This window comes from Aulonocara sp. 'chitande type north' Nkhata Bay, linkage group LG5 (genome assembly GCF_057382095.1).
Source record: "Aulonocara sp. 'chitande type north' Nkhata Bay isolate Kocher_YH1m ecotype deep benthic linkage group LG5, A_spYH_male_GT1.1, whole genome shotgun sequence".
NCBI lineage: Eukaryota > Metazoa > Chordata > Actinopteri > Cichliformes > Cichlidae > Aulonocara > Aulonocara sp. 'chitande type north' Nkhata Bay.
Genome location: NC_141348.1, coordinates 23,727,621 through 23,798,856, shown reverse-complemented (window position 1 = coordinate 23,798,856; position 71,236 = coordinate 23,727,621). Strand labels below are relative to the sequence as shown.

Below are 71,236 nucleotides of genomic sequence, written 5' to 3'. Positions count from 1 at the left end.
CCAGGCCAGAAGCACCTAAGTTTCATCATCCACACAACTCTTTTTTTGACTGACCTACTTTCTGATTCTTGAAAAAGCTTTCTTTTACTCAAGCACAAATCTGACAAAACAGTCACAGAAATTCAACACCTCATGTAGCAATGATATATATATATATATATATATATATATATATATATATATATATATATATATATATATATATATATACATACATACATACATACATACATACATACATACATACATACATACATACATATATATGTGTGTGTATGTATATGTGTATATGTGTGTGTATATGTGTATATGTGTGTGTGTGTGTGTGTGTGTGTATATATAGATAGATAGATATCTATTGTTATCTCTTGTTATCTCTAAATTGGCTCAATTCCTCGTATTTGTTATGTCTGTTGTGTAACTGCTTATCTATGGTGTGTGTGTGTGTGTGTGTGTGTGTGTGTGAGAGAGAGAGAGAGAATGGCACACACCCATGCGAATTTTTTCATGATTGGAGTGCTACAGATAGATTTCACATATCCTAAAAATAGCAGGCATCGCTGATTTCAGCAGCCGTAACAGCCAGCTTTACACAAGGCACCAAAGCCTTTAGAGCCGTCTCACAAGTCTTTGAAAGGACATGTGAAGAGAGTAGCGTGGGGGGTGGGGGGGTGAGCTTATGTGGAAGACTGACTGCTAAATTGTGGTTCTATGAAACAAGGGGACTTTTAATAAACATAGCTAATTTCATATTCACCCTCCTACCTCTGGGGGTCCTCAGGCTTCTCTCACCCTGAACGCAAACAGACGCTCCGATTTTCGGCATTCAAGGTTGTCCTTCACAGATTTGGGTTTGAAACTTGGCTGTAGGCAAATGATAATTTAATATGAACTAATATTGCACTTTATTTATGTGCTAAGCTGTATATATACTATAGTAATTCCCATCAGAGCAGTACTACTGGGACAATAGTCATGAAGGAATGTCATTGAGGCTGTGATGTAAAGCTGATGTAAAAATGTAAAGACGGGAGTTGCTGGTTTAGCGTTCACTCTGTAAAGCTTGGATTCTTTCAACAATGCCTTCTGTATGAAGACAGTAAGGATTTAATGGCTGTTTTGTTTATGCGTCTTTGATCGTGACCCTTCAAGGGTATTTTTGAAACAATATGATCCTCCTGCTCATGTGTAGCTGGATCTAGTAGGGCACGATTAGGCACATGTAGTGGCTCCCTCTGCCTGTGTGAGCTGGAACTGCCCTTTATTGCCTCTCTTGGATTAGAAGTACGCAGAAACACGTTCAGGAGTTGTTCATTTTTCCTCTTCAGTGACCTTGGCTGTCTAAAGCCCCAGGGTCTTGAGTTGGCATAGAGCTGGATTGGTAGAACCTCGCCAAGAGAGAGAAGCAAGCCAAAGTCTCTCTCTTTCTCTCTCTGTCACTCCTCTCACTCTCACTCTTGCTCTTTTTTCTGCCACCCACTTCCCTCCACAAGTACAAAGGCTGTTGCTATAGCAATGAAACATGCTAGAAATGTGCTCAATCTCACTTTTAGCCTCTCAGCCATATTAGCATATGATCCATATCAATTCTATCTTTACTTCTACCCTACGTGCGTGCACATATTGCTCATCAGGCAAAACATTTGTGTGTGGGTCCTCCTGCCGAGGTGCAGATACTCTTGTTCATCTATATGCACATGCTGAAGTGTCAGGAGAAAAATGAAAAGTACATGTGCCTTGGGATTACTGCAAAGCTTATGTGTGCTGCTCCTAGCAGGTTCTCTCAATGCTTTGACCCCTTATTTTATCTATTTTATCTCCTGGAGTTGAAGTGTGGACTTGGCATCAGACATTCTTTCTGTCCTGCAAGTCTTTCACTTGAGCTCTCACAGTTGTGCCAGTGTAAGCATTTATTATTTAGTCTATTGATCTGCGCATTTAGGTTAACTTCTCTGCCATCCTGGCTGTACTGAAAACATTCACGCAGAGCAGTTTCAATTAGAAACGGGTATTGCACACAATCCTATCTCTGTTCATCTACTTTATTGGCTTTCAGTCCAGAATTTTGTTCTCAATGTTGTTGTGTTGCAAAAAGTGAAACTGCAAAAATGAAGTTAGCTGCATCTAAATGGATAACTTTGGCCTCATTTTGAACGGGACAACTGTTAGTTTTCTGCAGAGTCGCTTCCCTCCAAACTGCCTCGCTACTTTCTCACTTTGTCATCTCGCTTGTCCATCGTCTCAATAAACAGAGGGCACCAAAGGTGTTGTTTGCTTTCCTTAATTTTTCCTCCAGCAGATGAGTCAGCTATTAGCATATTCTCTTCATTATGGAAAGGATGTGCTTGGGCCAGCCGAGTGTCACAATGCCTGAGCATTATTAAAAGCCTCTCAGGGGATACCTGAGGCATTTAAGCCTCATTTAGCATATGCCATTTCTCATCATTCCCTGCTGTCATTCAGAGGTCCATACTCTATTTCAGTTTATCTTCAAACTACCGATGGCCCGAGATGTTTTCAGTTTCTGAGCTCTCCCTATCCATGACTGTGTCTCTCCTATCCTTCACCTCCTTCCTTCAATCTTTCTCCCCTCCAGTGATCCACTTCCCTCTCTTCACTCTGAGCAAATCTGTAATCTATAATTTTGCAGCTGACTGGAAAGCAAAGTGGTGAAAATTGTTAGTTATTGGAACATTTGGGAGATGGCACTAAGATTGGACCCTGTAAGGCACTTCCTGCTCGCTGGCGCTGGTGTAACACCTAGACCTATTTCTGATAGTGTTAGTGTAGCAGTGTGGCAGCATGGACTCCTGTTTGGCCCCACAGTGTGAGCCATCAGATGATAACTTTTTTATATAGCTGTCATTTTTGTTGCAGATAAAATTGTAAGTAAGCATTTACCGTGCAGTAAATTACATGTAGGTTTTAGGAAAAAAATATATCCAGGACCTTGGTAATCTATGGTAGATTTAAAGAAATGCTCCCCAAGTTAAAGCTTAAAGCTGCAGTGTGAGACTTTAAGATACAAATGAAATCGAGCCAAACAAATGTGGACTGGATTAAGTGGAGGATTTTGATTTATACTGTAAATGTAAATTTGAGAAAACACAAACTATCAAAGCATCATGATCCAATAGATTTTTACATTTTTCACAATTTGTTACTGTTGTTGTTGACTATACAACAACTTGATTTTCTTGTTACCCCATATTATAATTAACTGAAAAAGAAGTCACCAGAACTTAATCTTAGTGAAGCCAACAATAACAAAGCTGATAAAACAGAATGCTATTGAATCGTGCCAACTTAGTAGTTAGAATTTTCTCTACTTTTACATTTTTACAGTGGGACACAAATCTTTTTGGAGTTGCATCACAAAAGGCATCTGGCATAAAAATCTGCCAAAGTAAACATTGTGGAGCTAACAGGTGCCCACTGAAGTGACCCCTTGTGAATAAGGGAGCAGCTGAAAGCAGCCAGGACCATGGGGTTTAAATCCCATGTGAAATCAACAGTTAGCATTCATTGCTTTTTTCTTTTCTTTTTTTTAGGTGGTGCAGACTTTGACAATAGACATACTCTCTTCCTTTTGTTTTCGTTGATTTTCTAGATTTCTACAGCTTACACTAAATTTGGTTTTAAAATGTCCTGCTTTGGAGTATGATTGGATCTATGGCATCATATTTCCCTCAGAAGGGACAAAGAAACACTTCAAAACAGAAAAGAGTCCACTTTAAACAAAAAAATAACAATCAATATTTTGAACAGTTTACTACTGGACCAATTTTCACCTGTCAACACATCAGTGCAGATTCTCACATTCTTCCTTTATGTACCAATACTAAACTTGATAAATCAAATACCCTAACCCTGACCCCCTACCTATACCTTTTTTAAAAGCTGTAGGTAGTGTAGAGATTATAGACATTTGTAGGTTTTGCAAATACCTATTTGAACACCGGTCTTTAAGCACACTCAGCTACTTGATCACTCTCGTGTCAAAATAAACCAGTCCTTTCAACATGACAGTTTTCAGACCTGAATCAAGCTTTTCAATTCAACGCCTCCCTGAATGTAAAATGTCCTCAGCAAATGTAGAAATCACAGCTTGAGGTTACAGAGTGAGCAACTTTTAAGTACACCTACACGTAGAGGTTCACGTGCATCCAGTATGACTGAGATGTCTTACTTAGGAACGTGGTGCATTAAAAAGAATAATAATTAAGCCACCCCCTTCTTCAGTTTGTGATACCAGCAATGTCACCCCCAGTTTCTCAGACACGAGTGTTGAATTTTGTTGACTTCGGACTCAATTTAACCTCAAGTCCGAACTGCAAAACTTCTTTGTCAGTGAGATCCTGCTGCAACCTTCAACTGCAGCTCACATTTCAGTTTTGATTTTGGATAGTTTGCAATGTTTTATAGGAAAATGGACACTAAGGCTTGACTCCAAAACAGGACTGAGTAACAGAAAACAAACTTCTAATTAGATGTATGATGAGTCTACAAAACAATGAGAGTAGAAAAAAAACCCAAACACTATCATGGAGCACAATGGGGAGACAACAGAGATGCCACAACAAGATGCCGCTTGTTAACGCCTGGTTAACAAGACACAGCTGACTGTAATCAGGATGATGAGACCAGGGTAAGGTAATCTAAAGACAAGGCACTCGGCCAACGCCAATAAGCAGGAACTGAAACAAAGAACTAAGGCTCAAAATACAAAAGAACTTGAAGTCAGAAGTAAGAGTCCATAAAAACTCAAACCCAGGACCATGACAAGTTTATACTCAGTTTGTTGTTCTGCCAATCCATTTTGGTTTCATACACAACAATCAGGTGAACTATGCACTCGCTCATACACCCAAACTGTGCTGAAGCTTTGGGCCCATTACTTCCCTTCTCTAACACTGCTGCATCCCTAAGTAATTGCCTATTGATTCAATTAAATTTGTTAAAAGTAAAGCTCCCATTGCCTGACCTTGGAACAACTCAACAATCAAACACAGAGAAAGTGATGACACTGATGCAGATACATTGTCATTTAATCAGGATAGAGACTGATGAGATGAGACAGAGGATTATTTCTCCCTTGTCTGTGTAGATGGATATATGTGAGTCGTCTGAGTGGATGTATCAGTTTGGATTACTGGGCTCCGGGGCGTCTTCTCTCTTATTCAACACATTATATGTGGCAGGCTTCAAGTAATATTTTCACGCTGAAGCAAGTAGCACCCTAAGGTGTAAAAACAAATTTTTTTTTTATATATATATATATATATGTGCATGTATAAAAACTGGTGTATATATACACCAGTTTGTAGTAGTGTAGACATTTTCATAATCAGGATTGGCATGCAGACGGGATAGAGAAAGGCCTGCTGTTGGTGCTTGGGAAGTTAGCTAAGTTAGGATTGGAGGGAAGTGACAGGCAATGTGTGTGGATGAGGAACAGGAGGCTGGAATGAAGACAGGACTGTGGATGTCAGATGCAGCACAGGGAGAACAGACTGCACAGGCAGGGGGTCAGGAAAGAAAGGGTCTAAGTGTAGAAGCGGGAGGGGATTGAAGTGACAGGTCAGTGCACGTCTCATCTTCCATCCATCACACAGTCCCTTTGTGGTTCAATCAAACCACAAATGTCTTGACTGAATTTGACTACAGGAGCACAGGTGAATGGGTATTCATGCAGACACCTGTGTCCACTTGTGTATGCCGGACAAAAATATCCTCCAATCAAATGAGAAGACAAGCTTCTGCTACTGAAGCCTACGCACGTTCTTCACTGTGCGTATGCAAGTTCTTAGGAGCTGGGTATTTTGTAATGGCTGCACTGTAATTTAGAGTGAAAATGCATTTTCCAAACCCGGCCTTTAGGGAGACTTGATAGTCCAGAATTGTTCTGTAGCCATATTGTGTGCAGAGATAAAAACTAATTTCACAGCCCATTAGACTTATTTGAAAAGAAGCAGCCAGTAGACTCACAGTGGGAATACAGCATCAAGAAAATTATAGTTTACAGTACTACCAAATACCAGCTCTGGCAGGTCACACAGTCATGGTGACACAGTCATTAGGCCCACAGTGCAGGTCCAAGGCTACTTCCTGGATACACTAATGAGAGGGTGAACCAACCTGTCAGTCTACCCCCTCCTTAGGCAATACTCCATGAGGTTATAAAAACACTCTTCTGAGGTGGCATTTTGTGAGACACCTCTCTGAGCCCTGCTTCCCCTTCTTTATGCTGGCAAAAGGTACATTTGTTTCTCCGCATTCATAATGCAGGACTGTAATTGGCTGGGCTTCTATCAAATAGCTACAACACTTTCTCTGGGGCTTTTCTTCTCTTCTCTTTCTCTCACTCACTTTTCTCTCTCTTCATTTCTCTTCATCTGCTCTCACTCTCACTCCACCTCACCCATAATCCTCTATGTCTTCCCCCACGCCCTGGCTTTAGCTTTTCTCAAACCTCAGCTCAAGGTCATTTTGTCAAGCCACAGTTGGCTTCAGTTTTTATTTTTTTTAACAATGCAACTGTCTTTCACGTGTCTCCTTTGCCTCTATATTCCATCTCATGCATGCAGTTACCAGGTTATGCATTCTGAAAGTTAATTTCACCTAGTCCTTATATATTTATGTGCTTGCCTGCATCAATTTAGTAGTATTGCTGTAATAAGAACAGCTATTAGGTTTCAGTGATTTTCAAAGGCACACCTAACTGAGTCTGAATGTAAGTCAGCATCTAAACATCTCTAAAATGTGTTCTTATTTTTTAACAGCTCTTCTGTGTGTTTAAAATTCAGTATTCACATACTGAAAAAAAATACTACTATCTTGATTTTACTTTCTTTTTACTTTCTGTGGTGGTAAATAGCACGTCAAGCTAAAACAACCACTTCCAGAGTTTTTAATAGTTATTAAACACTGTTCATCCCTTTACAACCACAGTGTAATCATCTTCTGATGTCACAAAGCTGCACTCAAATGAGTTCCACAGTCACAGATTGCAATCCAATAGAGTACCTCTGGGATGCAGCAGAATGGGAGATCAGCATCATGGAAGTGCAGCTGACACATCTGCAGCAACCGGGTGATGCTGTCATCTCAATATGGACCAGAATCTCTGAGAAATTATTCCAGTGCCTTATTGAATCTGTGTTGTTAAGAAATAAAGAAGTTCTGAAGGCCAAAGGGGTCCAACCCTTTACTAGCAATGTGTACCTAATGAAGTGGCTGGTGAGTCTATCTCAAATGGTAAATGGTAAATGGCCTGTATTTATATAGCACTTTACTAGTCCCTAAGGACCCCAAAGCGCTTTACATATCCAGTCATCCACCCATTCACACACACATTCACACACGAGTGTTGAATTTTGTTGACTTCGGACTCAAACTATGAACCTGACTATGTGAACTTTCCCCCCCCCAACCTTTATTTTCCCAGATAAATTATTCTAACTTTTGCAATCTCCACCATTTCCCTGGGAGCACCATAATGTTGACGTTTATGGTTAAAAATGAATTAGCTTAATACTCAAGAGAGTTCTACAAAGTTTTGTACACATAATCATACACTCCTTGAATGTTTATTAGTCCCAATGCAGTCCTCTATCCCTCAATGAATTAATAGCTATAGGCTGATAAATCTGAGTCCAGAAATGTTTTTTATAGTAATTATTATCCACTGAATCATCTGATTCCTTGACTTTTCCTCAAGCACCGTCATGAGACTAACCTTTTTTTTTTTTACTTCCTACCAAAATGTCTCATCAGCTATTGGATGGATTGTGGTAATATTTGGTACACTATTCTTATCTATGAACTATGAACATTTTATTCCTTTGATCTTTCACCTTTTGGTTACAAAACTTTGTTGATGTAAATCTAGTCTCACTAAAATAATTCCATAAAACAAGACTCACAGTATTATTATTTGTTACAGGAAAAAAGTTGTAATATAAAAGGCATCTCCTATTATAGTCTCTTCAGGATCTATCATGCATATGTGTTGTAGTCTGGCAGTTGTAATCCAGGCCCACCCACTTTCTCTGTTGACTAGTCATCAATGCTCAAGCTAGGCTAGACCCCAGGTCTTGACTTTTTTCCAGGTTTACCAGAATTCATGCCAGTGTCCTTGAAACTACACTGGACAGATGGGGTTGCAGACCACCTCGCTGCTCCGCCTGCTGTCGGACAGGACACACGGATGTACTCAAAAGTCCACAACATGAGAGTACTGTAAACACACCAACTAGTGCATATGTGCATTTAAAATGATTTTGTGTCTTATTATAACTACTCACAAAAATAGGCATTTTGTGTTTTGGGGGGCTTTTTTTTGTTCTTCTTATTCCAGGGGATAATTAGTCAAAGATAGACAACCTGAGATGTTTCCAGGTCTGCTACAGTAAAGGCCTGACAGGAAACTTTCTCTAACACATCAGAGAAAAATGTCATATTTGGATATCAACCCTTAAAATCAAAGAGAAAGGGTTTATTTTTAGTCTTATCGTCTTGAACCTGACATTTAAAAATGAATGGAAAGGACTCCTCCATAGAGGAAGGAGATGTGTGCAATTCTCTATAGGCTGGACCAGAGTTCATGTTTTGAGTTTCTCAACTGGAAACAAGGTGATGCTCTGCTTTTGTTTAAGCTTCTTAAGGCTCCGCTATATGCAGCAAGATCATAGCCCTTTCCTCAATGTTCTGAGAAGCTATGGTGGATGTATGGGAAATCATGGGGTACACACTGGATCAAAATAGTAATGACTCTTTAGTTGCCCTGGAAATGACAAGAATATAAGTTGATTGGTGCTTGAATGCAGGCAAATGCAGTTGTGCCATAGTATCATACAGCTGTATAGGCCCAAGTATGTCTGAGCCACACTGCATGTGAGTGTGAGCATGTGCCTGTACCCATCCCAGCTTGGAAACAGAAGCATGCAAATTATGGTTTGGTACTTATGGTTATATTTATTTTGCTTTCTAGAGTTGTGCGTGCATGTTTAGGTGTGGTGTCTGTTTTTCCTTGGCTAAGTGACACAGGCATATGGTATGTGGGTGTTTGGCAGATGCTTGTAATCACTGCCTAGCTTTGCATTCGCATGTGACTGTTTTCACAAGAGATTCAGATTGCTACCGAGGGCAATTTGCTGCTTTTTTGTTTGTTAAAAAAGAAGATGCAGCTGTGAGCTCACAGGGTGCCTTTGGTGTCCTGTAAAATGTTGGGTGCAGCGAAAAGGAAAAGGTGGGCTACTGAAAAAAATGAGGGGACTGAAGTTAAATGTGTTTGGTAGGGTTGGCGTGGTGGGTGGTACCAAATATGCAAATAAATAAATAAATAAATAAAACAAACAAACAAAGACACTGTCCCAACCCTTTTCTTTTGAGACCATGAGGTGTCTTTTGTAAAATCTGGAAATAGCCACACACAGTCAGCTGTCTAAAAGCTCAGTCACACTAGAGTAAAAATAAGACTGCATGCTCACTGCAACTAGAAACAATCTGTACTTGCCTGGTGATTGCACTGATTTTTTTCACACTCAGTGACATATTGCAAGTAGTTGCTGCAACCAAGTGAATACCCAGAGGTTGAGCTTGCAACACAGCAGCCTCTGTCTGAACCATCCCGGTCTGATTTGGACACACTGAAATCCCTCTCAGACAGTTTGCAAATAATTGCCATTTAATTTAAGGATAAATGCAATTTCCAACATGTTTCAATTAAACTAAGTCAGTCTGCACTGACTCTACATGATATCTATTTATCTGATAGACGTCACTTTGCAATAGGTGACTCAACTCAGCTGGTTGCCAGGTATTTGTATTGTGGTTATTGTGTTACCGAGCATTCGTGTCATTTTGCACTTGCTGTCCCGCAGCAACTGTGCCACTATTTGTTGAGGAATTCCTGAAATTCTGTTTCAGATCTACGAGGTTCTGCCTCGATATTGAATGTAAGACGTTTGTTTCTGTGTATGTAAATGACAATCAATTTGCGATTTTTGATGATTTCTAACAGTTACCAGTTGGTCCCAGACCAAAAGGAATGAGATCACTAGGTCATTGCACAAAGCTTCAACCATTTTGGTCAGTCAGGTCAGCCTTTGTCGTGAGCTAAGTGAACTGTTGCGGTTCGCTTGTGGGGTGGTTGTGGCTCAGGAAGTAATTGGAAGGCTGGTGGTTTGATCCCTCTGTGCATGTGCATACCAAATCATGCTTGGGGAATATACTGAACCCCAACCTGCTCCCATAGTGTTCATCAGAGTGTGAATAACATAGACTTTATTTATCGCACACTGGGAAAATTCAGTTGTTACAGAAGCACAATGGTCAGCAAGAAAAAGTGAATTAGGGATATATTAGACACATTAAAAATGTAAATAAATAAGAAAAAGGTATAAATTATCTTTTTAAAAGGCAAAAACTTCAATATGTGTAATGCACATGAAGGAGCTGTGATAGCACTCTGCAGTTTACAGCTGAAGGAGCTGCTCAGGGCCTCTACAGTCGAATGCAGCGGGTGAGAGGTGTTGTTCATAATGGATATGAGATTGGCTAACATCCTCCTCTCACCCACCACCTCTATGTAATCAGGGGAATTGTCCAGGACAGACTGGCCCTCCTTACCAGTCTATTAAGCCATATGTGTGTAATGTGTATGAATGTTAGACAGAAAGCACTTAAGCATAGAGAAAAAAATCTGGTGTGAATGGCGCTTGTAATAAACACTTTGAGTGCTCAAACAGGGCAGAAAAGTATTTTATAAGAACCAGTCCATTTATTTGCTGTATACATCTTGTTATCCACATCTTGTTATTTAAAAAAAAACAACGTTAACTATCTGATACAATTTTGTTAACTTGGAAAACTAAAGTAAATTAATATATTGATGCAATATTCTTATTTTTAGTATTTGATTGTTGAATGAAATGACTAAAACTAATAAAATCAAACTAACCTAAACATTTTCAAACAAGAAAAACTAAACTCTTCTCTAAAGAATATGTTGATCCAACAGATGACTAATTAGTTTTTTTTTTTTGAAACATTAAAGGTTTGTCATTCAGAAATGATTCCACCATCTGTTACATCTGTATGCCTCTAGCATACATGAGTCATCGCTGAAATTTCAGACGCAGGTGTAAAAGGTTCAAGAAGCATTTAACTATTCAAAGTGTGTTTAGTAATTATTTTTGCTTTCCTAACACATTTGAACATGAGAAAGCGCCTTAATGTTTTTTGTTTGTTTGTTTTTTTCGCCCTGTGGGAGTTTATGAACAAAGAACAGCTGACATCAGCTGCCCCAGCTCCCCTTTAGAGACTGCCAAGTGCACATACCTTTTATCTAAATCCACCTTTGCACATTATGTTACAGATACTTGCATTGTGATTTAAGCCCCTAAAACAAACAGTGCCATGAGAACTGCGCTGTCAAGGGACCTTATATCGACTCTGTGCTCAAGGTCGCACATTTATCAGTGGGTGACCTTGATCCCTGCACAGAGCTAATGGCACACTGTTCACAGTGTAGCAGATAGAAGGATGTGGCTTACAGTGGATGGCAGTCTTGTGTGATTTATGATGTCAAACTTCATGAATCTGTTCTTTAACCAGCTTATCTACCAGCTGCACCAGCAGCACTCACTGAATTACTACAGAAGAGCGCGCATCCTTGAGGAATTTCAGGTCGTCCTTGTGAAAGGCTACCATCTTACACACACACACACACACACACACACACACACACACACACACACACACACACACACACACACACACACACACACACACACACCAGCCCCCCACCGCTCCCCCTGCATCCCTGTCTCCACCCCTTCCAACGAAAACCCCCCTTTCCATCCTCCCTCCACCCTCCGCTTGCAGATCACCGTATTGGTCGCTGGGATGGAGCGGCGACTGCGCTCCAGCGAGCGGTTAGCGCATGATCATGCGTTTGGCCGGTCCTTGCGTGGGATGCTGTACAAGTCCGCGGAATAAAAGTGGACAGGTGTAACGCGCCTTGTTGAATGGGGGAGGCTAAGAAAAACGCCAAGACACACTCTCATCTTACCTTATTCGTGAGCGCACAGCAGCCACTGGCTGCGCCCCGTATCTGCAGCCGTGAAGGGTTTTCCCCCCCCTCCCGTTGTAATATTTATGACAAAACGGAGGCAAATTATTCCGGTCACGTTTTTGGCTGACAGCCGGCTGTCCTGGAGAGCGCTGGAGTGAATCGGGGGTCCAGTGCTCGAGAAAGCGCAGCGCACCGACACCTGCAGTAGGATGTAAAGGGAATTCCCATTAACCAAGCTGGTAAGTTTAACATCTGTCTAAGGCACTTTTTCTCATTAGACTTGCTTTTATTAATTCCTAGTATCTTAGGGATAAGATACTAGTCTCATTTGACTAGAAAGGTTTTTGGCTGTCAAATGGATACTGCAAAATAAAACAAATGCTGGGTCTCTTATGGCGGGATAAGACAGTTTTATTGCATCTTACAGGCAACAATAACAAATCACCCTGGTGTCAGAACAGCACATTAGGGGGATCTTTTTAATCGCTTTTTTTCGCTCTCAAATATAAAGTGATCAGCAGGACAGCAATCATTCAGTTTGTGACGGTGTAGATAGGCTTCATCGTTCTGTTCAGTAACAGCAGACAATAAGTTTCTTGTATTGCAGTAAAAAATATATCTAAATCAAACCTTTTTTTCTTCTTCCTTTTTTTTGGGGGGGGGGGGTCACTGTGCTGTTTTTTGCTCTTTTTCTCTGATTCTTTTTGAATATGATCAGATGATGATTTTCATCCTCCAAGTCCCCCATTTTTCAGAGACCCACAGTGATTGTTATGCTTCAGCCACATGCATGCGCCACGCTTGGTGAAGGTGCACCGTTTGATCGTTTTAAGAGCGAGTACTCGGTGCATAAACTAACGTTTTGACGTTTAATGTTTTAGTCAGATAAAATTATTCCACATTAAACATGCTTTGTTGGTCTCCAACTGTTATAACCCACTGATATCATGATTTCAAAGGATAGTTTATCAAGGCTCTCCTGCATTTATTTACATATCTTACATTTATGCATATATGCTTAATAGCATAATATTTTTGGCCGAGCTGCTGCCCTTCATCAAAGCCTGCGAAAAATATCAATATTAATGACTGGATGGTTTGTACTGTAGAGTTTTGATTTTATTTAAAAAGAAAAAAAAATGTGATGATGTCTCACTGTTAAGCTCGCTGGTCTTCCTTAAATTTCCTGGAGGAAATAGCAATGTTTTTTTAAAGTCTACATTATTATGTTGATAGTTTCCCGCAGACTGTCTCTTTGAGTGAGGAGCAGGACGGTTTTAAACACTCCTCTCTTCTTCATTAGATATAAAATAGGAGAGCACTGGTACGCTGGTCTTGTGAGATAGGTTTCTGTCTGCCAAACAACTTTGCACCTGCAAAGCAACACATTTTCCAGTAGTTACAGTGGTGCTGCCCGTTTGCAAGAAGTCATCTGCATGATAAAAATGAAGGAAAATATTTTGCTACATAGCATCATATTTGTGCATAGCAGGAAGCTTTTTATTATTGCATTAATTAATTCATTAATATGAATTAAGAATTTTTATGAACTTTTTTGTTCACTCATTTCTCACATTCTCCTGCATTATTGCACTGAATTCCTCTTTCAAACACCCTCTGACATGTCGTAATCACTTGTAACACCTAGCGCTATATATACTGCAATAATGTGTCAGCTAATTACAATTTCTGCTGAGCTCAGCCTAAAATACTGGGGCATTGTTTTTACCTCAGTGAATCTAACTAGAAAAAAATACATATAAAAGGGGGGTCACTGTTTATTTTTTTTACAAAGATAAACAAAACGCATTCAAAATCCAGCTAAAAAAGGGGCTTGAAGAGTACTCTTCAGGAACACAACCATATCAGTTTTGGTAACTTTTAACCCTTTTTTGGACAAAGATGCATATATAGTAACTTGATTTGGAACATAACAATAAAACCTGTTTTTAAAAAGTCTTGTAATAACAAAAAAGATGAACTCTCTCTGTTGTTAAATTGTATGTTACACAAGACAGATAAATGTATTTCACATGTAGCTTCATGTTGAGTGTCATGTATCAGGAGTACAAGCATGCAAAAAACTACGAGTGAAAACCTTGTTTTTGTACATGTGTGCTCATTTAAGAGCTCTGTTTCTTTTGCATTCCCCGCTGTGAGTCTCAAAAGGGCTAATTGTTTTTCCATTTCCATTCACTCTTATATAGTAGCAGCTTGTATGTTTGCTTTGCATATGGGTCATTATGTGTTTGCGATTATGCGTGTATTTATAGAGGAGCTTTGATGCTGCTGGTGGGGACGCATCACGCATGTCACTCTAGATGTCGCAGCACAGTCAAAAGCAGCAATAATTTGTTTCAGCGCAATAACCAATGGAGTACTTATAATCTGACATGCTGATTTATATATCAACACTGAAGTGGAGATGATTAAAGGGTACTGCAGGACAACATCAGTGTGGGGAAAAGTACACAAGATTTATGGGAGAGCTGTTCCTTTGCTATAGTAAGTTCCCATTTTCTCTGTTGGCAGAATCTTGTTTTAACACAACTGATTGTTTTATTATATCCCTTTACTTTTTTATATGTAAGGAATGTGTCAAATTTGTGTTTAATTGTCAATGAAACTTTCAACGACTTAAGTGTCACGTTCAATTTTTGTTTGCTTGTTTGTCGTGAATACGTTTTGATGGATGTGTGCAAAATCACTTTGCAGTCACTGAAAATCTAATTTACTGCTGTCCAAGCCTCCAGCAAGGTTTAAAAGCAGCTGTAATTAAGGACATCTGTAGTTAAATTAATCAAACAGTGTCTATATTTGTATGTTCCTAATTAGAACAATATTTCCACTGCACTGGTCACATCCTTTTTTCGGTTAACCTGAATCATTGATAAAAGCTGTCAGACCTCTGTGCTATTTTTGAACATGAGGTATAAATGCGCCCACATTCGTGCATAAAATTGTCAGAAATTAAAAATATTTTTTAAAGAAAAGCAGCCTTGGGAATAGCACAACAAAGAAAACTCAAGACTTAATAAATGCCATTAACTTCCTTGTCCACAGAGCGATAAATGATGGCTGAGATTGCTCTTCCTTCTTTTCAGTGCACCACCGGTCACTGTGTGAAATTAAAATCCACACTAAACCTAATTTCCAAATAACACTGTTCCTTGATGTGTGCGAGTGCAGAAAAACAGATAGGTGAAGCAGATGAGGGGGATGATAGTAGAAGCACAGCACACGAAGAGCAAATATAGAGTGAGGATGGAACAATACATCATTAGAAAAGCAGAATGTAGTGAGCATGTGTAAATAGACTATCAAGTAAAGAGAGGCAGAGGCAACAAGGAAGAGAACTCCATTATTCCACCCGTCTGTATACTAACACTGCAGGTTTTTGTTTTTGCTTTGCTTACATAACATATTTGCTTATGATGTAATATAATTACATGTACATATACCTCTGCTACATTGGCTGAAGGTGTGTATAGAAGTTATGGTGTTATGTACACCATGTTTGAGCATGTGTTTGTGTTCCCTTTCTCAGATTAAACTTCTAAATGTCATCAGTATAGATGCTTACAGTGAATCCTTCCCCTCTTGGCCAATCATGCCCTGTCTGCAGGAGATGAATGAAATTAATTGAGATTTAATTGCCTTCTAGAGTGAGATAGCTCAATCATTTTAACCTGGTGCAGACAACTTCATCATCACTTAGATTTACTCCACTGCACTGAAATGCTTTCAAATCTTTTTTTTTTCTTTCATTTTCAGCTTTTGGACCTCTTGAGCTGCTCCCCAGTTCTCCTAAGCTCAGGCACTGAGTGGACATTGAGTGTGAATCTGCTTCAAAGAGCAGAGAGAGAGAGAGAGAGTGCATAGAGAGATTTCGCTCTCTGTATACAGAGAGAGCCACTGATTGAAAGCAAGGCCAGGTTTAGTTTAATCTGACTGGGAGCACTACATTAGTGCAAAATTGTCCCATTAGCTTTGAATGATAAATAAATTTAAAAAAAAAAGCTGCTCTGTTGCTGACACACAGTTTCAGTGGGTCACTTTCTTTTACACCCTTTTTTGAGATTTTGACCATTAGTAGTGCAGTGGAGCAGTGTCGTTATGCTTGAGTTGCTGTTTTTGCTTGTACAAAGCTGCTCATGCACAAATCAGAGAGCGACAATGGTCTCATGCTTTTATACTTTTCCACTGATACAACCTTAATGAGCCAACGATTGCAGGGAAACATGCAAAACATTTCGATAAGCCTAAAAGAATTAATCAAATTCGATGTTATTGTGCAGTAAACTGAGCCTAGCCAGGATTGATAACATGAAAATATGCTTGTTTAGCATACGACTCCACAGAACACAGTGAAAAAGATCTTATCTCTCTCTTTGCAAATGCAAAGAAAATAAAGGAGCCACAATCCAACTTGCTGTTTTGTGTTAACAAACAAAAATACAATCACTGCATCATTGATTCAAATCTTGCACAATTAGCCTTCATGTGTGTGGGGATACTTTTCTTTACATGTACACTATTGTTTATTCTGCTGTGTTAAGCAATCTTTCCAGATGGAGGAAAAACTTAAGTGTGCAAACCCAATTAATGCACTTGTCAAGATTTACTCTGTTGAAACAATGTTGGATGCCTTCCCAGAGAAAAACAGAAATTTCGTACTGAATATCCAAATATTAGGGAACTCCAGATTCCCCCAAGGCAGCTAAACAGCATCTTTAACTGTCCACTATTTATGAACCCCTGATATAAAACTTTGAATGCAAAATTTTTGCTATGTATGCCCGAAGCCCTGTCATCTTTAAGATATAAATGATGATGTTTCTTTCTGAGTTTGCAGACATAATCTAACTGTTTCCCCAGGTTATGTACTAGATAATTTGGTAAGTAAATCTGATACAAGTTTTCAGCAATAAATAAAATAAGAGTCACCCTTTTATTAAAGGATGAAGAAAGACCAATCCCACCATCCTGGGATAAAAGCTCATGCTTGTCTGAGACTTGGAGCATTTATGAATTGATACATTTAGTGTGGCAATGTAGATATGTGTAAAATAACATGGATTCAAGCTACTCTGTGCTAAATAAGTGGCGCTAAGCCTGTTATCACACAGCTGCTGGTTTGGCATTACCAGAGTGTCATTAAAGTGGCTGCAGAGCTCACACTGTGACTTGACTATTTATTCACAACACTCCAGTACAATATAAATCATGAGAGGTGGGCACAGCACTTGAGCGTGATGACTCCATTCAGACTGGCCATTATTCCTGGTGGAAAATGCTGCTGAAATGGAAAAGTGGAGGGACACATTGCTAATCACAATCACTTTAGAGCACATAAGAAATGAAGGGGCATTTATCTATCCTGTTTTGTTGTCTTATATAATTGCTAATCCTTTCCATTCTGTCATTATGTGGCAGTGGACAGCCTCCTCCTCCACCTCATCATCGTCATCATCATCATTATTATTGTTATTGTTATTATTGTGTTTTATTTATGCTTTGACCAGCTCTCACACTTGATTTTAATCGCTGCTTCTTTTAGAAAGCTGTGATTGCACAGCAGCCTTGATTAGTGCTTATTGATGGGTGGTGTGTGCAATAACAAAATTATGGGCTTGACAGTTTAGAGCTGGATAGATGATATAGAGGAGTATCTTTAACGAAAGGGGGGGCCAAATGAAATCCATCGAACGTTCTGTCAGGTGGTAATGATGTCTCACACCCTGTGGACCAGAGCTGTTTAGGGACCAGAGTCTTATTTCTATACAGAGCTGAACTAATAGATTACATACCTGCCTAGCATGGCATCTTTATAGGTAGCACCCTGTCAGAAATAATGTATCATATAGAAGATGTCTGGATATTCTAGTGTTGTGTTATTTTATGCGTCTCTGATGTAATTTGTGTAATCCATGGGAGGCTCCTTGCACAGTTGCATTATAAAGCTAGTTTAATATTAAAAATCACAGTCTGTCCTGAAAGTCTTGGGGGATTACACAAAGATATTGTAGCGTATAAAAGCAAAGAGCCATGTGCTGGTTGTAAGATAGATGGTGTAGGGGGCTGATGGTGTAACTATTCAAAGGAGAAATGGATTGTGGTAGTGAGCGGGGAGCAGACTTTCCCCTCGAGCAAGCACACAACTCACCATCCATCTGCACACCCCTAAGCCTCCCTCCTATCCATCAGTCCCTCACTGCACCTACCTCCTGCTTTTATCTTACCTCCTGCTACCCCCATACCTTTCTCCTCCACTTGTGTGGCTGCGATTCAGCAGTTTCTTAAGCACACAACATGTCATTCACCTCAGATAGCAATCCATCTTTCACTGTATCTGTGGAGTGCAGACGGGCAGGGAGAGCAAGCAGAGACGTGGGCTGGCAGTGGGTGGCAGTTAGTAATACATTGTGGACTACATCGTGTGCTTGTATGTCTTTGGTAAGCTTGGCAGGATTTATGATAACCCATTTTGAAATTTTTATGGGTTTGTGATTGTTTGGCCTCACTTAAGAGAAGTGTTGTTGAGTTACAGGTGGATATTTCCACCTGTAACAAGCACACAGTAATGATCTTGTTGTGTGCCTTTCTCCCGAAGTTCCGAAAGCTGTCCTGATGAGGAGCACATTAGGTAGGTTGGTGCTCTCACTGAACTGGATCTATTGCTGGCCTGTCCAGGCTGCTTTACTGGGAGCCTGCCAGGGATGCTGCTGCCCAGCTGGTGGCTGCTTGCCCTTAGTGCTGCGAGATGAATTACATGGGAAAGTTAAGCCTTTGATCGACTGTCTTGTTGCGGACATCAGGAATACCTAAGAAAACCATGAGTCAGCGTGCCGCATCCGCCATCATCCTGTTTGCATTCACTTTCCCCCCTCCTTATCTCCTCCCCTGTCCTATCACTCTCCCTACTGATTTACTTTCTTCCCTAAATGTCAACTTTTGGTGATAGTCTTGTCGAATCAAAGAACAAAGCCTTTGTTCACATTTTACCATTTTGTACTGACATTTTACAAGGAAAAATCCATCAGAAAAGGAGATAACAGTTTTTCCATATTGTAGATAGGAACCTAAATAAGCCATAGTACAATGAAGCTTCCATCTTTGTACTCAGAGGCAGTGCTCTCTTGGTACAGGTTAATATTATAACATTTTCCTTCTCTCATCGCTTTTGGTAAGAGCCTCGACATTTACATAAGAACACTGACAATCTGACGATCTCCATCCTTGAGGAGAGAGTCACAGTTAAATATCCATCCATCCATTCTCATCCACTTATTCTTATCAGGGCTGTGGAAGGGCTGGAGTCTATCCTCGCTACCATAAGGCAAGTGGTGGAGTACACCCTGGACAGGTCACCAATGTGACGCAGCACAGTTAAATAGTTTTAAACAGATTAAAAGAGATATTTAAGTCCATCAGGAGAACTTAAGAACTTCTTGCAGTAGGAGACACCAAGTTGACTAACTTAAATCAATCCACAGTGCCAGTAAAAGTACTGCTTACTGCATGGAAAAAAAGAGCTGTATATCTGTCATCCTGAAGTGCCTCCACTTCATATTCAGCCTTTGACACCTTTGTCTTATTTTTCCAACTTACAGCAACACTCAGATTCATGAATCATCCAAAGACAACAAACTCTCTGCAGAGATTCTGTGGATATTGTCTTCTGTAAAAATTAGTTTCTTCCTCAGATAGATGCAGTTTGAGCACTAAAAGCTTTCTGTTTTTTTTTTACATAATTGGCCCATCATCCCAAGTCTCATACATACCAACCACTGTCACTTCTATATTGCCTAGGACTGAGGTGAAAATTGGAACATGATCCTAGGCACAGATCAGCACTTTCAGCAGCAGCAGGTACTGCAGATACCCTGCCACGCAGCAGCACGATGGACTGAGGTCACGACACGCAGGACCAGATTCAATAAACTCTTTGTGCTTCACTGCAGACTTGCAAGGAAAATGTGTGTGTGGTTCATGTCCAGGGAGTTCTACTAGTTTTGAAGTGAATGTCAAGTGACTTTACCAATTGAGGTAGCATAATGGAAATGACTTTATAGTGTTTTTACAAAGTTGGGTCTCGAAGCCAAGTTCAATGAAAGGAAAGCAGTAAAAAATATAAAAACAGCGGTTGAGTAAACACAGGTGGCAAAGAGCTGTGCCATTAACTTGGAACCTGAATTTTATCTTGACTTCTACTGAGCTACTGCTTCACTCTGAACTTGTGCAAAGTGGATTTTGTCAGCTCCCTGGTGGCTGCGATTGGAACAATGTATTGTACTCTTGCTATAATTATTTATATACAACCTTTTCTTCATCTATTTTTCTCCTTCTCCTCGCTCTCTCACAGTAAGAAATATGGCAAGAAACACCTCACGCCATGTTGTTTTAGATGATGCCTGGGACGCAAGCATGCCGACTGTTTGTCTTGTGCTGGGAAGAAGTAATTAAGCCCCTGGCAGCAAACTTGTTGTCAGGAGTACAAATTAAATACATGGAGAGCTTGTTTGTACCTGTGTGCAGAGTGAATGCAAGATCACAAAGCAGGAGGAAAGTTCGAAAAGAAAGGAAGAAAGTGAAGTTTTTGGCACTAACGGGATCTGCTTTACTATTCACCCTCTGATAATGTGAGAACAGGCTTGACAGCTTGTCATCTCCTGCCCAACACCTATAACGACCCCGACAGCAGGGCCCAGGAAGCTGTGAAATCTAGGACACAGTTTGTTGTTTTGGAGAGAGTCATACAAGCTACAGTAAATGAGAGACCAGATGTGATGAAAACATCTGTAAAGCCTGAGTAAAATCTCCCGATGACAGCTACTCATTCAGTTCCGCACCGAACCAAGCAGTCATTGTATTTCGCTTTCAGTACATGATTGTAAATTCTGCTGGTGATTGATAAGAGAAGACCCATGGGGCTACCCAAACCAATTTAGCAGAATTGAACAGTGCTGCTACATTAAACTTTAAAATTGCTTCTCAGATTTATTTGCCTGGTTTAGCACTAAAGGCAAAGTCGTTTTGCAATGTAAAATTTTGTACATGCCTTAAAAATGTAGAATAGAATAGAATAGAATTCAACTTTATTGTCATTGCACATGCACAGGTACAGGGCAACGAAATGCAGTTTGCATCCATCCAGAAGTGCTTTAGTGATATAGATGTATTACAATATATATTAGCAATAATATAGATATGTGAGTATATTACAGAAATGGGTCTATTATGGTATGTTATAATGTACACGGTATGAAGTATGTTGTGAATATTCTATAACTATAAGTATGTACAGGCTGTAGTGAGTACAAGCTATGTACAGGATATGAACAGGATATAAATATGAAAAACTATACAGAATATGAAATGAAATAAATAACTTTACAGAATCTGGGATATACAGCTATACAGAAATGGGAACTATGCAAGTTGTAAACAGTTGTAGGATTAAAGATTATCGAATGTACAGAATGATTATTTACACAGAGCTATACAGTAGTGCAGTTAAGATAAGTGAGGGTGTAGATAGTTTCTACAGAGGCTATATAAAGTAATAAGTGGGATACTTTGTTTCAGGGCTGAAGAAATACTTAAAAAAAAGTTTCTTAGCCAAACTTTAATTCTAAGGCATTAATGTAGGGGTAGCTGGTGTTTGTGTTGCCAGACAGTGCTACAGCATGATCTGATGGCTTGACTATGATGGCTGGGAGGAGAGGATGTGGTAAGTGGTGTGCAAGGAGGCATAAGTGTGACGAGAGTTGCGCAGGGAAAAACAGACCAGAGACAGACAGCCCTGTCTCTTTAACCCTGTTCTCAAACATTGTTGTATTTACTGTTTAATTTATCAACTGCCTGCTCTCCACAACGATGGCCCAAAAGGTTGAAATCAGAGACAATGGAAAGAATTTATCTCTAGGCAGAACCGCTTGTCCTCCCTCGATTGTGGGCAGAGTGGACACTTGACTTACTGTCCCATATTTAAGTACAAAGTGGTGTTCTACAAGGGTATGTTCAGGCCATGGACTCTATAAAACATTGACGTAGCTTCTGGAGCACAAACATTAAGCCAGTGCAGAAGTGCATTAACCCTGCATTCGATCTGAAGACCACCAGAAGACGATAGCTGTGGTTTCAGGAAGACTGCTAGCTCTATACAGGGAAATGGCTTTCTGTCTTCCTCTGTAAGCACTGTCCTTCTGAGTCCATGGGCTCGGGCCACGTCGCCTGAGCCCACTTTGTTGTGCTCAGTAGTGGCTTACGTATTTGCTTTGTTAATCAAAATGATGCTGGTTCAAGCCCAGCTGAAAACCAGAAAGGGTATCTGGTATAACTGTCTACCACTTACTTTAAAATCATTAATGACATTAATCTTTGAGACAGAGATTCAACATTAACAGAAATACCTGTACTTTTTGGGATTTAGAGATTGAAACTTCAAAGGATCTGTTTTTTGATTGTAATTACACTCAAACCTTTTGGATAACACTTCAAAATTGGTTTTCTGAAAAATACTATCAAGCACCCATATTAGAATTTAACGATATTAAACTTGGTCTTAAAATGATGGACAGGAAAAGGGAATTACTGTACCACATCTTTGTTATTATGGCCAAACAATTTATCCACAGATGGTGTTTCTTAAATAATGGGCATAATTTTCAGGAATAACATGATTGATTTTTAAGAAGACATGAAACATAAAAAGTAAACAAGCCTTGGACATTGCAAAAAACATTCACCTATTGTTTTGTGATCAGACATCTGTATTTTATTTATCATCTTCTTAATATTTTATGTCATTTTTTTTCTTGTTGTTAACAGTTACGTGTGTGCTCGAGTAATGTCATGCTGGCTATGTTTATGGTTCTGGCACTAGCTGGTTAACTTCAGTGGACATCTATGCAACACAATACACAGACATCCTAGCAGTTAATGTTGGGTTTACAATCAATCCAAAAATCTGTTCCTTTCTTTAACTTTCACCTCTTTTTTCAAACTTTCAAGCAATCGTACAATTTGTACCTCTAAGTTTGTTTTTCCTGTCGTTCCCCCGCCTGTCTAAATTGGCAATCACACTGTTGATGTAATTTCAGCTGGCAAAGTTTCCCCTTGTTTACAGCCATCTTCTGTTGCCACAACTCGCTCAACCCAACAACCCACTTTCTCACAACACCCACACCCTGTGACTGATTGCAAAAAGGATGCCACAATGACACAAAACACTTGTTAGAACTAAAGAAATAAATTGATTGATGATGATGATTCTTGCAACTTTCTTCAGTTACTGTGATAACGACTTGCACGAGCAACCTCAGGTGAACCTTAGTGTTTTAAGTTCTCACTAAAAGAACAGAAACACCTGTGATTTTTATAAAAACTCCCCAAAGTTTACCCGTCTGTCTGCTTTAATTTTATTCTCCCCACGTCCCTGTAAAAACTAGGTTATTGTCAGTTTTGGTGCCCGCAGGTCGAAGTCACAGCTGCTCATATAAAGGCCTTCTGACATTTTGTCTTGCTGGGAGCAAACACATGCTAACTTTGATGTTTTCTACTCTATTGCCTCTGTCCCTTTGTAACTCTTACGGCTTCATCCCAAGTATCCTCTGTCACAGGAGTCATTAGCCATAGAAAAGGATAAATTGCACTTGTTGAAAGCTATGTCGTCTGCCTTTTTGCCGGGCCGCTACACAGTCATCCTCTTGTAATTATTGGCAGGACAGTTAAGAGTAAAAAATGATGACCTGGTGTTTGCTGAAAGAGATTGACTTGTGGATAATTTTATTCTCTGTTTTGTTGTCGCAATGTCTGTGAAAAATACAGTTTAGGTGACAGGTGACTGTTGTGTTACACCTTTCAGTTTTTGTCAGCCATTTATTGATTTAAAAGTCTTTCCCAACCCTAATTTGCCACAGCAGTTAAACAACACTCACATGTGCTGGAAAGCACAATGCTGACAATGTTGCCACTGTGATTGGTTTAAGCGAGTGTTAGCTCCATGACACTCTGTTGCAGCATGTTGTTCGCCATATTGATCAAAGACAAACATAACCAATATCGCTAACATTAAAAGATCTAAGCCCACTTAGTTTTAAAGTTTCACTCCTGTGATGAGGTCTGTGAATTGATTCAGTTTTTATGATTCTGAAAAAAAAATCATAAAAACTTCAGTAATAAAAGTGGGAAACACCACATTTTACTTTCGGTCCCCTGAGCCATGCGTGATACTTTGCCTTGCAATAATGATAAAGTAAAGAAAACATCTTAAACTGTAGTTAAAACACAGGAATTGAACACAGTCACTCATAACTGTTTTATCCGGCCTCTCAAAATCAAAATGAGACCACAGGTACACTTGGGAGGGTGTGACAGGAAGTGTGTTTATGTGCTCCCTCGCCTCAGGCTTGTTAAATTGGCAGATCGATGATGCTTTAAATCAATGTTCCAGCACCACCGCAAACCCCATGAAACCCATTAGCGAATTAAGATAGACCACTGTTCCGCATTGAGTCCTGCTCTGCCTGCAGGTGCTTTCCACATGACAAATGGGAGGGAAACTGTGAAATAAAACAAAGAGAAAAGGGCAAACGAGAGGGTGAGAACAAAAAGTGTGGCAGAGGAAAGCTTGGGTCAGCGCTGCCGCTGATCTGTAGCTCCTCTTTAGACAGACACTCGAGGGAATACTTTAATTCCTTAAAGCAAATCATGAAGGCATCTTCTCTTGACCTAATCACTTTGTATGATTCCCTCTAATGCAAGAGAGCGTTCAACCAGCCGTGAATAACATGCTGTACATGCAAAGCAGTCAGCCAGCAAACTGAAAGGCAACAGAGTAGAAAGGGATGTGGAGGATGTAGGAAGGAGAAGGAGAAAGAGGGGGTGTGGAGAGAGGATGCCAGGGGAGCTGGTCTTTCTCTGATAGCATTGTTTGTGCGCCACTGTCTGTGGATCATTGATCTATTCGTCTTCGTTACATTTCCCTGTGAGAACTATTAACTGCTGCCACCCTCAGTTGGCTGCCTGCAATGTTGACATGCACTGCAAATGTCCTTGCTACCAATGCTCCTGCCACCTCTGCTCCTGAAAGTAGAAGCTGAAGATTTTATATAGCTGGTGAAAAAAACAAAAAAACAGAAAGATGATTTAACAACAAAGCTTGACACTTATTGGATTTGTACGGGTATGTCGTAAATTCACAAGGTGGGTTGTTAATCACTTAGGAATGGGTACTCGTAGAGGTAGATGTTAGACACAACACGTAGTACGTCACTGACATCTTGACGGTGCAGGTGTGTTGGTTTATTCCTGTTTATCTGTATATGCTTTATCCAGCCAGCTTTCTGACCCACATAATGTATGTTGCATAAGAATGAATCAAACATTCGCCCACTCATGTTTATGAGGGAATCTTTTTTTCTTTTTAATTCTGCATACTATGTGGATTATAGGTATATTCACGTACACCCCGAGACACATCCTGCCCCACATCCTCCCTGAGTTGTTACCACTGTCTGTATGAAGCATGTTGTTGTTTCACTGTTGAGGCCAGCGAGACATCATGGGTCATCAGCAGCAGCTTGAACTGCACCCCACGACTCCGCTCGACTGCCGAGATCACTTTCACCTCCCTCGTAGCTTCAGCTAGTAGCTTCCCCTCGCTTGTGAAATTTGACAAGTTTGACTTGTACTTGTTGTGCAGCGTTATTTTTGAGTAAACTGACTGCCGAACTGCTTGATCACTCTCTGTCTCTCTTTCTTTTCTCCTCCATGTCTGTTCTTTTTATTTTTCTTAGATACAACCACATCTCCTCCATCGCTGTCTCCTTTGAGCCAGAGAAGAAGGGAACATGGTCAGGTACGCCGGCCTCTGTTGCTATGTGTAAAGGACTGCCGCGGCGTCAATGGAGACCGAAGGCTATCGTGACCTCCTGGAGACCAGTGATGGCCAGGGGGTAGGCCTGCTGGATGGAGGGAGTGAGGTGGGCGTGGAGGAGGGCTGGAGCACGCCCTACCCTCTGGGCTTTCAGGTGTCTCTGACCACTGTGCTGATGCTGGAGCTTGTGTTGGGCTTCAGCAGCAACCTGACCGTTCTTGTGCTGTACTGTGCTCAGTCCAACCTGGTGGACTCAGTCAGCAACCTGGTCACAGTCAACCTCCATGTGCTCGACATACTGGTGTGTGTGCTGTGTCTGCCACTCACTGTGGCTGTGATCCTGCTGCCAGCAAATGAAAATGGAGTTAGCAGCCTGGCCACACTTTGCTGCTTCCATGAGGCCTGTGTGACGTTCACTAGCGTGGCTACGGCAGTCAACGTGTTAGTAATCAGCTTGGACCGATATGACATCTCAGTGCGTCCAGCCAGTCGTCTGCTGACCCCCAGACGTGCTGCGCTACTCTTGGCAACTGTGTGGGCCTTGTCTCTGGCCGTTTTCTTCCTGCCCTTCCTTGAGGGGGACTTCTTCTCTTCAAGGGCTGAGGATGGTGAACATGAGGAGCTGGAAAGGCAGAACAATGACTCTCAGCTCATCACTGAACAGACCACCACTTTTTCCTCACTGTTCCCTTCCTTATTACCCACAACTACACCTCCATCCCCTTCACAACACCTGCCTCCAGTATGGCAGAACAGGACATTGCTTTGTGTTGGAGGGCAGGGGTATTACACAGGCTTGGCAATGTATTACCACCTGCTCCTCCAAGTGCCCTGCTTCTTTATCGCTGTGGCAGTTATGTTGTTCACTTACTCCAGGATCCTACAGGCTCTCAACATCCGCATCGGCTCTCACATGATGAGGAGTACCCGTGCAAAGGACTCCACCTGCAGGATACGCTGCAGGAGGCAGAGGAAGAAGAACTTAAGCCTGCCCACAGAGGTAGTGTCCTCCAACCAGAACCAGAACCTCAGTCATCCTTCCCTCATTCCCTCCCCCACGCCTACACCGACATCACCCCCGCCACTCTCCTCCATGCCCCAAGGGATGTCTGACAGTGGAGCAACAGTCACCACTGTCAGCACTGCAGCGACCACCCCCATCGCAACCACACCCGCCACCCCAGTTTCTCCAACCCCACCTTCAGCCTCAGCTCAGACCCACGCCAACACACCACTGCCAGCTTCCTCCATGGGTGTACAGGCCTCAGTTTCTGCCATCATCGCTTTGCGGCGAGCAGTGCGGCGGCACCGGGACCGTCGGGAACGTCAGCGTCGGGTCCTAAAAATGTCCCTAATCATCATATCCACATTCCTCGGCTGCTGGGCTCCTCTGTCTGCAGTCAATGTTTTAATCCTGTGTATGGGTCCGAGCGACAGCCTGGTGCGGCTCCGTCTGTGCTTCCTGGCCATGGCTTATGGAACCACCATCTTTCATCCTTTGCTCTATGCTTTCACCAGGCAGAAACTGCGCCGCGCACTCAAAACACGTGTTAAGAAAAGGGTCGTTTCACTTCTGCAAGTGGACCCAGCTCCTAGTGGAGGGACAGTTATTCATAACTCTTGGGTAGAGGGAGGAGGCAAAAGAAAGAATCGCAAATCGCGGGTGGAGGGCAGTGATGGCACTGATCGGTGCCTCACAGAGGCAGTGAGGGAATGAGGCTGGTCTTTAGAGTGTGGATGTATGAATATGTGTGTGAATTTGAAGAACTATGTGTATCTTACCAAGACAATGGAGATGGATTGTATAGATGAAGTATAATGATCCATGGGGTGTGAGGAAAACTGACAACCAGCTAGCATATAAAGGTCAGGAGAAAGTCTCTTGACCTCTTGCTACATACAGATGTGGAGAAACATGAGCTCTATTAGAGTCTGCTCTCCTTACCAAGGCTGTCATTAGTCCACTTTCTGACTGACAAGATGGCCAGTGTGTCTCTGTGGCAATACTAGTCAAAACTTTTTATGACAACATCATAGCCATGACTGCTAATAATACTCACATCCACCCCAAATGTAGGGTAAAGGATAGATAACCGCGAATACATACAGTACAGTGTTGCTCCTGCGTGCACTTTCAACTTGCATGTGCATGTACATATGCACAGGTAGATACACACACACTCATCCAATTATTGCACATTGATCTATATTTAATCATTATCTGTGAAAGCACATCAATATCTACCTGCACAGATATTCTCAGTGACAAAAACGAAATTATTAATGGAAGTCTCTGTTTCCCGTTCTTTGCTTTATTTTTTTCATGCCTTAATTGAGTTATTAGTATTCTTATGGTGCTGATTGTCCTGCTGTATGTTTACAACAATGTATCAACTTCGAGTAAACTTGTTTGCATATAGAGAATCAAAGGCAGATAAATGCAAGCATTGAGATTCAAAGTTTACAGGCTCATACTAAACCAGGAAACTGCAAAAAATGAAGAAGACAAAAAACTGATTTAGACCTGATTTTCAATAAACACCATGTTTTAGAAGAATGTGTGCAAGCAAAAGCTAAAAGGCATGAGTTTTTATTTTTTGTTTGTTTTTAAGGAAAAATGAACTTTAATGACCACGGTTATGGAGAATATTTGTATGATAGCGTTTGTTTGCAAGTGTGCATGTATGCATGTGCGTTTGCAAAAGCTGCGTGGTTATGTAAATGAAGAAATGTGTGCGTGTGTCACTGATTATGTGCAATAAACGAGCAAAGCAATGACCCATAGGATGTGAACAAAGAGAGTGTGAACAAAGACCTTTTGGCTTTCAACATATGTTTAACAGAAAGGCAAAAGGAAATCTTCTGATTAACGGGGGGGAGCTGAACATAAAAGTGAACGATATAGAGAATATGTAACTATGTATAAATGGCAGGAAACTGCTAAAAATACTGCTGAAAAAGGATCAACTTCACTTTTAAAGTGATAATTAAAGGGCAATATTTTCTGAAAACTTCAATAATAAAAGGCTCTCAAGTCACAGCAGGTTAACAAGCAAGATGAACTTGAGAGATCAGAACGATGGTGAAATCACCGCAGACGTGAGACACCTCTTTGTGTTAGCTGTTTGTTTCTCTGGCTAGCAGAGTTACTGCTTTTGGTTAGGGGTTTGAATGATCACAGAGACAGACCGCCTCTGGACTGAGTCCTGGACATGTTGCACAATATTGATGTCTCTTTTTCTCCTCAGGGCTTTATGTCAAATTCCCAGACTTGTTGGACAAAAAAAAAACAACCAAAAAAAATAAAAAAATGAAACAAACAAACAAAAAAAAAACAATAAGCCAGCCCTCAATCAACTGTTGTATTATGGGTGTTGCAGTAAGTAAAGATTTATGTCCACTAAGTAGTTAGTTTAACTTTTAACTTTGTATGGACTCAAGACTTGGAGTGCTCCTTCGGAGGGCTTTGGGCTATCTCCTCTTTCATCCTCACCCCTTTTACACTATTTGTGAGACAGACAGAAGGCAGTAATTATTGTGTATTCATGTACATTTTTTCAGGGATGTAAATAATAAAGAGTCTGAGTTAGGTTTTAGTCCAAATAATAATAATAATGATAAAATCTTTTACTTTGGCCACAATCATCTGCCGGACAGAAAATCAGCCATTGTGATAAACTCTTGGTGAGCTGGAAAGTTACTGTAAAGAGAAGATACATGTAAGTGAATTTGTGTTAATACTGTATGTGTGTACACTGTACTGTACATTTATGACCATGTGTATAGAGAAATATTAGTATTGTATAAGATTTATAATATGTGTCATTGTATAGAGCAGAACAGCATCTGTATTAAAAAGGTGATCAAAGTCCATCTGTGTCACTCAATACTCATATCATGTCCAAGGTGATTGTTTTTGTCAACACTCAAATATTGAACTGCTATTATTAGCCAATTTAGTTACACGGGAGAAGCTGTTTTCCCACATGTCTGCGTCGAGTTATTTTAAAAGTGGTTATGGCTCAGCAGGTAGTGCAGGTCGTCTAGCAGCTGAAAGGTCAGTGCAGTCGGGATGACCCTACTTTATCCATCAACAGGGAGTGTGATAGGTAGAAAGCACTTAAGGGATGTCTGTGTCAATGTGACTTGTAGTCTAAAGCGCTTTGATTGCTCAGAAATGGTAGAAAAGCACCATTCAAGTAGTATCCATCCATGCATCAATTCTCCTTAGCTTATCCTTAACAGAGCTGTAGGGGGGAAAGGAGCCTATCCCAGCTGTCGTAGGTCGAGAGGCGAGGTACACCTCGGACAAACTGCCATTCTGTCGCAAAACTAACCATACAAATAGTAGTCCGTTTCTAATATTTGATATAAGAAGACTTTCTATTGGTTAGAGGTACTTGGCTAGGAGAGGAAAATGTGAACACAAAGCCGAGCAAATCATATAGAAATGATACAGATTTCTAACCGAACAACCAAGAAGACCTTTACTACAGACAGACTCGATCATCATTCAGAATTATTGCGGACAAGTATACTGAAAGGTCAAACAGTCTTCACTTCAAGTGATGTCTCTCAAATCTCAAGACTGTTTAACATTTGACAAGGATGTGATCTGTAAAGAGAAGAATAAAATATGACATTTGCGTCACTTTAATTATGAGCAAAAGCTTTTAAGACAAATGAAAGAAAGACATGAATAATGTGATTGGGCTTTATCATAATTGCACCCAGTTATCTGCAGTTTTAACAGAGAACTGTTTGGATTCATCGGGACAACTTGGGAATTCCTCCATCCCTTTTTCTCTGGACCCCACTACCCAAATCTGTCTCTTTTCCCTCAGCTGTTCCTCCCTTTCGACATCTCCTGTTTCCGCTCCCTGTTTCTCTGATTCCTAAATTTAGAAACTCCGTCCCAGATACTTGCAGTATTTAGTGCTGACTGTAGTGAACCCTCACTATGCATCACTCTCATGTGACAACTGTGCTAATATCCAATAATAATGAAGATGAAACCTGTTATTCAGGTAAGCATCTGTCAAGGCGGCTCAATCGCTTGATGTTGACACTTAATTTTTAATTTTACCAGAACAAATTGGTCTGCGCGCGTCACGCATGCACTTGTGTTTGTTACCTTACTGATTTGAGCAGTGAGTCAAAACTGTACATTCCTCCATCCTGCTTGATAATCTCATCAGTCCCCCTCCTCTTTCGCACTTCCATTTTCTTCTTTGGCTCTCCTTCTCTTTATTCTGCCGGTCTGCATCTCTCTCATCTCTTATCCACACTCAGGCCTTCAAGAACAAAAGCGAGGAACAGCTGCAGTGTCTGTGAAGGAAGGAAAGTCACCTTGAGGGATGACAGAGGGACAAAAATGGGAGAGAGAGATTGAGAGAGAGAATGAGAGGCAGAATGGAGGGGAGATTAGGGGGAAAACAGAGAGGGGACGGGAGGCAGAGAAACTGGCATTGTGATATTGTATGACTAATAAAGGGACAGCACTGCATCACTGCAGAACCCTGTTGGAAAAAAAGAGAAGTGTAGAACGATAAGATTAGCAGGCTTTATGGTTTTCTACTTTAGGCCAAGAGGAGTCCCACAATACTGCTTCAGACTACAATTTTATGACAAAGTCTCACACAGTTTTTCTAAAGGCCTTCTTTAATGTGTGTAAGAGTAAATGTAATTAATATCTGGTAGGATGTGTATCAGGAGCACTTTAAGAATGAAGAAATGTGGGCTTTAGATGAAAAAAGACAGTGAAGGACAAATTGCAGAAAAATAATCCAGTGCTATGTCAGAGCATTGGAATACAGCATGCTAGTAAACGTAAAATATGCTGCAATTATTTTGTTAAATATATTTATTTTTTCCCTAGTAAATATGTACTATTTTTATTGCCTTCATTTCATATAAATCCCACCCCATCCCAGCTGAGCAGTCTGAGGTAAATAAAAATCTATTTGGCCTGATTGAAGTAGAGTCCCAAATTGATGATGCATCTAGTCTATGGTGATTTGACCAACAAAATGAACAGAATAAGCTCATTACGATGCTGGATATCCGTTTTACTTTGCAGCTATTTTTATCACGAGCCATAGACAGCATAGCAGCAACAGTAACAGCAACAGTAATAATAATAATAATAATAATAATAATAATAATAATAATAATAATAATAATGAACGGGAACAGCATGTTATGGTCGCCAATGGCGCCATCTTGTGTCCAAACGTTGGAACAATTGTAACTGATCACAGCTGAAATGCAACATTATCTGAAACTTTTCCGTCGTTTTTCGTTCTTTTCACTGTCTTTGTAATAGCAGTGGCGGTATTATTAAAACCTTTATTTTCGTACTGCTTTATGGCTCCCTGTGGCTCAGGACTATGACGTCTAGCGGCTTGAAGGGAAATTCTACCGTTACCTGAGTCCTCTAGATAGCTTTATGGCTCTATCTACTTACGTCAACTATCAGCTGTTGGGAGAGAATACGAAGTTCACATACAAACATATTTACTTCATACGTGTCACATAGGTAAAAAACCATTTGGTATAGATTTACGACGTTGCAGCACATACCGCCGAAATAGCTCAGTTGGGAGAGCGTTAGACTGAAGATCTAAAGGTCCCTGGTTCGATCCCGGGTTTCGGCAGTAATGGTGTTGACTTTTTACCTCTTTTTGACCATTCAATGCGTTATTTAGTAGGACTTTAATTTAAATATGAGCATCCACTAAAAGTGGATCATGTAACGTTTTGCCTAACATGACATAGCATATATTTAAGTATTAGCAACAACTTTCATTTCATCGACATAAAAAATACAAAAGAGCCACATGCCATATTCACTCCTACACAGCTTTATAAAAATGTTTAAATTGTTTATTTTAAGCATATTAGGTTTCACAAATATGCATTGTTTTATGGTTTGGATCATTTTTAACTGAATAATATTCAGTAGTTTTGGAGCATTTAATTATACTAACAAGTTATAAATTAACATAAAAGTGTACGATCTTAGTATCTGAACACATTTTTCATGTGCCAGCTGCATGGGTTTGTTCTGTCCTGTGTCGACCGACAAATGAAATCTAATGTTTAGGCATCGACGCAAATCAGCAGCACTGCAATTCGCAGATATTTCCACTAGAGGGCGGTCTTGGTCATCAAATCACTCAACATCATAGTGTTTACTTGCAGAGCTCAAAGCAATTAACAGTTAGTTTAGCAAGTTTCAAACTCATAAAGAGCAGTAAACAAGGGGCGTACAAGCGCTTATCGCCAAAAAAGATAATTTCATTCAAATAACAGACTTGTTTTGATTAACAGTAATTCATTTCCAGCATTCCTGGGAATATTCAGAATCTGGAAAAGCCCGTGTACTTAACTTTAATTAATATTATCCATCCTGTCTACATATAGATAGTTTGTAGAATAATGTGTCTGCTTTAAAGCAACAGTTTAGGCACTAAGTTTACTTAAATTTCTTCAAATTTCTCGTGGTGTGAGCTATAAAGGCCAGCTACAAAGAATATATATTATAGCATCTCTTATTTCTGTCTTACAATTTATTGTTTTCAAGGTAATGTAGAATTTATGTATGCAACCATTCAACGGCAAAGCATGAAGACAGGATATTAAAGAAGGAAAGAAAAGACATATTTTTAGAGGTAGGCATAAAACTTGTCATAGTACAGGGTGTTTGAGGATCTATTGGTGGAATGCATTGATGTAATAGTATATTCACATCCCTGCATTACTTATTCAGTGCATGGAGAACAATTCATTTGACGAACAGGAGGTGGGAATCATTTTTGGGTTAAGCTGATCATGAATTTTTCTGCAGTACAATTCAATCTAAATGTAGAAACAACAAAAAAAGCATGGCATGACAGACAGTTTAAAAAAAGTTACAGATTTGGTCTACAGATTTTAGTGCATAGACACATCCTATTTTTTCTTCTTCTTCTTCTTTTAGTTTTTTGGATCATGTACCGACCTCCGTGCAGCCAGTTACCTTCTCTGTAAAAAGTTTTAAAAGTGTTCAGTCTTTCCTCAGTAACTATAGGATCTGTGTGGTCTTCAGAAATTTCTGAAACTGGATATTTCATCTCGCACAATGAAGAAATATGACCATGCCAACGCAGCTCCTTACACTGTGGACCTGTTATCTCGTCGAGGGTATAAAGGTGCGCCATTATCAGCAGCTATATGCAAAGAAAGTCGCTCACGTGACTTCTGTGACATCACTTTACACGTTAAATACCTGGAATTTACTGCCACTCATTTTTTTTGTTTCAGTATTTCAACACAGTAGTGATCTCTGTCACTTTTGTTTATCATTTTCACTGTTTCTTATTTTGGGTTTTCAAATGGGATCCAGATAAAAAGCTTTTAATCTGTGTGCATGAAGGTATCACTTAAAGACAGCTCTCACAGTCACCATGTCCATATATTTAGGATCAGGCAATCCTTGGAAAACCTACAATATCCTGCACACAGAATCCTTTACTTTTTTCCTACAATTTGTAGGTCTCCCCTCTCTCTTTATTTTCCTAAAAAAAAAAAAGAGTTCACCTTTCTGGTACATTTAAAAAAGTGTAAACACACACCCTGGGCACCTGCTTCCTGTCACTGCCTCCTCTCCATCTACCACATGTTTTTGACCTTTGTACACAGTAAAAATGGCTCTATCAAAGTCTAAACTCATTCACTTCCATTTCAGCTTCAACTGGTTTTGTTTCTTTGCTAGTTTATTTATACACACTTTTCCCTTAAAACTCTGAACCCAGTGCTCTGTAAACATGATATAGGAATGCATTTTTGTGGGGGGGGGGGGGGGGGGGGTTGTTTTGCTTTTTTGTTAATACACGTGTCTGTGTGCTCATGAAGAAAAAAAGGGAGTTCATGTTTGTACTTGATTTTGATTTGCAGAACATGTTTTGTAACAGGTTTACCAGCTTACAGGATTGTTTTTCCATTTTCAAAAAGTTAACAGTGAATATGAACTATTAAAATCAGACTTTCTTTATGGATTGTGTAAATGTATTTGTTTGTTTACACTGGTTTTGCCAGATGTTTTTTTCTGGTAAAAGGGAGTTTTTCCTTCAAACTTTTGCCAAGTGCTTGCTGATAGAAGGTCATCAAATTGTTTGTGTTTTCTCTCTAATGCTATATGGTTTTTAACTTGCCGTATAAAGTGCCCTGAGATGACTGTTGTTGTTACTTGGCACTATATAAATAAAACTCCAGTGAACTGAACTGACAAGTTTAAGTCAACCCTTTTCTGATATACAGATACAAAAAAGGGCATCATATGAATTTTGGGGGAAATAGTTAAGTGGTTTGCGTTTTAACATTTAACTTTAGTGTTATTATATAACAGAGCATTATATAACAAGGAAGTGCCTGGGTAAAAAAAAAAAGGTATTTATGCTAAACCATGCTCTTCCTGAACAGTCTGAAAAAAAGAAAGATATACTACTTGTTTAGTGGTATCCTAACCCATATTTACCTCAGCGTTGTATTGACCAAGGATGCAAATCTTTTGCGAGTTTAATAACACACTGAACAAACTGATGACTCAGAAACTGTGCAACTCACCCCTTTTCAACCCTTTATGGACAATTATGGTCAGGTAGAAGTGTGAGTGTGTGTCTGTGTGCTTGTGGATGTGTTAGTCAGATTAGTCATTATATATTAACAACAAAATAAACTCTTGATGTGTACTGTATTATGTAGAAATTTCTGACTCAGCTTTAGCCTTTCTCACTGAAGACCTTTGGGCATGTCACTGCAGGGTAACTCATTAAATTGGACTATAAGCCACTTTCTTTGAAATGACCCAGTAAGCAGTGAAAGGCAAGCAAAACACACTGCAGCACCTTAAACTGTTAGATTGTGATTTGATTCCACTGTCTTGTGTGAAAAAGACAAGGAGTGTGTTCAGTTTTTAAAAGTCTGGCCCAGAGGTGACCTGAATGAAAGCAGTTGGGAATCCTTATTCGCTGCACTCGTGCGTTTCCCCCTATAAAAAAAAAATCTAAATGTTTACTCAGCATTTGTGTTGAATTTCAATGTCAGCACTGCAGGCAGAGGACAGGATGAGTGCTTTGTTTTGCTAACTTCCTGTACTTACCCAGTCCACTCCCACAGTGTGCTTCCTCTTTCCAGACCTCAGATCCTCTGAAAAAGAGAAATGACAAAGTCACTGGGTAAGAAATCAGACTTCTAACCCAGAGTAACACAGAGACTGACCTCTGAGAAAGTGGAAAAACAGACACTGAAAAAGAGCCAGTCACTGATATTGTTACTTTCAACACATTATCATTGAGCACAGACACTGGCCTGTCTATTAGTTACAGACATGGAGCCAAATGCACAAAAGCCAGTCTGACTTCCTGTCTCTACCTGTTCAAGTCTCACCTGCTCCAGATAGTCAGCAGCTGTTTCATGTTACCACAAATGCAAAATTGCCATTATCACAACAAAAGCAAAAGGACAGGTTGTGTGATGGGTTTTCTTATCCACCTTGAGACTTTAATACATATTATCTAACACCTGGGATTTGGCAGGTTAAGGAACCTTAAGATCGGTTGTAACGTTCAACAGGGGGAAAAGGATCACTTAGAAAAAAGTCAAATAGTAATTTATTTCAGCTGACCCGTGCTTTGTGGATTTAACTACCTGAGTTCAACTAGATATAAGCAGATGTTTCATGAGCTGCATGGCTGATTTTACAACCTAGATACTGTAAGGCTGGCATAAAATGTCAAATTCATTGAGTGAATCAAATCACATCATATTTTCTACCCATTTGTATACTGCAATTAGTTTCACAAAAACACAACATAACATAACAGCAACACATTGTCTATAGATCCGATTTGAAAACTTTAAAGTAAATTAGGACAGTAAGATTTAAATTTCCAGTTTACCAAATTTCACCTGCTTTGAAAACAATCTCTCTTCTTCCTCCCGTGGCCTTTCTTTCTTACATCTTTCTATCTCTGTCAGTATTGAACTTCTTTTTCTCCCCCGTTAAATGAAGTGTGTGCACCTTTAGCTAGCAGGCACATTTTATGACAAACTCTTCAGGGAGAGTTTGAGTCTTTGCTGATATTTTTTGAGTTGCTTGAAAAGCTGCATTTAAAAATGTAATTGTTTATGCTCGTGGTCATATACCAAAGTAGTATGACCACAACTTTACATCTGCACCATTAACGCATCACAGAGGTGAGAAGAAAAAAAGCACGTATCGAGAGTCCACGCAGTCCATATGCAAGGATGATCTTCGTGTCATTACTGGAGTCACTTCCAGGCTGCATCACACCAAAAATGAATAATTGAACAGAAATATGCATTCACCTGCCTATCAGATTAATTGCTCATTATTTGAAGGGGACCGAATGCCTGGATTGTCCCACTTCAACCCCTGGGTCTGCTATTATAATGGTGCCACGGTAACAATTCCATATAGAGAAAAAACAAGCCAAGTAAACATTAAACTCATCTGGCTGTTAAAGTTTTTAATGGCATCTAACAGCCACCGTGGCCCATATCATGTGTTTCTAATGTAATAGTAGTGTATATTTTTATGTGGTATTGTTGAAAATACCTTGTGGGTAGCTGTTTCCTTTGGGACTGACAAGAGATTTTTTAAGTGTGTGTTCATCTATTTATTTTTCAACTTGTGTATGTTCAAGTTATCACATGCCTGTTAATTTCTTTGTGACAGAAATCTTCCACCTCAGTGTTAAATTCAGTGCAAAGGGTGACTTAAGAAGAAAACACAAACAGGCAACAACAAAAAAAATCGAAACCCAAAACAGAGTAACTGCCCCCACCCCCAACACACACACACACACACACACACACACACACACACACACACACACACACACACACACACATGGGAATAATGAATAATGAAACAGGCACCCTGACAAGGGGTGACTCAGACAGACTGGGAAACGGGAAGACAGAGAATGAAGGAGGGGAAAGGAAAACACCTGGAGACACAAGGGAAGACTAAAAACGAAACTAGACCACCGATGCATGCAGTAAACACTCCCTTTCATTTTGCTCTATGTTTCATTTTCTAAGAAGGGATGTTAGAAAGTAACATTCATCCAATTCAACCACACCTGTCAATGAAAAAAACACTAAATAAAGAAATAAGTGGGATAGTTGTTGGTAAGTGCAGCTGTTTCCGATGTATCAGCAGAAGACCTGTTTGTAATCATGCTTTGTATTTATATCACTGAAGTAGGGAAAAAACAGAAAGTCCACTGATTGTTTCCATAATAGACTTGTATTAAAGGTCAACAGAGTGAAAGCTGTTGTTATATTTGACATGTAAGTGTATTCTTCTTAAAACAAAACAGAAGCAATATCTATCAGATGAAACAAAAAGAAGACGTCCTTGTCTTTATTTTTTAATTTCCTTTGCTTTCTATCGTTTTTCTGACTTAGATGTAATTCATCTTAAAAAAATGTCAATTGTAGGAATGCCATAGACAAACCTTGAGCTAAAACTAGAAAGGTACAGAACATTAGGTCAAACTCCTGCCATGCATGTTTGCAGAGCAAATAAAAGTATGAGGTAACTTTGTGTCTGTTTTGACTGTACGGAGGTGTCCTTTGATGTTATTATTTACAGGTTGTCCCCTTTTCTCACCGTTCTCTTAGCTGTTGATGGAAAACAGTGTAATGCAATCCAGTGAGACACATACCACAGCGGGAGTGACTCTTCTATATCAGGGTAAGAATTCCCATTGACTAGTGCATTGGAAAATCTTTATTTATAGAATGGGAATGAACATTAAAGGAGTGCTTCCACAATTAGTGTTGCAATGCTCTGGGGGTGACTGCTGTCGTGATCGACGTGTTCTTCTCTACCTGTGCCCTGTTGCTCAGATCGAGAGGGAACACATCAAGGGCGTTGGCACATGTGCAGGTCTTTGTAAGATAGTCTTACTCAGCCCTGACTCCAGCAAAAAGAAAATTATATTCAAAACCCTCATATATCATCTGACAGCAAGGTGATTATTCCTATAAGTCCTCTGATGATAGGGAATCTGGTATAATCGCACCCCAATGATGCTCCAACTGTGATGTTTGCAGGATTTGCAGAGACAGGGATGTCATCTCTTAAAAACCTCCGGCCATCAGGGAGTCAGGGCCATCATTTGGCATTGTCTTTGCTGGGTCACAGTGTGGCAGGACTGTCAGCTCAGCAGAAGCAAGCTTTTCTAAACACCAGGTGAAGCAACCGCATCTTCGCAAGCCTACCAATCATCCCTCTCTCTACATGCATTTATGTAGACCTAATGTCGTGCGTAATCCGGCCCTTCCCGCTGTTTACACAGATCAGACATTTTCTAGAGGCAGGGAAAGGAGCAGACACTTGGCTGGGAGTTTGCTAAGCCTGGCTCATTAAACACAAAAAAAGAAACTATACAAGTTGGCAATATTAGGTCGAGTCCGAATATTTCATTTATACTTCTTCTTGCAGTAAACATTATTAGATTTTGTGCGTCTATTATAGGTTAAGAGAATGTCCTCCATATAACTTCCATCCAGTGAAATTAATCTCCTTCACAATATATTCCAACTGTGATGACTGCAGACTACACGTCGATCCAGTCTCTTTGAAAGTAGATTGGTGCTAAGATCACTACTTGACAGCACGGGCACCCCGAGTAGTGGGATAATTGTAACACCCTCGAGGTCCTCTCGTCTTTCGCACGTGATGGAAAATAAATGAGGTCGAGGTTGTGATGAGATCATTCTATTCTATTCTTACAGTTTCTCTTGAGAGCATCAAAAGAGCCCATAGGGTTGGTATAATTATCTCTCTGAACTCATTTTATCTTCCACTCACTGGCAGAAACACACGTTGTCCTACACAGGATCGTTAACTGTGTAAGGTGCCCTGAAGTGTTAAGCAGCTGGTTGAGTCTACACAACGAGATTGTGTAGTGTTGCATTACCACATTCCAGGATCTCAGGACACACAGTGAAGGGGTTAGGATGAACAAATGAAACACGTACTCCCTGAGGAGTCCTGACACACAATGACATGCAATATCACCAAACATCTGTACCATTACAGCTACAGTACAACTCCAAAAAAAAGTACCCAGGGCATAGAGTTGTAATTTTAAGCTCGCTATAAATATATTCTGAGCTTTTCTTGTCACAGGGTGGGTAGATGAAACAGACAAATTTATAGCTTTAGTTGGATTGGCTACAACAATTGTATATTTAATTGAATTATTATGAAAGAACTCAGACATACAAAACTGAACATTTGCATATGTCTTTAAAGAGATCTACAGACTTGACAGATATATGTCTATCTAGCTCTTGTTTACTGCCTTGCAACAGTGTTTCAAACTAATGTTAGCTTAGGTCAATGAACAACCAGCATATACAGCATACAAAAAAACCACCAACATATACTGCATATCGATACAAAAAAGAAAAACTGATCAGGTTTCATATTAGATATCTTGTTAGCATTACTGTTATCAAGCGGGATCAGTGCCAGACCATCGCACAGAAGCTGTTAGCAAGTAAGCATGCTGAGGGGTAGCTACTGAGCAATGAAAAGTGTGAATCTTTCATTGGTTACTATGTAACTTTAAAATATTTTGCACAAAGAAGCCAGTTAGAAGCTAATTAACATGTAACACCATCCATTCGGAGAATTAGCTGAAACTAGTTTTGTGATTTTAGGCAGCTGGCAATTCATCTGTGTTTGCAGGCAAGCTAACAGTAGTTAGCATTACGCTGGAGGTGATGGAAAAACAAATTTCTCTGTTAAAAGCATGTCCCAGTAAAATGCCTTTATTTAAGAACAATGAGAGAGGAGCTGACAAGTGAAATAACTTCCAGTCTGGATTAGCATCAGGTATGTAATGTGATGGAATATTGCTGTAAAACGCTTTTGTCTGTGTATATAGTATGATAACCATTAGAACTACTCTTAATTTTAGTCCCCTCTCATAAGAATCATCTTCAGGTATTTAGATTTAGGCAGTCTGACATGTCTTACACATAATTATTCTATTCACAAAATCTCTCATCCTCCATTGCTCCATAGTAGAAAGAACAGAAAATTACTGAGCCACTGCCAGAGCGCTATTTTCATTCTTCTTTTCTAAGCCAAGGCTGTGAAGAAAAAAAAAAATCAAGGATCTTTCTCAGTGCATCTGTCACAAACTGTGCAGCACTAACATTCACTGGACGTTTTTAAAAGGGAAAGGATCTCTGTGGAGGCATGTTAGCAGTATTCCTGACCCTTGGCTTGTGCTTACATTTGCTCCTTGTGGTGATACTTCCAAAATTTCCTCGTCAGCTAAGTTCTACTTAGACGGGATAATCACTCACACCCATGGAAAAAAAAACATCAACACTTCAAAGACATTTATATGAATAAAATAATTAAATGCAACAAGCTTGGCTTAAGTGTCTTGACATGATTAAAGCAAAACAAAGCTGGGTGTTGACTACGGGCTGAAAACCTGACATCTCACTTATGTAAGAGAAGGTCTGAGTAGCACTCACTGGCTTATGTGGGTCTGAGTGTGCTCAATGGGAGGAAGGAGTGGCATAAACAGAATGAAGATGTAGATAAAAAGCCAAACCACTCTCACTTTCTCACCTCCACACATTTGATAAATCTCTGCTTGCAGTGGAAAGCTACTGAAATTGCTACTTTCTCACATCAGAGAGGCGTCGTTGGCAAGGGCTTCAGACATTATTTAACTATCTAAAAAGCAGTTATGATGTAATGAATTGGAATTTTTGACAGCATAAAATGACCCCGACAGTCTTAATCTCTGTTTGTGCTACAAATCTGCACCTCCATTCAGATCATTTATTTAGTGAACACAGGCACAGAGATTGTGTTAGGGCTACTAAAAATTATTGCATGTGGATCATTTGTTACATTCATAACACAAATCAGTGCAAGATCCCCATGTCCTGCTCCAAGTCTAACATGGTATACTGTGGACATATACGTAAGTTCATCATCAGGACCACGGATGAAAAACATGCTGACTGGAAACTCTGGGGGATTCTGTCTCAACTTCTTCTTCCTCTGCTGCTATATTTAAGCTGTTCTCATTAACAGAAAATGTTCTCCTGCACAGCCACTAATTTACCAGTCTTTCATTCCTTCATGTGAAGCTTTAGTAAAACTTTCCATCTCATTTCTAATTTTTCTCACATACTTTTTCTTACACCTTGGGAGAACCTGTCCCAGTTCCCAGCGCTTTTTTTGGCAGAGCTTTTTATGAAGACTATGCACCCAATCAGGGAGAATAGGTGGGAAATACGGATTAGCTTAGAGAATCTCTTGACTCCTCAAGCAGCTCATTTCATTATCCCAGCAGTGCATTACCTGTCGGCATAATTACCACTTGACTTATTTCCTTAAGCCTTGTCACTTTAGTGTTCCTGACAGCAAATGGTAACTGGGAACGCTGTTCACTGAGAGTTTGTGTTGACATTTGTTTTCACAGTGTAAGCTGCTATCTTTTCTGGCAGTGCCCTTCGTCTGAGCACAATGTTCTCAGCTGTCTGTGTGCTCAGGGAATAGAGCCAAATGCCCTTTGCTGCCTGCCAGTCAAACGGCTTTACATCCATGACTTCTTCTGTTTCATCCTATCTCTTCATTGTTCTTTTTGTCCTCCTTTTGTATGGACCCTTTCTTGATCTCTGGGATTTACCGCTCGTAGTTGTGATGATGGGCTTGCGGGTCAGTGTTATGCAACCCTGCGATTATTACATGGGACAAATTGAGTCAGACAGGCTGAAAGGACTGTACATAGGCCAGGGCTTAAGATAACATTGCTGTAGAGCCATCACTGAAAAGAATACACTTTATAATATTAAAAGCTTAGAGGAGATGGTGATGTCAATGATGGTTTATGCCGTGTATGTAAAGGGCTAACATAGGGATTTGTTCTTAAGTTAGTATGAATTAACATGTGAGTTTCTTACTGCTTACTTATTAAACTAGAGTTTCATTCCACTCTTCCATTCTTTTGTGGTTGTTTTGACAGTGTCCCAGACTTCTTACATACAAGGACAGATGATTGGCATCTGTGGCAGTAGCCTAGACTGGCCCAGGTCCCAAACCTCTCAGGATTCTCATAAAACTTCTCCTGTCACTGAGGCTCACTGGGTCCAGTTTCCTTTGGCATCAGAAAGTGACAGAAAAAGAGCAACAAATGATAGGATGACTCAGGGGGAGTGGCTGGTTTTTCTCAAACATACATACATACATATCCGCACTGGTGCGTATTTGTTTTCCTGGATAGATCTCATGTATGTCAAACTTTATTAATTAACTTTCAGTTAATGTGATGTAAGCTTAGCTGTTTGCCAAATAGTTGCCTTGACATTTCTAATCCAATATGGACTGGTTTTATATTCCACTGAGCTCCAGTTTATGTTGCAGGATACACTACTGCAGACTGGATCAAAGCTTTCAACACTGTGCCCTGAAATCTAGTTTACTTAAAATAAGAATAAGATGCCATCTAATAAGAAGTAGATTACAAATCTTTGCAATCAGAAATAATATTAAATCAATTTTCTCTCTGTAGATGAGTGTAACCTACCTGTGTTGCATTATTAGGTTATAAAGGCCACAGTGTGAGGAATGTTTATCCCCCTCCTGATGCTCAGCTTTTTGGACAGGTTCACTATCAGCTGCCTTTTTCTTTTATAGACAACAGGCTGGTAGAACTGGCAATAACATCCACTGTCTGCTTTAAAGTGGGTAGTCCTGCTCCACCATTACCAAACAAGTCAGTGTTTTCTTTCTTTTATGTGAGCACTGGTAACAGTGCAGGCATAGAAGGCTGCGTATATCTCTGCACTGACAGCTTATTCACTTGTTATAAGTTGATTTTATTTTCCCGGAATCCTGTATGCTGCCATGTCTCTCATCGGAGAATGATACATCTAATGGTTAACTGCACAGAGTTAATGTTTTGGGGTGAGTGCATGCCTCGTCGTGTGCAGGACAGAAAGTATGAGAATGTCACCACAGAGGTTACTGGAGATGTCCACTGGGTAAATGATGTCATGCTCTACACATCTGGTGACGCAGGGCAATAATCTAAAGAGTAGCCACACACACACACCCACACACAGTTTCCCACTCTGATTACCTTTTACAACGTCATCATTTTAACACTGGCCCAACAGACTGCAGCAGAAATTTTCCCTTATGATTTAGCCACTAAATACCCGGAGTTGCAGACATTGCCACGTTATCTCAAATGCTCACTGCTGCATCGTTGTCACAGTCACAGATTGTCATTAACACATTTCCAATCACCTCCTCCACGTTTACACCAAAGATGCTGCAGTATCTGACTGTTTGCTGTTCGTCAGATCAGTTGATGGGAACTCGTCGTCCCTAACAACTAATCTAACCAGTGCTGAGAATTACCGCACATCCTCCGGCCGCATAGTGATGCTGAATTTTATGACATAATATAAATCTGTGAGCGGTTTGTCATATGTGACAAATGCATATGGAGTTATTTTGCCAGAAGTAAAAGCATTCAAAAAAAAATGCAGGCCCTGTTAGCAAGTAAAAAAAATAAATAAATAAAAAAAGGAAGAAAACTACAACTACTTTCACATATATATGAGGATATTATGCACTATTTTTGTGCATTTTTTTTAATTATAGTGCTATACTTATTATTCAATTTACATCAATATGCTCACATCTATTATCCTATGTTGTGGGTGCTCGCCAACTCTTCAGTGCTGCTTCTGTGTCTGGTATTTTTCCAATGAATTCATGTAGGGAGGTGAGGTGATGGATCTATCCTCACAATGGCTCAGTTTTTTTGTGATGTGTGCTAAGTAGCGCTCACCCTGCCCTCCTCCTCTATCCTTTTCATCTTCCTGTACACCATCAGTCTGAGCCTCGGCACTGCAGCACTTGCTCTGGTTGGAAAATTCCACACTGCAGCAGAGCGAGGGGTGGCAGTGGAGAGGGAGACGCAGGTGGGATGGGATAGAATATGCTTGAAAGAAGTAATCCATGCTGTGGGTTTTGCAATAAATCGTAGGAGGATGCTACCACTTTCAATGATAAAAATATTATAAGTGACAGTAGTTAAAGAAAGAAATTGGGCTTTCGGTTATCTGTGATGCAATGCAATGAACAATGTTGAAATGCATTACATTGCAAAACTGAGAAAAAGGTTTTGTTTTGTTTTTTGTTATCATTATCTCACCTTGATACTATGCAATAAAATACAGGGATATGAAGACAGAGGTAGATTTTTGAGCTATTTAAACAATCATGTTAATTTATGTAAATACTTTTGGAGATAAAGGAGGGAGTCCTGTATATCAGCAGAAAGAGGAAGAGAGACCTTGAGGGAGTGGGTGATGGAGGGATGGAGGGATGGAGGGATAGGAAAATGTAGTTCTTTGGCTACAGCCTCTGCAGAAACGTGCATCAATCATCACGTGCTTTGAGAATAAGCAGAAAAACACTGCAGCGCCCTAGCACTACAGCTTAGAGCTGGCACCCACAAACACTTAGCTACAGATTTAATCCAAGCCCCCAGAATTTATGCTAAGACTACTCACAAAGATTATTGGAAATGTGCATCGTGCATTTTATCATGTCTGTCAGATCTAATCCATTTGCAGGTGTCCTATACACACCATTACCACTGATATAAAATACACAATAATACAGCAGCCTATGGTAACACAAGGGTCACCATAAAAACCTACAAGCTGATTTTCAGTCCAATGTTATATAAGTATCTCAATGAAAACTTAAACTACATTAAGTGATTTTGGATTTTTTTTTCTTTTACTTTTTCTAGTCAATGTGAACTCATGAGTCCAGTGGTTACTTATCACCTCAGGTTGTTATTGCAAGCCTGTTTGCAAATAGTCACAGATATTATTTAGATATTTAACTTATGGGCAATATTATTATTCAGGTGGAGACTTGAATGGAACCTGATCCAGGAGAGAGAGGCAGTGATGGGATGGAGGTGGATTCCACAAAGCGTCTGCAAGGAAGAATGACAAATGTGCAGTGAGATTTAAAGTATGCAAAGTGAAGACTGATTGGCCTGAAGAAGGCCAATCAGTCTTCACTCTGCATACTGATTGTGACAAGCTGATTGTGACAATCAGCTTGATTGTGACAATCAGCTTGATTGTCACAATCAGCTTGACAGTGTGGGAATGTGGAAGTGATATAAACCTTAGATTAGCCACCAGGATTCCCAAGGAAAAGAAAGCAGTCTTATCGTGGCAGGAAGATCCTACCTACAGGGAAATTAATGCATGAATGCTGGCAGTAATGCATGGCACAGGGCAAGGCGTAAAATGCATAACAGAGAGGGAGAGTCTTTGATAGGCTTGGAGCTGATGTACAGCAGAGTGCAGAGAGCCTGCCAAAGGCTGCAAGTTGCAAGACAGAAAAGAGAAGAGCATGCACTAAGGCTCAGGGCCGCTGAAGGCCAGTTGACAACAGAGGGTCTTTGAATGGGCTGAGAGTTGCAAAAACAGCAGCAAGAGCAGAAGGTCTGCAATAGGCCTGAGAGTTTGGCAAAGGTCAGGAGAGAAAGGAAAACCTGGTTTAAAGTTCAAGGCCACTGAAGGCTGGGACAAAGCCAGAACATGCAATAAGGCAGAGAAAGCAGAGCGCCTGCGATAAGACTGAGAGTTGCTAAAGGAAGAGGCGAAAAAAGAGCCTGTATTAAGGCTCAAGGCCACTATTGGCCAGGATAGATCACAGAGACTGTAATGAGGCTGAGAGTTGGCGAAGCAGGAGAAAAGACAGAGACCGCGATACCACTACCAGCTATGTGCTGATGTGCCAAGAGTTTTAGACTTGAGTGATTTGGCATTATATAAATAAATGGGATGGAAAGGCTTGTAAAGCTGCTGAGGCTGAACTTGAAATTTCACCATGAAACAGCAGAGATGGAGATACTGATTTACTAGTTCTAATTTCAGGTCGTTTCGAGGATCCATCTTTAGAATGCACATATTGCCAGCTTGACTTTATAAGAAGCATGCTTGAATAATTCCTGTGGAGGACAGGAAACAGCAGAAACTCAGGTGGGCTACTCCTTCTAACTATTACTGACAATAGTACCCCTGAAACATGGTGCTAAATGTTTAAAACCCCAAAGACAGAGGAAATATGAAGACATAGAAAAGGACATACAAATCAAAATATTGAGCAGGTATGGCAAACCTTCCGAGATAACCTTTAATGGCAGAAAGTAATAGAAGTCGCACTGGAGAGCCAGGATGAATAATCACGAGAAAATGATTGTCGGCAATGATTTGAAGACAAACAATGGCTTGAGTAAAGAGAGTCAGATGGCCAAACAGGGGAGGAAGCTAAAGTTTAATAGATGGTTAACTCATTAAGATTATCTAGGATACTTAAAATGCCTAGAAACTGCACACATGGTATGCAAAATCATCTAAGAAATAAGATGGCCTAAGATGAGGTGAAAGCTTGAATTGGCTAGTAAGGGTCAGTAAGCCAATAATCAACATGTGAACAACAAGAGAGATTTACCTAATGGATGTTTCTCAGACTAACAGAAAAGTATCATTATTATTATTATTATGTAAGGCTCATTGTACTGAACTGAAAGAACTTCTGTACAAATGGCTCATGTGGATATAAAAATCAAAGCTAAACATATCATCCTATCAGGATATACGGAAACAAGGTGTTCCTGATTAAAACGAGGATATGAACACAGGCTGAAGCTGCGATATACAGAGGCTTCTGGAATCCAGACCTACCCGATAAAGTTGCTGGGACCCCTCAACTGAATTCTGCAGATAAACATTGACTACTTCATATAACTTGGTAGTGAAAAACTTAAAAGCTTTAATGTGATAATTATTGCAGTGTAGTGGGCTTATACAGGTTAGGGTTAAGGAAATGCACCTCATGACTCTTAGAACTAAAAAGGCATTTATCTGTGCAGTTAATTCAAAACATGACCCTACTGAAATTTTAGAAGGTTTACGAGGAGGAAGCTCCGGAGGGTTAAATGCAATCGTTTTAGCTAGAATTGCTGCAGATTTAACACTAGATGAATGTGAATGATCAGGCTGTTGAATTGATTGGGCTGAATGATTAGACAAGGAATTTAAGTTTGTTAACAAGGAGTGACTAGCTGAAGCAAGTATTGAACTGAACTGAAATTTAGTGGGTTTTTTAGTGTTGACAAGAGAAAATTCCAGACAAAATTAAGATGATCGCTAAATAGCACTAGATAAGTGACTAATCATAGCTAACTGCTATGAATAAACTGAGGCGAATGGGGATTGCAGCAAGAGACCATTTAAATTAGATTTTACCTTGCAGATTCTTGAATTCTTCTGCCCACATTAAAGACACATGGAAACCAAGGAAGGGAGAAATTTGCGAGTTGCTGCACTCTCCAAAACTTGCAGATGGAAGTTCAAGATATGAAAATGGAAACAAGGTCCTGTAATTGGGTAAGTGTACTGAGCTGAGGCTAGATCTTAATTGGCATTGCTGACATTGAGAATTGCCGAGAGGATGTTTGCCATTATATGCGAATTTGGTATTATATGCACACTTCTAGGACTGCTTGAAAGACCTGTAACAGTGATGTCACAATAGCCCCTTTCCCAGTAGTACCTAGTCGGATCGACTCAGCACAGTTCGCCACATACCTGGTACCAGGTTTTTTTTTAGTACCTGCAGGGTTCGAAGTGATCTGAGAAGGTACTAAAATGTGACATTGTCAAACTCAGTGCCACCGATTAGCTGGTCAGTAGAATCACTTGATAAGTCATAAGAGCATCTCGTTCACAAAAATTAAAACCGCCTTTTGTGAAACCTGGCAATGAGGAAAATGACTATAAAAGACAACGCCGGTTTCCGAGTCTGACGAAAAGCCACACACCAAGCAGCAGGTATACTCTTGCCGTGACCTCCACCTTTTTTGTAGTGTTCATGTTGCATATTAATTACGTCATGAGACACTGGGATGCATTGCTATGGCGACAACCATGCACGTTGGACAGTGCTGGATTGTTATGGAAAAACAGTTGATCTCAGTTGAGTCGATCTCAATCATCCCTTTGCTGCACACGTTGGAGGATCTCAGCTTCCTTAGGAAATAGGGCTTACACACCCTCCGTGTTGGTCTTCCAGTTGTTGTCAGTGTGCACCACATCAACATCTTGTGCCATAAAAGACACAGGTCATCACCATCTCTCTCTGGCCTTATTCATACTCAGAAGCAGATGAGTCCCCCCAGACCACTACACAAAATCATCCACTAGCGCTTTGTGCTCCAACCACAATAAAAATCCAACCACAATAGAAACATTCGAGTATTGCTGTAGGTGTGCCAGGTTAAAGTTGTACTGAAGGCCTGAGATGTACAAGGTGAACAGGAATGGAGACAGCAAAGCCCCCTATAGAGTTCCTCTACCGCACATCGACAGATCAGACAGAGGCTTGCTTGCTTTGTGTCGTTTTTAGTCAGCAGTGATTTTCTCCTTGGAGCTCTCCCATGGATGCCATTTTTGCCCAATCTCTTTCTTATTGCTCAGTCATGAACTCTGACCTTAAAGGGAACCCCGGCTATTAAGACATGTTTGCACTAAAATATGCACTGTGCTTTCAATAACATATATGTGGTATTAGCCGGGGTTCCCTTTAAGTGAGGTTTGTAGTTCTTTAGATGTTGTTCTGGGTTCTTTGGCAACCTCCTGAATGAGTTGTCCATGCACTCTTGGAGTAAAGTTTGTGGGCTGTTCACTGCTGGTAAAGTACACCACTGTTCCAAGTTTTGTTTTCTGTTTCTGGATAATGGTTGTCGCTGTGATTCACCAAAGGCCCAAAACCTTAGAAATGTCTTTGTAACTCTTTGACTGATAAATGTCAGGGACTTTGTTTCTCAGCTGTTTCTTTAGATTCTTAGATTGATTTAGATTGTAAATTGAACTCATTATATTATTTATTATCACTTATTTCCACACTTCAAATATGCATACTCATAGCACTTGGTTTTTTTCACGCTTGTGAACAGTGCTATGCACCAAAAATGACATCATTGACACCCACTGTGCTTTGGTGTTGTATTAGCTTGTTGATTTTTGTAACTTGTGCACCAGGTTGGAAACACGTTTATCAGTGGCTCGGTTTTTACCTCAATTAGAGTGATATGTAAGTGCTCAGGAGCTCAGAGATACCCAGATTACAGATGCTGCAGCAGCCTGAAAAGAAAACAGCCCATCCCAAGCTAAAGGTCATCAGTCAATGAAGCCAACAGGACGACATCATCTACATAAAGCAATGACTTGATCCCAGGACCACTGAGCACTTATCTACACCTGTGTATTCTGTCCATTAAAGTTATGAACAGAACAATTCACTGTGGCTAGATATCAACGTGACATTAAAACACAGGGCCAGAAAAAAGCCACTGCAGTGTTGCAGAACAATCACTGTAGCATACAGATTGATTCAGAGTAACTAACCTAATGTGTTATTGAGCAACAACATGCAGACTGCAGATGGGCTGGCAAGTAGTTAGAAAATAGGGGAGGACTGTGACACGTGAATACAAAATGTGTGTTGTGCCAGCTCTCATTCAGTCCACTTTTTTTAGATACCACTATTTGCAATGAGGCTAAGTCCTAAGTGCCACTCACTCTCCTTAATCAAAGTTCTGTTTTTGGCCTGTTTCAATTTGTTTCAAGAGTGACTCGCACTTCAGGTAAGTCAAGTACTGCTTTTGAGTCAGCACTTTCAGGGATGTTCAGAGAAATCTAACTTTGTGTGATGCTGCTGCAGGACACAGCAGTACATATACCTCTGAAATCTGCAGGTTTACTTCTATCATGGGGTTACTTCTTCAACTAAAATCAGTGTGTTATAAAGTAGGCTCTGACCGTTTAATATTGAAAATGAAAGAGTAACACTCCACAAAACTAATTCATGTTGCAAAGAGCTCGAGTTAAGTTACTAAGCGCATGTAACTTACATTGAGATCTGAAATACAATTGGCTGTTCTAAAAACAGAATGCACTGATCTGCAAAACTCATGCAGCCATTTCTTTTCACAATAGAACATAAAATCATAAATATGTTTAAACTTAAAAAGAACAAACATTTTTATTTGATGGCTCCAACACATCTCCAAAAAGTTGGGTTGGGATAACAGAGGGCTGGAACAGTAAGTGGTTCTACTAGAGTTGGATGTCTCGAGACTGGTCTTGGTCTTGAGACCGGTTTTGAGACCACTTTTACGTGGTCTTGGTCTTGTCTTGGTCTCGACAAACTTTGGTCTCGGTCTTGTCTTGGTCTCGATGTCTCGGTCTTGCTGTCTCAGATTGACATAGTGGTCGGGAGATTTGGAGTCAACAGTATCTATGACATGACGTTCGATAATGTGTCATGCGCAAAAGCTTCAGCTCTAAGAGCTGTGCTTAGAGAGTGCTTTGTAGTGAATCAGAAGAGTCGACTCCCATTGAGCAAGAGCCGGCTCCTCACTTAATTTCCTTTCGATGCTCAGTTCTCACACAGTGGCTCAGCTATGCTCCAATCCCTCCATATTGTGGCCAATCGCATGCGAGGATATAGGATAATATCATTATGTGAAAAACAGAGAAGGTGAGAGACGCGACAGCGTGTGTCTGTCCTCTCAGTAAGTGAGTGAGACAGTAGACAGTGGTGAGGAGGGCTGTGCGAGTGCAAAGCAAAAACACATAAATATGCCTGACACCCGTAAACGAAGCAGCATTTGGCTGCAGTTTAAAGACTTTTTTGTCTCGGTCTCGTCTCAAATTTGTCTTGGTCTTGACTCGGTCTGTCATGGTCTTGGTCTTGGTCTTGTCTTGGTCTCGATACCCTCTGGTTTTGGTATTGTCTTGGTCTTGGTTTAGGCAGTCTTGACTACAAGTCTAGGTTCTACAAAGAAAAAGCCGGAGGAACATTTTGCTGCTTGTTAGATAAACTGGAAATGTTTACCACTGTGTAGCATCTGTGTAGCATGTGTGCTAACAATTTTGGCAGAGAAATGAGGAATTCTTGTCTGAGGCAACAGCCCTGGGTCCTCTTTTTCATTTTTGTAATATAATGATGTGCCAGATGTTTCAGTTGCTAAAAGGTGTGGCCTTCAGCACCACTGTGAAGCTATGTTGTTGTAATGAAGCAATATGCAGTGTTTTTATGAAAAATGATTTTAAAGTTTGATTTGTCTGACAGAACAGACAGTGCATTTTAAATGAACGTTGGCCCGGAGAAAACAACAACATTTCTGTTGATGATATAGCTTTGACCTGAATTTGTAGATGGCACAGTAGACTGTGTTCACAGACATCGATTTCCAGTGTTAGAAGTTTTCCTGAGACCATGAAGTGCTTTTGATGACAGAACCATACCTGTTTTTAATGCAGGCCTAAACGCCAAGGCCATGTCCTTTGCATACAGATGTTTCTTCAAATTCTCAGAATCTTTTTATATTATATTCTGTAGATGATGACATTTTGAAACTCTTTTACATTATTCAGAAATTGTTCCACAATTTGTGGATGCAGGTTGTTAAACCTCTGCCTAGTTTTACTTCTGAGAAGCTCTGTCTCTCTAAGAAGCTCTCTTTATATCCAGTAATGTTACTGAACTCTTACCAATAAATGTAATTAGTTGCTAAATGTTTCTCCAGCCATTTCTTTTTAGTGCCACCTACTTTTCAGACCTTTGTTGCCCCAATGTAACATTTTTAAGAAGCGTTGCTGTTATCACATTCAAACTTTTATCAGTTTAAAGATTTGATATGTTTTCTATGTTCTATATTGTGAATGAAATTTTATAACATTTGCAGAGATTTGCATTTTGTTGTTTTTTACATTTTACACAGTGTCCCAACTATTTTGGAATTAGGATTAGAGATGTCTAAGCAAAATGCTCTGCAGTGGCAGATAACATTTACTTTACTTTATTCCTCTGATATACTCTCAGACTATGATATGAAACTAAAAACATTCAGTTCTTAGAAACATAATACTAAGAACTGCACTTCAGTTTTTGGAACAGAGATGGACTTTTGGGAATGCATGCTCTCAAAGTGCTTCACAGTAACTCTTTTCTGACAGCAGCCTTGGGAACATATGAACCCTGGTCTCTTTTTTTCTAACTTGTACCAGAGTAAGTAGGGATGTGATGGCACTTTCAAATACATGCTGATGTGAACGATATTGGCAGTGAGCCCCACAAAGCCAACACCATCTGGACAATGTCTTAAGCAACTCGTTATGGACTCGTGCAAAAGAGCAGTTTCTTGTGGCTATAGGTTTGTGCTGTAAACAGATCAACTCTCAGCTTTTGCATTGGTGTGTTTCAGTGCTCAGGACTAAAAGCAGATGCAGCACCAAAGTCAATAGTAGCCTAGTTTAAAGCCATTCTATGTGATAGAGTATTGATGGTTTCTCACAGTCGTCAGGCTACTCAGTCTTCAGTATTGAAGTACAAACTGGCTAGGTCACTAACTAAACATCGAGAGTTTTATAGTACATCACATGACTGAGTAAATTTCAAATTTAATTCAGGACTGAATACATAAATGGGAAAATAGGGCATGTAAGCAAACCTTTATGCTGACTGATGAACTTAACCTGCTACATCACAATCTCTTTCTGAATCTCAAAATCATCTTTTTTTGCCCTGCAGTTAATTCTCTGTTTTGAGCTAGAACGAAACATTTTAGCTCCCTTTAAGACGCGTCTCCCTTTAAGGACATCTTCCAGGATTTCCCACCAAAATATTGAACTATTTCCTAGTTTCTAGGGAGTTGGATAACTTCTGGAGGTTCACATTCTTTCAAAGTTTGCAGTTCTAAAGACATTTAACTGGATTGATACATGAGGCCATGCATTTGACTTGCATCATTGTCAAAGGCTGCTTGCTGTCCAAACTTTTCTTAATGCAGTGAAAAATAAAATCCTGTTTTTGCTTTTTTTGGAGGTGGTGAAAAATGAAAGTGCAAAGGTCCTGTACGCGAGTCCTCACCACTATATGTACTTTCTTTTTCCAGGAAAAATGAGGTAAACATTATGCGCTCAAAGTCATGCTCAAAACTCCTCCCAGCTTGAACTGTCAGAATTGACAGGGGCAGCATATACGAATTAGAGGTTAGGCAGTTTAATGGTAAGTCTGAAATTAGTTGCAACAGCATGGCTGTGTTTTTGAATTCGTAGAGCTGCCACCTCTGGACAGCCTGTACTTTGTATCAATATAATGTCATGGGGTTCAGATACAGACAGATTGAATTTACTGGACTGTTACATAACACAGCATGAGAAGACAGGACCTATATTCACTCCTTCCCTCTCAAACACGTACAGCTGCACATGCACACAAACCCAGAGGCATGCACACATGTGCCACACAGAGACATACACACACTCGCACAAGCTCAGACACCACTGGTATGCAAGGGAACTCCAGAAGCCCTTATATCTGCAGAATAAAAACAAAAACCTTACTGTGTGCAGCCAAGTGGGAGGAGTCTTGAATTTGACTTTTAACAGATGATGTTTACCCCATTTTTCCTGGAAAAAGAAAACTGGTATACACCACAGAGTAGTGAGGAGGCCACTGCACACGGCAGGAGCACTCATGTACATGGCTTTTGAAGTTGAAAAACAATTATGAATTCACTTTTCACCACCACTAGAAAAAAGTCAGTCATGCCTCTCCAGTTTGAACTAAGAGTTATTTCCATGTGCCCTAATAAACTTGAGTTTCATGAAAGCCCTTGAATGGTAATTGTATCCCTGCGCTGTTTGTTTTGGGGCTGACTCTTCAGCGTGCACAAGTCAGAGCTCAGACTAATCATGCCTCATGTGTTTGAGTGTGCACGTGTGTGTGCATGAAAATCAAAATATTATGGTTCTACATTTTGATGGTTCTAAGCCACGTGACATCTTGTGTAACACGTGTAGAACTGGAGGAGCGAGGGGGTGTTTTTAAGAAGCTTTTTTTTCCTTCACTCAACCTCAGCATACTTGGGTTATATGGAACTTGTTAATGTACAGTTAGGTACAGGAAGAGCCCAGCACAACAAGTCCTGCAAGTTTGCACAGTTTAAGACAGATAATATCATTTGGACTAATTTGCGTGGTTGGAAACTTCGCTCAGCTTCATAGTAAACCTCAAAGAATGCATTCATGAGACCAGATTTTAGTTGGAAGTCAAGGGCAGTTAATATTTGTGACTCTCTGCTGCTGTTTTGAGAAAGCAAAATAGAACATGCATAGAGGTTCAAATTGCATTTCATGAAAACAAAGAAGTACCCATTACTTTGCTTATCTGCTGAATAAGTTTTTTTTACCAGCACAAAATCAAATTAAGTGTGGACAGTGTGTGGTTTTGTTTTGTTTTGTTTTGCACTTGTCCTGTTTACAGCACTGGGAAGCATGGTGGCTTTAAACTTATGACCACAGTGCTTGTACTGAATGTACATGTTGGCGATTAGCATCAAGAGGAGTTGATTTGTTGTTTTTCAGTGAAGTATACTTTGTGATTGTTTGTGTGCATCTCTGTGTGCATGTGTGTGTGTTTGTGCACGTGCATCAGACTTTGCATGTGCATCAGAAACCACGAGTCATGCAGCATGCTCTTAAATCGTGGAGGTGTTGACATTGATTTGGAGTGCAGATACAGTGAGCAGTAAAACATCAAGGATTGCTGTGTTGATAGGATGCTTTGTAATCTTACGTATGAAAGTATATTGGGGGGGTTCAGACACAAAAAATATCCATAATGTTTTCCAGTGACTGGGTATAAAAAGGAAAAAAGTAAGAGAATGTGCAAAATAAAAAATAGAGATAAAAATATTGCACCTTTATCATCAGAAAATCATCATCATCACATATATTTTATGTTTCACAAAGCTGCAAAATGAACGCTGGTGGCAGTGAGTGCAGAGCAGATTTATGGGATGATGAAGGGTTTCTGCAGCACTGGATAGGATGTGTTAAATGTTATAGGTTGCCCTAGCTATAGATGTTCAATAATTCCCTCCAAGCGCTGATTCATTCTGGTCCATTTGTCCGAGACTGACACCTACTTTCCTTTAACTTTAGTGAAAATTGGATGCGATGGTTGGCCAGTCAGGATGTGGGGCACGGGCTGGAGGGAGCCGGGCTACTGGCGACTGTCTGGGTCAGATCATGTGAAACAGACTTGGTGCGGCCGCTTGGCTTGTACCCAAAGCCCACTTGCAGACAGAACCTGGCCACCTGGATCCTGGACAAGGAGCATAAAAATCTGACCTAATTTCTTTTCCAGGTCTTGAGGAGCTAGTATCAGTGTACAGTGTTAGTATAAATCTAACTTGTTGTTGTTTACTGGAGGTTAGGAGTCAAGGGTAAGGTTGTGTGGGGGAGGAGGGGTGGTATTGGCAGTGGCTTGGTTGGCAGTTTATACATGAGAAAAATGTGTCAGCTGAGCTATAACAGATCACCAGACAGATGTCGAAAGGGGCCTGACGTCGACGTGTCCTATGTGTTCATGTATATTAATAAGTGAGTCCAACGTGAACTCCTTATTTGACTTTTCATTTACACCTTTAAATTTCTCTTTTAAAAACTAGTACTTCTACTTTGGAAAACCAATCTGCATCTTCTCCTAAATTACTCCATTCTCTGGGCACCATCCCTTCCAAACGGTTCCCATGGTGACGTGCTGTTGCAGGCCGAGCACTGATGTGCTGCACGTACTGTAGAAACTAAGCCATAACAATGAGGCAATAAACATGTCCCAGTATTTCCAAAACAGGCACGTGAGTGATGACAAATACAAAGATGGAACCATAAACTTTGACACTACCAGTGATCTGTTTGACCATACAGTTTCTCACGTATGACATGTTTACAAGAGATTCCAGGCTTGTCCACACCTTTCCTTATACTTAAGAGAAATAGACAAGATGTTTCCTGTGGGTGTGGGGGTAGGGGGCGGGGGGACGTTACGCTCTAGCTGATTGTCTCATGAAAGTCTGCGTCTCATAGCATAGCATTATCTTCAACATCAGCTTGATGAGGACACAGCAACTTTAATCACTGCAATTATCTGATGTCAAGGCATCTGGTGAATGCATGCATTTGTCTCCACCAGTTTAAAAAGGATTTTGCTGCCATAGCTCAGTGCACCGAGTAGCTTTCTTTGAAGCAATACGTTAATATTTTAAACTGTCACTCATACGCACGCACCTTCAGCACTCAGAAGCACAATGATTTGTGGCCTCCAACTTCTAAAACTGAATGTCCATGTTGCTCATTAACATCATCAGTGAGGAGGACATCAGCAACATGAACTTTTATGGGGATAAACTATGCAGACCGCCTCTCCCCTTTTGTCATCCCACTGTAGGACGTGACTGCGCTTTGGTCTAATGGGCTCCATGTAGCTCCGGGAATGTACTTGAGGAATGTGTTAGTGTATTTGAAGATAATGCTGTTAAATCCGTCAGGTTGCTTAGGTGCCCGCTACAGTTTGAGCAACCACATGTCATATCAACACAAGGCCATTGCCAGCTCAGATTTTGTATTACTTGGGATTTTGTATCATTGGCATTTTGATTCAGTGTAGTCTCAATTTTGTTGTTCTTGTGACCATTTCTGATGATTAAAATGAACTTACCCCTGAGAACCACTGGCAGAAGATACTATTTACATAAGCCTTTTTCCACCCCCAGTACTATCAGTCTGTGTAAAGCCTAACTTTTTTTGGCCACATATTACTTTCTGTCCTTATTTAAGCACCATGCCAAAGATTGTTTTTCTTATATACTTAGGAGAGTTTATTGCATTTCCTTATCTTTTAGTTTTAAAAAGGAAATACACACCAACAGCAGAGAAACTCTTATCATTCCAATGAATTATTGACTCAGTGACTGAATATTGCCTTGTGTCACGCTTTATGATTTTATTTACTCTTAACCAGGAATCACCATCCAGGAACTTGTGCATTTGTATATATATATTATCTGTGCTATTAATTATATTGACAGATCCACAAAAGCTGACAAAGAGGTGCTTTGATTTTATTTTAGCGCCTTTTTCCATTCTAGACAAAGGGAATGACTGAAGGAGTTATATGAGGATTGTGGGTGGCAGTGGGGAGTGCAGGAATAAACAAGCTTGTCCTTGACTTTGCATTAGCTGTCAGAGTTCCAACAGGATTCATCACTATCAGCACACAGGGCAGAGCTGGTAAGCTCCCCTGCACACCCATGTGTCACTTCCTCACGAGAGCAGGAATGATTAAAAGGCCTTACAGACTGACTGGAAAATACCAAGTCAAATTAGGAGCATAATACTGTTGTGATGTCCCCAAGAAATTCATCTGAAGGCATAGCTTCATGGCACTCATTTTCATCCACAGTGTAGGCTGCAGTGTGGCATACTGATTTTGTTTAAGCTTTTACTTCCTTAAGTTAAATTACTTTAACTATGGCCCATTTGCATTATTAAGCTGTAGCTGTCCAGTGACCAACCAGTGCCATTTAAAGAAATGACTGGCATCAGTTTGAGTAAGAATACAAAAGAATAGTATATTAAACAAACTGGGTATATTGTAGACAATTGTAGACGGATAGTGTTTCCTAAGCTTGCTATGGAAAAACAAGATAGGTCACATTTTCTAGATGTAGCTACCTTCAGCTGTACGTGTATTCTCTGTTATAAGTTGAGCTGATTATGGTTTGATTATGACCTGATTATGACCCTTTGAAAGTTGCATTGCTCTGAACAAATCCACTATTTCTATTGATATAGGCTCGATCCACCCACCCACCCACCCATCTATCCATCCATCCATCCATATTCATCCATTAACCCATTTTCTTTGATTTTCACGGGTGTGCTGGGCCCAATCTCAGCTGCCATAGGCTGAGAGACAGTAAGCACCCCGGACACATCACCAATCTGTTGCAGAGCTAACACAGACAGAGAAGCAGACAACCACTGACTTTCACATCAACACCTGAGAACCACCAGTTAACCTAACCCCATGCATTGGAGTGTGGGAGGAAGCAAGAGTACATGAGAGAACCCACGCAGTTTCAGGGAGGACATGCAAAATCCAAACAGCAAGAATCCAGGACTTTCTTGCTGTCAGGTAACAGTGTTAACCACTAATTTGCTTGACTGCTTATATGTAAACATGTATTACCATGGCACTAAGAACCTGCCACTAAGATCAGACCAATCCATTTATAAGTAGTACTGAATTTAAAAGTTGTTGCATTAAAACAGACCATTTTTGTTTTTCATTGGTTAAGATACTTATGCCTTTGTTCAGTGAGTTTTCTGCTGCATCTATGGTGGACAGAGTTTGCAGTGATTCCTGGGTTTTGAGCATTATGTGGTGTGCATATATGAAGAGAGGTTCAAGGAAATTGAATCACTGCTCTGATTCACAGCTGGATTGCGGGTCCCGTGGCACAACCAAGCACTCTTTTCCAGAGACATGGATCCATGCTAAGCTGACATAACACCGATCCATCATTTGTGGCTAAGGAGACTACGTTGGAAAGCTGACAGCTCATTATGTTTAAATACCCACACGATTTGTTGTATCCTCAGACTGGATCTGCTGTAATATCACAACTGTTATGTAGATTTGTGAACTCAAAAATTGTGTACATTTAATGTTAGTAGCACTGTATTTTTTGATTTCACTGTGACTTAGAAATATAAGCCATTTTTGCACCCTGCCTCTTTTGGAGCTATCTGGTGATAACAAGCCAGGTGGTCTCTTCCTCTTTCATAAATAATGCTTTCAACAATTTCAAGTTTTTAAGTACAAGTGGGTGCCTTCTCTGTGTGCTGACCATTAAAATCCTTCCCTGTATGGCTCTGGGATATTTTCCTCTTGTGTGTAATCCCAGTACAGAACTGGAACATAAGAGATTAGTGCATGCACCTTGATGTGGCCTGGTACACTAGTCAAACTTATTAGGCTAACTGACACTCAAAAAGAAGTTTTGGGGCTTTTCAATGACCTCTTTGATATTGAAGGGGATTTTTGGGTTATATTAGCTAGCTTGACTAGAAGATTCTTTCAGAGGTCTTTCATTCTTCTTTCTTGTATCTGGAGTCTGTTTGGACAAATGTTTTTTTCATAAAGGAATAATGGAAATTATTAATGGAATGTGCACTTTATTGAAAAGGATGTTGTTCTTTACAGACGGGACACTGTCAAGATAGTGAAAACTGTATCAACAGTAACATAATTTGTTTGTATTCAGTGTAAATAAATGGCTCTGATGCTGTTAAAGTACTTTAAAAAAAAGTTGTACCTCCTCAGTTATTCACTTGAGTTTACTGCTTGGAGACAGCTTGGGTGCCACACAAAACCCAGGTGTTGAGCTCATGAGAGCTGTTTTCATGTGTGTATTATTATCTCTGTAAAATCAACAGATGGGGTCGCGGAAGGAAATGGTTTTGCAAGAGAGCTGGCAAAAGGCTTTTTGGCACGTGATTTGGATAAACAACTTTCCCTGAAACTGCACTGGGGAGATGCAGAGTGACAGATAAATGTGCTATGCAAACTGGGCTTCCTGGATTGTGTGCCATTTTGTTATTGGTACCTGATGAAACATGGTCATCCCTGATGAATGATGACACTGTGTGTGTCTTTCTTTCAGTGCATCTCTATTTTAGGTCTGAACTTAGGTCTCACTTTGCCAGCCCAGTGTTCATCTAAGTATAAACTTAAAGACTGTACTTCTGAGGTAATTTATAAGAACTTATGTTGTTTTGGCAACACACATTTCAGCCCTCACACGACCCATGCATGTTAATGGATGGTATGTGCAGTTGAAAGTTGTAAACAAGGAAGTGATCTGTATGATCTGTTCCATATGAGGGAGTAGTTATTAACTTCTTGAGCTCCTGCTTTAAGGCAAATGCTCTCATTCTCATCTAAAAAAGATAAGAGCTTTTTTTATGTGAAGCCACCTGAGCCACCTTCCCTTATGACATTAACACAAGCAACATCTAGATTTCATACCCATCTCATTTGTTGTGTATTTCACTCATACACCTTTCACACCTTTGCCCTGATCAATGGGATGTGAAAAAGTCCCCCCGAAAAGAAAAAATAATCAAAGAGGTATAGTGTAAGAACAATTTGGATTTCCTGCTTGCTTTGGTGTTAAATTCACTGCTTATGTTTGGTGCAAATTAAAATAACAGGACTTGAAAACTGTAGCCGATCTCTAAAGCAAAAACATCGATGAAACCTTCAAGTACAGCAAACTTTTAAAAAAATCTCCACTGTTTTGTTTTGTATGAAGCATTTTTCATGTTCTACCCTCCCCCATGTTTTCTCTCCTTCCTCTTTGTTTGCTTGATCCTCTCCTAGGTATCTCGTCTCCTCCCAGCGACAGCTGCGTGTTTCTGATTGGGTGATTTTGGAAGAGGGGTGGGGCTTGCTCACTGCTTCTGCTGTTTCCTAGCAGGCGGATCAGCCTAGCCGTCAGTTTCGGTAAAAGGAGGCGACCAGTGTGGTCGCTGCTTACGCTGCTTGAATTTCTTCAGGCAGCTTGTAGGAGCTTTATAATCATTTTTTTTACTAAATGTACAAGCACAACGAACATACCGCTTAGTCGGTGAGCCTTATAATTTGCTCTCCGGGAAAGGAAACTAATCGGAATACGGGATTTCGTCGTCCTTCCTGTTCAGCCCTTTGTTTTTTACTGCTTCGGTCAAGTGGGAGAGCAGCAGCGCCCCCCTGTGAGCGAACAGGAAACAGCCTGAGGATAGGGAGCCAAACGAGCGGCCGAGCCTCTTGCCTCCCGTACGACGTGGGCCCCCCCAGCTCAGCTGTCCGATGCGGGGTGAGGATGAGTCCCGCTCTGGAAGCCCTCATGCAGGCGGAAGGGACTCCTTATCCCGGAAAAGGGGTGATGCTTGAGCCGTTCGTGCACCAAGTGGGGGGCCACTCTTGTGTGCTACGGTTTGGGGAACAGACAATTTGCAAACCCCTCATCCCCCGAGAACACCAGTTCTATAAGAGTCTCCCACCAGAGATGAGGAAGTTCACCCCTCAATATAAAGGTGAGTCTGTGCATCCCAAATATGAACTATTGAGCTGCCCGTTAGAGCAGCATGCATCTTTTAATTTTCTCACCTCTGTGCATGCGTTATATAAGAGTCTCATGGGTGCTTTTAATATTGCATTGCAAAAAAACAAAACTTCTATTACATGAAATTTTGCGCTTATTTGCCGTTGCAATACCTTAAAGTGCATTGTGTACACAACAACACTACAGAATGTATGTTGAATATTTGTAAGCTGATTGCATTGGCTTCAAAATAACTCACGTTACATTGTCAGTCATGTTGGAGCCTTTGGCAGACACAGCTATCCGTTTTCTGGCTATATCCCTCATGTGCAAGGCAGGGTTTCAAGTAGCGTCAAACCTAATGGCTTGACTTCCTGCCAAGAGAATGAGTAGCCAGAGTATCCAGAGGTCTTTGACTGTGTGACGCTTTTAAGGCAGCTATAGTTTCAAGATGCGTATTGGAGGGCCACGGCAAATCTAAAATAACTGCGGCAGATCACCAGAGTAATAATTTACAAGTCATTTGAGGAGATTTCCAGGTCTGGTTTCAGGGAACGACACGCATAAAGACTCACACAGACCTGAAGCAGGAATGCTATGTTCCCTGGTTGCATTCAGTCTCTCACAGTTTCCCCTACAGACAATTACACCTAGTACATGCTGATACGGAGATCTTCAGGCAGAGATCTTTTGACGTGATGTGTGGTAACTGAATCCACGGCCATGCAGCATGGGGCTATAAAAAGGTCCTGGATATGGAATGGGATGTGAGGAGCTAATAGTATAGTAGACGTCTGGGGCCTTCAAATGCTCAACCCCACTAGCATTTTCCAGTCTTACATTTCACATTATGATGAGAGACGGGGAAAGAGCTGTGTTCTTCTAAAGGAATGTAAGGTTCCTTATCCGCGATTGTAGATAAATGTGTCTCAGCAGTATCTGATGTTAGGGACATCTTGCAGTGGAATACTGGATTAGAAACATTAAGACTTTTGAGCAGATGTAGATTAAATTTATAAGTTAGGGGTCACTTATGTTGTGTAGAGGATACTATATTGCAATTTAATGTCACGACAGTGACCTGAAAAAAGATTGGACAGGAACGTTTGTACTTAATAAAATGATATTGATAGCAATAATAATGTCTAAGTCAGTTTAGCCCTACTCCTGTACTACATTCGATTTGCGCAACTGGGGCGCAATAATCGCGCACTTGATATACGTTTATCACAAATTTATGAGCCTTTTTATTGAAAGAAACTCTGAGTGACTCATAAGTTCCTTTGCTGGCTGCAGTGGTGTAATGACAGTGCAGTGCTGAGGCACACATTCCTTCAGAGGCGGGGCTTCCTGCAGACTGATGACGTCAGTGCGCATGACATAAGTCAAGCCTCCGCCTGCGTAGAAGGATGGCACCCATGATCCCGGGGCCTGCCATTTAACATCCAAATCCAGTGCCATGTTATTTGCATGGCTGTTTTTTGTTGTTTGTTTTTTGGTCATTGTAATAAACTGTCATTTAATTTTCTAATTCAGTGGCTGATTTGTAATGACTCCTACTGCTGCTTGGTTTTGGTATCGTGTTTTGTGTCATGTAACTTGGATGTTACATCCAGATCTAAAACAGTTCCTCTTGAACTGTTTCAACCACATCCCCTCCCTCCTTCCTGTCTGTGGTTGATCTGTTTCGGCCTTTGCAGCTGTGATGTTTATTCTCAGTGCAACACCTCCCCCACTCTGCCTGCAATACTCAGGTCCTTGTAGGGAGTTTTATTTTGGGGGGGGGGGTGACCCCGGTGGCTTTTTGCGGGTCATGTCAGAAATTAGCATTGGCATCAAAGGCCTTCCAGAAACATCCATTAGTCCATGAGTTTATCAAATTGTGTTAATTATTACTAACTGAAGCCCTCAGACATTGTGCTCTGAGGGCTTCAGTTAGTAATAATTAACACAATTTGATAAACACTACCGTGCATTTGAAATATGAACTATGTAGATATACTTGCTGCTTAATATCAGTATCTATATTCTTATCTGTGTGTCTGAATCATTATGATTTGACACTTTAAAACTCTATCATGCTTTAACTACTACAGTGTTACATTTTCTATCTCTTTTACTCATGGTGGATCATATAGTTTTCTTTGTGCAATTGCTTTTTCAAATTGTGAGAATTTGTAAAAGTAACAAACATGAAGATAAAACCTCTCCTTCTATTTCTCTCTCTCTCTCTCACTCACTCTCTCAGGTGTAGTTTCAGTCAGTTTTGAAGAGGATGAGGAAGGGAATTTGTGCCTCATCGCCTACCCCCTCCACAGCGAATCAGGGGACCTGGAAAACAAAGACCCCTCAACAGACTGTGAGCCCAAGAGCAAGATGGTGAAGTGGAGCAACAAAAAGCAATCCCCTTTGGGCCCTGAGAATGACAACTATAGCAAAGACAGAGGTAGACACAGTCGTAAAGAAGACAAGATTATGAGGTAAGAGAGCACCTTTACTGTTTCACGGAAATAAGAGTCATGTTGAAGACATGTATTGTTATGAAGCTCTGTAGCGCTGAAGCTGATGTCTTTCTTCGTTCTCTGCTCTGCAGTTATAATCGTGATGAGATGCAACAGCAGGCAGAGGTACTTTACTTTAGCCTGGAAAAAGGCAATGTGGTGTCACAGATCAAACACAACCCCTGGAGTCTCAAATGTCACCAGCAGCACTTACAGAGGATGAAGGAGAATGCAAAGCACCGTAACCAATACAGTATCCTTTTACCACATGCTTGAAGATATGAGAATTCTCAGTGTCTGCTGAAGTGGCTGAAGTGTTCCCTTTTTTTGCCATGTGATCCTTGACTCTCCCTTTACAGAATTTATCCTTTTAGAAAACCTTACATGGCGCTATAGAGTACCGTGTGTCTTAGACTTGAAGATGGGAACTCGTCAGCATGGAGATGATGCATCAGAGGAAAAGAAAGCCAATCAGATTCGAAAGTGTCAACAGAGCACATCTGCATCTATTGGGGTGCGACTTTGTGGCATGCAGGTAAAGTATATTTATAAATGAAACCATATATACGTGGGGGGGGGTTTTTGTATTTACTTGTTTATGTGCCGCTGTAGTGCTTATGTTGCTGTGTGACCTTTGCAGGTGTACCAGTCAGAACCAGGCCAGCTGATGTTCATGAATAAATACCATGGGCGAAAGCTGACTCTCGCAGGCTTCAAGGAGGCTCTCTACCAGTTTTTCCACAATGGGCATCGCTTGCGTCATGAGCTGCTGTCTCCAGTGTTGCGGAGACTTCGCGAAATGCAAGCTGCCCTCGAGGCCTGCGAGTCTTACCGCTTCTACTCTAGCTCCCTGCTCATCATCTACGATGGCGACCCTCCCAGGGCTCCCACTAGACCTAGACATAGAGGTGGGGAGGAAGGTGATGAGGATGAGCCATCTGATGAGGAGGAGGAGGAAGAAGGTGCCTTTGGTTTCCCTCGCTCCTCCTCTGCGGGTGTCGGCGCAGGTGTGTCCGGAGGGAGCAGCAACAGTGGCGGTAGTCGCTCATCCCACAGCGCAGGAGAGGCTAGTAGCCCTGTGGTGGATGTACGCATGATTGACTTTGCTCACACCACCTGTCGCCACTATGGAGAAGACAGCGTAGTGCACGAAGGCCAGGACAGTGGGTTCATCTTCGGCCTCCAGAACCTGATCACAATCATCTCTGAGCTCGAGGATCACAGTGCAGACTGAGGCTGGACTTTAGTCAGCATGGTCTAAATTTTAAGCGTGGGATGAGCTCACTGAGCTGAAACCCTGCTACACCAAGATGCATTATCCCTATGCCTATGTAGGGGTCTGCTTGGTGGGAACGTTGGACGCCTCTGCGTGAGGGGATAGTTTCAATGGTGGTACCTGTGGTCTCACTCACCTGCCAGAGGATTGGGCTGCCTGTGCCCTTTTTGCACTTTTCAGAGACTGCTCCTTTTTTTTTTTTTTCTTTTTTTGTAACACATGATAGGAGAAGTGTAGTATGAGAGAGGTCCTTCAACAGAGACTTCTGTAGCATCCTAGGGCTCTCTTCCCTCCTCTCGCCCCCTGGTACAGATACAGTTCTTTATTGTTAAGTTCTCTCTGAGAGAGAAAGCCTGAGGCAGAGAACATTGAAGCTGTAGGTAACTAGAAACCTGTCGTGGTGCTTTACCTGTGATACTTTTTTTCCCCTTGGGATGTCGCTTTGACTGCTGGTCCCCAACAGCACAACACAATCATGGGGAAGCTGATTGAACAAGCTGACCTTGGCTGGCTGGGTCAGCAGCCTTGTAGCAAATGAGAAGCTTGCATCAAATAAGGACATTTTGTGTCTATTAAGACCCTTATATGGTTTGTGTGTTCAAGTAAGCACTTGGATTTACACTTTTTGGTGGAAGAATATTATTTAGTTCAATAAGAAGGGATCTGCCTTTTTCAACAGTTGTTCCCCTGTACTTATTGCCTATAAACAAAAGACTTTTTGGAAAGGGAATATTATCCTTTTTTTCTGGTCATTATCTTTTTCCTCTTTTTCATTCCTGAAAATTTGACTTGACAAAGAGAATATATTGATAAAACACTAAAAAGACTATAGACTATTTATTTCAACGGATTGTTAAAAATGTAAACAAGTACATTCCATATTACCACTATAAATGTTACGTCCTTCTTATACAGACTTGGATTTCTTTTGTTATTGGAAGAGCTCTCTTATATAACTGTGTGTTAACAGTATCTTGAAAATAAAGGCATTCATTGAGATAAAATTCATTGTCTGTGGTTTGTGTTTATAGTATGTTTGGGGTTTGAATTTCAGAAACAAGTATGGGTTATGAAATAGATCGTGAGGATCCTAATGTGTGCCAAAAACTGTGTACTTTTGACTAATAGTGGTACTTCCAGTTCCCAGTTTTGATTTGGGAACACAGACACCCTCTGCCAGTGTCAAGATTAAATCTTTCTTTTTCGATAAAGGATGTGGTTAGAGCTGGATCAGGTGACCCTGAACGATTCCTTAGTTACGCTGCGATAGGCCTTGGCTGCTGGTGACTTCCCAGGATACAATAAGGTTTTCTTCAGTCACCTCCTTTTACTGCATGTGTTTATACACTGCTGTGAATTTCATCACTAGTTATTATTAAACTCTGGCTGTCTCTCCTGAAGTCTGTCTTATGTTCTGTGTCCCTCCCCTGATCAGCAGATGGCTGCCTCTCCATGAGTCTGGTTCTGCCTGAGGTTTCTTCCTGTTAAAAGGGACTTTTTCCTTCTCACTGTTGCCAAGGCCTTTCTCATGGGGTGGTAGGGGTCATCTGATTGCTGGGTTTTCTCTGTATTACTCCACGGTGTTTACTGTACAGTTTTAATCACCTTGAAGTGACTATTGTGATTTGGCGCTATATTTAAAAATAAAAAAAAATAAAAAAAAAACAACAACCTGAAATGAAATTGTTTGTGTTGACTATCATCTGCATTTGAACTGGAGACATCATATTTAGATCACAAGTGAGGTCATGTGTGAGGTATTGGATGTTTTCATAGTGCACTTAATGTTCCAGTGTGAATGAATCAAACTTGAAGCTGCACTTCAATACACCTAAGGCTGTCAAAGATTGAGGAAGACGTGACTCATAATTATCAGTAAGAGTCATTTGCTGAACTGGAACTGCTAGAATGGGGAAAAGATCAAATATCACAATGCTGAAACTAGACCTACTGTAAAATAAGGAATCAATGGTGTGGAAAACATGCGTCTTTTTTTTTGCACCTGATACTATGAGTTTTTCCATCCATTATCCATTGTTCATATTAGGCAGGTACAAACAATGCTTTCTTTTATGAAAGTAACATCTCTCCTTAATGCTGTATAGTACAAAAAGAAAGGAGTCGTTGTTTCAAAGAAAAAGCATGTTTTCATACTTGAAAGTGTAAACGTAACTAAATAAAGTGCAGTGTTAATGTAGCATAAAAACATTAACCTTCACAAAGCAAACAATTATTTTGAGTTGAGACCATGTTGACAAATGACAAACAGTTTTTGTGCGCAAGTTGAACTTCAAAGGATCATTTTTCCTAAGAGAGTTCACTAAAGGTGTGAAATTGTGAACATAGGATTGCTTTTTGACCACACAGAGACAAATGTTTTTTCTCTGAAGAAGTCTGGGATTTTATGAAAGCTCAATTTAGTTGTTAAGCTCGAATATAGGGAAAGATTAAACCACTCCTGCCTTAATCGTGATGTGATGTGAGTGATGAACCTCATCCTCATTCTGATAAAGGTTTCAGCATAAAAACCATTACTATAGTACAAGTATGAAAATATCAGACACCCTCTGTTTAGACAGAATTAATCTGTGGGGGTGGGCAATGATTTTTTCCAAGTGGCAATAAATAAAGCAAAATTGAGTTCAGCTTAGTGGTGCAGCCCTCAACAACAATGCTAAATTCTCATCTAGCTTCTTGGGAAAATTAATTGGCCACCCTGACACAGAAAGCTTCCCTGAGAACTGGCTTTGGGTTTTTCCTTTCCTTTCGCAAGTTTGCTTGGTACGGCAAAAACACAAAGATTGCTTACGCTGCATGCGTCACTGTTGTTACAGAGTTCATTATTAAGCAGTTTAGTTGAGGTTTTTGGCACAGTTGCTCTTTGGCGGTGACATTGGTGACTGATCTGCACAAAGCTCAGATTACAAACTTCTATTCAATAACAGTTCCATAGTGATAAGCAGGAAGAATGAGAAGGTGTTGCCAGCAGCTCAGATTAGTATTTTCTAACATACTGTATGTACCCTAAGCTCCACAGTGAAATGTGTTGCCTGTTAAAGCTGGCAGCTTTGTAGTCTGCCTAATCAGCTTTCTAGTGCTGGAAAAGAGTGAGGAAAGTATGGCTAGAATTTTGACACACCTGCTGGAAGGGTTGAATGAAATGTGACAGAACAACTTTGTATCGACGTATAGCAGGTACTGGTTTTAACCTTGCAACAACCTGATGTGAAATGGGTGGAGAAAGTTAACACGAAGAGATGGTTTAATCTATTAGGATTTCTTATTTATCTTTCCATGTTGGAAAAGTAAATATGGTGAACAGGTTCTTCCATTCTCGCGTTTGTGTGTGCGAAATAAGATGTGACTTTAAATTAGAATTAAGGTTGGAGAAGCCTGTGACCAGAAATGAGGAACAGAAATACCTGCTGAGAGGAAGCAGTTCTAATTACAAGAGAAATGAAACAGAAAGTCAGTCATGCAAATCATCTGATGCCACGACCACTCATCAAGCTTAGCTTCATTTACAACTGGTTGGACTCAAAGCCTCCAATTGACCCACATTATCCTACTTTGTGTGCAACATTCCTCTCCCTTCTTTAGTTGTAGTTAAAATTCTGTTTATGGACAGAAATTCTAGTTGCAACCAAGGGGTGTGACAGTGTCTGGCCTTGGAGGCCTCAGGATCACCTCTCTGCTTTTTGCAGAAGATGTGGTTCTTTAGGCTTCGTCAAGCAGTGGCCTCCAACTTGCAGTTTTTAGCTGAGTTTGAAGTTGTTACCACTAAACCCCAGCCCATAATGAATTTAAGTTGAGCTAATGATGTAGCATCCACGAGCAGCTATCAGTGCATGTATCTTTGTGCACGGTGCAACTGCAGTGCTCTGCAATTTCATGGCCAAAGCACTAGTTAGCAGTGAAGTTTCTCTCTTAGAAATGATCTGTTACCTAGAAAAATGGCAGCTGTGGAAGAAATAGCCAAAAATGTCTAGGAGTGATTGAGGGTTGCATTGAGGGTGCATGTCAGGTTTTGGCATTAGTTGTGGTTTTGAGAAAGGTTTAACATAATGTATTAATCCCATATCAGCTGGAAAATGGTGGAGTGCCCACTCCAAATTAGAGAGGAATTTCTGTCCCAAGTGGAGAAGCTTCATTATTTGGGGTCTTGTTCAAGAGTGGGGGGAGAGTAGAGAAAGAGACTGACAAACAAATTGGTGTGGTGTCAACGGAAGCTGCCTGTTGTGGTAAAGAGAGAGTCAAGCATAAAAGCTCTCAGTTTACCACAGGCTTTACGTAATGACTGAATGAATGAGATCATGAATGCCAGCAGCAGAATTGGTCTTCCTCAGTAGGATGTTTGGGCTGAGCCTTAGAAGTTAAGCAAGGAGTATGGTCGTGAGGGGCTCATACTGCTCCATATCGAAAGAAACCAGTTGAGGTAGTTTTGGCATCTGACAGTGGCACTTTTTGGGTTTCTTTAAGGTAAGGGGATTTGGCATATCCTACCTGGAGGAGATCTCAGGGAAGATCCAGGACACACTGGGAAGAGTCTGTCATTCGGCTGGCTTGGCAACAGTTTAGTGTCCCACTAGAAAGGTTCGACAAGCAGCAGAAGATGGATGGATGGATGGATTTCTTATCAACAATATATTGTTTTGACATTTGTTTTATCAGTTGACTTCTGATCTTTTGGCCCTGCCCACTATGTTAGGGGATTCGGTTCAGTAAACATCAACTCAGGAAGGTAAACAGAGATGCAGTCAGTTTAGGGGCGATGATAGTAGGAGGCATGAGAGGAAAGAGATTATAATTTTCTCGTTTCAGATCTAAAAATAACTTCACATCCGCTGCTCATGTGCTGCCTGCTGCAAAACAGATTTGGATTAATGTTTTTCTCCTCATTGGAATATACTGCTGGTTGTTTATATGGGTTTTGTGATGAAGCTGAAAAAGCATATGTAATCAGCAAAGAACTCAGAGTGGATACTTTGATTTGCTATATTTTTTAACTTTTTGCATTTTGGGGATGAGTCAAACTGTTTTGCTGTGATGACATGACATGGAGCATGACATGGAAAGACACAAATTAGAAGCTTTGTACCAACAGCTTTGTAATAAATGTGATCAGGTTGAAGGTTACTAGATCAAAGTAGGCTAAGGAGACCTATTCAGGCCAAGGATGTAGGAAAGCACTTGTTCTTATGTAAGATGTGTTATTAATCATACTCTAATAATGCATGAATGCAGCTCTCTTTGCATACGTGAAGATAAACACATAAGTGTTTGTGTTTATTTGGTGCAAGGAAAACTGCAGTGCATATCTGACAGACCTGT

At 40.5% G+C, this 71,236-nt stretch overlaps 2 protein-coding genes and 1 non-coding gene across 3 annotated transcripts; all 3 read left to right on the top strand.

Moving 5' to 3' along the window:
* Positions 1–11,898: 11,898 nt before the first annotated feature.
* Positions 11,899–29,824, top strand: LOC147330616 (G protein-coupled receptor 22-like). Its single transcript, XM_086292322.1, has 2 exons — positions 11,899–12,318; positions 25,882–29,824. The coding sequence occupies exon 2, from the start codon at positions 25,990–25,992 to the stop codon at positions 27,676–27,678; it is 1,689 nt and encodes a 562-aa protein (XP_086148448.1). The 5' UTR covers positions 11,899–12,318; positions 25,882–25,989; the 3' UTR covers positions 27,679–29,824.
* Positions 29,825–32,544: 2,720 nt separating this feature from the next.
* Positions 32,545–32,617, top strand: trnaf-gaa (transfer RNA phenylalanine (anticodon GAA)). The gene has a single exon. It is a non-coding gene; the product is annotated as a tRNA-Phe (tRNA).
* Positions 32,618–61,528: 28,911 nt separating this feature from the next.
* ip6k2b (inositol hexakisphosphate kinase 2b) lies at positions 61,529–66,909 on the top strand. Its single transcript, XM_086292321.1, has 5 exons — positions 61,529–62,120; positions 64,377–64,608; positions 64,722–64,882; positions 64,989–65,164; positions 65,270–66,909. Exons 1-5 carry the CDS (start codon positions 61,907–61,909, stop codon positions 65,861–65,863), a joined length of 1,377 nt encoding a protein of 458 aa, XP_086148447.1. The 5' UTR covers positions 61,529–61,906; the 3' UTR covers positions 65,864–66,909.
* The last annotated feature ends 4,327 nt before the right edge of the window (positions 66,910–71,236 follow it).

Bases quoted from the DNA above. Each gene is read 5' to 3' on its own strand.
- LOC147330616 (XM_086292322.1), top strand. From the start codon at position 25,990: ATGGAGACCGAAGGCTATCGTGACCTCCTGGAGACCAGTGATGGCCAG.
- ip6k2b (XM_086292321.1), top strand. From the start codon at position 61,907: ATGAGTCCCGCTCTGGAAGCCCTCATGCAGGCGGAAGGGACTCCTTAT. The intron at 62,121-64,376 runs GTGAGTCTGTGC...TCACTCTCTCAG, and splicing joins GTTCACCCCTCAATATAAAG to GTGTAGTTTCAGTCAGTTTT. The intron at 64,609-64,721 runs GTAAGAGAGCAC...TCTGCTCTGCAG, and splicing joins AAAGAAGACAAGATTATGAG to TTATAATCGTGATGAGATGC.